Below are 72,089 nucleotides of genomic sequence, written 5' to 3'. Positions count from 1 at the left end.
ATAAACCTGCATGTGTAGTACATGATTCCAGAAAACTTCCCTTCTACTCATATCCTTGATACAATCCCTCCCAACTAGAGATGAGCGAACACGCTCATTAGCGTACTCGAAACTGCTCGTTGCTCGGACGAATATTTCGGCAGCTCGAGAAAATGGCATCTTTTGATTTTTGGCGGCCAGAAACAGAGCCAATCACAAGCCAGGAGACTCTGCACTCCACCCAGCATGACGTGGTACCCTTACACGTCGATAGCAGTGGTTGGCTGGCCAGATCAGGTGACCCTGGAATAGACTAGTCCCTGCCCACGCTGCTCGCATCATTCTCTGTCTGGATGCCGTTAGGGAGAGAGCTGCTGCTGGTCAGGGAAAGCGTTAGGGCGTTATATTAGCTTACTGTTAGGCAGGAGTGAGTCTACAAGAACCCAACAGCCCTTGTTAGGGCTACAATAGTGTTATATATTTTTTTTTTTTATTTGCTTGTGGCTGAGCTTGCTGGAACTAGTAGTGCAGCTAGTACCATATTGGGACGAATTTGCAGGGAGACTTGCAAACGTTCTATTTAGCTCTTAGTGACACACATATCCATCTCAAACACCTAAGTGGGACAATTTATTAGGGGTTTGATTGAATTAGGCACAGTCTGCCGATTTTTTTTTTTTTTTTCAAAACTTAAAGTGACAGGCACACCACAAAATCCAGTTGTGTGCTGTCAGTGTAGGTTAGAAACTAGCCATACAAGAACCCAACCGGCTTTCTTAGGGCTAAGATAGCATTATATATATATATATATATATATATATATATATATACATATATATATATATATATATATATATTTTGGTGATTTGCTTGTGGCTGGCCTTGCTGGCACTAGTAGTGCAGCTAGTACCATATTGTGACGAATTTGCAGGAAGACTTACAAACGTTCTATTTAGCTCTTAGTGACACACAAATCCATCTCAAACACCTAAGTGGGCAATTTATTAGGGGTTTGATTAAATTAGGCACAGTCTGCCGATTTTTTTTTTTTTCAAAACTTAAAGTGACATGCACACCACAAAATCCAGTTGTGTGCTGACAGTGTAGGTTAGAAACTAGGTATCCAAGAACCCAACCGGCTTTCTAAAGGCTACAACAAAATTTATATATATATATATATATTTTGTTGATTTGCTTGTGGCTGGCCTTGCTGGCACTAGTAGTGCAGCTAGTAACATATTGTGACGAATTTGCAGGGAGACTTGCGAACGTTCTATTTAGCTCTTAGTGACACACATATCCATCGCAAACACCTAAGTGGGACAATTTATTAGGGGTTTGATTGAATTAGGCACAGTCTGCTTTTTCTTTTTTTTTTTACTTTTCTTTTTTTTTATAACTCAAAGTCATCAGGCACAGCACAAAATCCATTTGCGTGCTGTCAGTGTAGGCTAGAAACTATCCATACAGGAACTCAACCGGCTTTCTTAGGGCTACAATAGCGTTATATATATATATATATATATATTTTTTTTTTTTTTTGCTTGTGGCTGGCCTTGCTGGCACTAGTAGTGCAGCTAGTACCATATTGTGACGAATTTGCTGGGAGACTTGCGAACATTCTATTTAGCTCTCAGTGACACACATATCCATCTCAAACACCTAAGTGGGACAATTTATTAAGGGTTTGATTGAATTAGGCACAGTCTGCTTTTACTTTTTTTTTTACTTTCCTTTTTTTTATAACTCAGACTCATCAGGCACAGCACAAAATCCAGTTGTGTGCTGTCAGTGTAGGCTAGAAACTAGCCATACGAGAACCCAACCGGCTTTCTTAGGGCTACAATAGCATTATATATATATATATTTTTTTTTTTTTTTTTTATTTGCTTGTGGCTGGCCTTGCTGGCACTAGTAGTGCAGATAGTAACATATTGTAATGAATTTGCAGGGAGTCTTGCAAACTTTCTATTTAGCTCTTAGTGGCACACATATCCATCTCAAACATCCCTAAGTGGGACAATGTATTAGGGGTTTGATTGAATTAGGCACAGTCTGCTTTTTCTTTATTTTTTTTTTTTCAAAACTAAAAGTCATCAGGCACAGCACAAAAGCACAAAATCCTGTTGTGTGCTGCCAGTGTAGGTTAGAAACTAGCCATAGCAATAGGATAGTATTGTTTTGTTAAAAAAGCAAAAACACAAAAAAACAAAAAAAACACAAAAAAATTTACAGTTTACACTGTTGAACCCAAGGGCTAGGGGTAGAGGAGGAGCGCGTGGGCATCCAACTACTGCAGGGGTCAGAGGCAGTGGTTCTGGGCGGGGTGAGACACCACCGGCTGATGAGGGAGCAGGGGAACGCCGCAGAGCTACACTCCCTAGGTTCATGTCTCAAGTTACTGGGACTTGTGGTAGAGCACTGTTGAGGCCAGAACAATTCGAACAGGTGATGTCGTGGATTGTGGACAATGCTTCTAGCCTTTTTTCCACAAGTCAGTCTTCCACGCAGTCCACCCATGTCACCAAAATCAGCACTCCTCCAGCTCCTCCACCTCAGCCTTCTTCCCTCCAGTCTGCCCCCACCCAGGAAAATTTGGCATTTGAACCGGCATACTCTGAGGAACTGTTTTCTGGACCCTTCCCAGAGTCACAAACCACTTGTCTGGTTGCTGTTGAGCTCTTTTCCGATGCCCAGGTTTTCCACCAGTCGCAGTCTGTGGGTGATAATGACATTGATGACGTAGTGGAAGAAGTGTGTAAAGAGGTGTCGAACGATGAGGAGACACGGTTGTCAGACAGTGGTGAAGTTGTTGTCAGGGCAGGAAGTCCGAGGGGGGAGCAGACCGAGGGACCGGAGGATGATGAGGTGACAGAGCCAAGCTGGGTTGACAGTGCTTCTGAGACGGAGGCGAGTCCTCGACGGGAACAGGTTGTGGTGGGGCCAGACGGAGAGGCAGGGCCAGAGCTGGTGCATCAGCGCCAAATGTTTCACGTAGTGAAGCTCCCGTGGCGAGGGCTAGATTTTCAGATGTCTGGAGGTTCTTTAAAGAAACACCGGGTGACCGATGGACTGTGGTGTGCAACCTGTGCCACACCAGGATCAGCAGGGGTTCCACCACTACCAGCATAACCACCACCAGTATGCGCAGGCATATGAATGCTATACACCCCCCTCAATGGAATCAAGGCTGTTCACCTCTGGCCGGGCACACCACTGCTCCTTCCCCTGTGTCATCTGCTGCCTCTGCTACTCAGCCCCTGCCCAGGACCCTGGCCCAAACACCTCCCGTGCAAAAACCACACCTTCGCCTCCACGATCCTCCACAGCATCCACCAATGTCTCCATGCGCAGCGTTCAGCTCTCCATACCCCAGACGCTGAAGCGCAAGAGGAAGTACAGTGCAACCCACCCACACGCCCAAGCCCTCAACGTCAACATCTCCAAATTATTTAGTCTGAAGATGCTGCCCTATAGGCTGGCAGAGACCGAGGCCTTTTGCAACCTCATGGTGGCTGCCGCCCCTCGGTATTCGGTCCTCAGCTGCCACTACTTTTCCCGATGTGCCGTTCCAGCCCTGCACCAGCAGGTGTCAGACAACATCATCCGTGCCCTGACCAACGCCGTTTCTGACAACGTCCACCTGACCACAGACACGTGGACGAGTGCTGCCGGGCAGGTCCACTATGTATCGCTGACGGCACATTGGGTTAACTTGGTGGAGGCTGGGACCGAGTCTGACCCTGGGGCTGCTCATATACTGCCGACGCCGAGGATTGCGGGGCCTACCTCGGTCCAGGTCTCTCAGGCCTACTATGCCTCCTCCTCCTCGCCCCCCCCCTCCTTCATCTCCTCCTCCGAATTACCATCCGTGGGCATGGCGCCATCAGTCGGTAGCTCTAGGCACAGCAGCAGTGCGTTGCTAAGCGACAGCAGGCGGTGCTCAAATTGCTGAGCCTAGGCGATTAAAGGCACACCGCCCAAGAGCTATTACAGAGCATCACGGCACAGACTGATCTGTGGCTGGCACCGCTGAACCTGAAGCCAGGCATGGTTGTGTGTGACAACGGCTCTGCAACTCGGCAGACTGACACATGTGCCATGCCTGGCCCATGTGTTAAATCTCATAGTTCAGCGGTTCCTCAAGACATACCCCATCTGTGCGCATTTCAGGAAGCCCAGCACAGATGCTGCCACTCTCAGGGCAGCGCAGCGCCGCCTCCAACTGCCCGCTCACCGACTGTTGTGCGACGTGCCCACGAGGTGGAATTCAACATTAACCATGTTATCCAGAGTTTACCAGCAGCGCAGAGCGATTGTAGACTGCCAGATGTCAACTTCCACCAGAACTGGTAGTCAGGTCAATCAGCTCCCTCAAGTCTACAATGAGGAGTGGACGTGGATGTCTGATATCTGTCAGGTGCTGAGTAACTTTGAGAAAACAACACAGATGGTCAGTGGCGATGCCGCCATCATCAGCCTCACCATCCCGCTGCTTGGCCTGTTGAAAAACTTTCTGGTCAGCATGAAGTCAGAAGCTTTGCGCTCGTCACAAGAGACGGGGGAAGAAGATTCCCTTGTTGATAGCCAAAGCACCCTCAGGTCTGTTTCTCAGCCCATATCGGAGGAGGTGGAGGAGGATGAGGAGGAAGAGGAGGAGAATGTTGGCGAGACAGAAGAGGGGAGCATTGCTCATTCCTTCACTGCTCAGCGTGTATGGGCAGAAGAAGAGGAGTTGGAGGAGTTGGAGGAGGAGGAAATGGACAGTCAGGCCAGTGAGGGAAGTGAATTCTTGCGCGTTGGGACTCTGGCGCATATGGAAGATTTCATGCTAGGCTGCCTATCCCGTGACCCTCGCGTTCAAAGAATTTATTCCAGCACCGATTACTGGGTATTCACTCTCCTGGACCCACGGTACAAGCAAAATCTTTCCACTCTCATCCCTGGAGAGGAAAGGAGTGTGAGAATGCATGAATATCAGCAGGCCCTGGTGCACAAGGTGAAACAGTATTTCCCTTCTGACAGCGCTAGTGGCAGAGGGCATACTTCTGCGGGACAAGTAGCGAGGGAGAGTAGGCGAGCAGGCAGCTTGTCCAGCACTGGCAAGGGTACGCTTTACAAAGCCTTTGCCAGTTTTATGTCACTCCAGCAAGACACTGTCACCTGTCCCCAGTCTCGGCAGAGTAGGGCTGATCTTTACAGAAAGATGGTGAGGGAGTATGTAGCTGACCATACCATCGTCCTAAATGATCACACAGCTCCCTACAACTACTGGGTTTCAAAGCTGGACATGTGGCACGAACTGGCGCTGTACGCCTCGGAGGTTCTTGCCTGCCCTGCCGCTAGCGTGTTGTCTGAGCGGGTTTTCAGTGCAGCTGGTGGCATCATCACCGATAAGCGTACACGCCTGTCGACTGACAGCACTGACAGGCTGACACTTATCAAGATGAATAAAGCCTGGATTTCTCAGGTTTCCATTCTCCACCAGGTGAAAGAAGATCAACCTGAATAATGTATGCACTCCTACTCCTCATTTTCCTCCTTCTCTTCCTCTTTGTACACTAAAGCAGAGGAAACTGGCTATTTTTTGCCAGGGCCAACTGGCTCTAGCTATAGTACTCTATGTATTTTCTGGAGGGCCACCTACCTGGGCCTCTGTTTTAAACAATTTTTGGGAGTGCCACATACAGGCACTCAATCTATTTAATTTTTCTGGAGGACCACCTACCTGCTCCTCTGGTTTGAAAACTTTTTTGGACTGCCACATACAGGAACTATCCAAATTTAATTGTCTCCATAGCAGCCTCCACACGTCATCTTTATAGCTGCCTCCACACGTTGTCTCCATTGCTACTTCCACACATCATCTCCATAGCTGCCTCCCAAAGTCGTCCATATAGCTTCCTCCATACATCATCCCCTTAGCAAACGAGCTGTTTCAGGCAGAATTTTGGGCTGTTTTCATGGCTTCCACATCAAACTTGTTAACTTTGTCGCCACCTTGCTGTGTTATCCACAAAATATACTGGCAAACTTTTATCATTTACCAATATTATTTCAGCGCTTCTTGCACATCTGTTTACATTCGCCTCACCCACCATAACCAAAACTTATAAGAACAGTACTACACTTGATCTTATACAAAAGGTTCTTAGAAGTGCCTTTTGTAGCCCCCGCCTGCTTTGAAAATTAAAATTTTTTCAAAGTAAACGCTTCTGGCCCAAAGGCCCTTTTTGGGTGGGGAGGAGCCGAGAGATAGGGGCTTGGACAGGCGAAAGCTCATCCCAAGATCCAACTAACATAGTTTTAACTGCAGCACCTTTAATCTACTACTGCTTTACTGCCTCCATACATCGTCCCCTTATCAAACGAGCTGTGTCAGGTAGAATTTTCGGGTGTTTCACCAGAGACATAACGGAACTTGGCCCATCTGTCGCCGCCATGCTGGAGACCTGAAGTTGCAATCATAGCAGTGCAATATGGATGCCCCATACTGTTGCTCTTAATCATGGAACCATTTCCGAAAAAACTATTAAAAATAGAACCGCTATGCTATTCCATTAATCCTAGATGAAATATTCAATCGACCCCGTCTGCTTTGAAAATTATAATTTTTTCAAAGTAAACGCTTCTGGCCCCCAGGCCCATTTTGGGTGGGGAGGAGCCGAGAGACAGGGGCTTGGACAGGCAAAAGCTTGCCTGGCAGCGGACCGCCAGCTCCATCCCAAGATTAGGCAGCCTCAGAGGCATCCATGCATACTGCCCCTGCTGATTCCTGTCCATTTCGCCTCCACGATCCTCCACAGCGTCCACCAATGTCTCCATGCGCAACTTTCAACTCTCTATACCCCAGATGCTGGAGTGCGAGAGGATATACAGCACATCATCCCCTTATCAAATGAGCTGTGTCAGGCAGAATTTTTAGGTGTTTCACCAGATACATAATGGAACTCGGCCCATCTGTCGCCACCATGCTGGAGACCTGAAGTTGCAATCATAGCAGCGCAATATGGATGCCCCATACTGTCACTCTTAATCATGGAAGTCGTCTCCTTGGCTGCCTCCACATGTCGTCCCCTTATCAAACAAGCTGTGTCAGCCTCATTTTTCGGGTGTTTCACCAGATACGTTATGGAACTTGGTCACTATGTCGCCATAATGCTGTGTTATCGACTAAATATACCGTCAACCTTTTGTTCACATAGGAAATCATTTCAGCGCTTCTTGCTCACCTCCTTTGGTTCCTCTCTGCCGCCTTAACCAGGCAAAATACTGATACATACAGTGCTACACGTTATCCTCGACAAAAGGAATTTTTTTAATTGGTTTGAAGCCTGAGTCCATTTGGGGTATGTCGCCATGACACTCTCTAGCCTGCCGCTGCTGCTGCTGCCTCTGCATGCCGTCTTTTATAGTGTCAGGGTCAATTATTGGATGTTTTAGATGCTATCTAGCCTCATTCGGTCACTCTGTCATGGCCATGCTGTTGCCCATAATTTTGGCATAATGGTACGATTAAGCAGCCTCAGAGGCATCCATGCATGCTGCCCCTGCTGTTTCCTGTCCATTTCCGTGGTGTTTACATCATTTTCTGAGGTTTCCAGGTGTTTGGCCAAGCTTCACTGTGCAGACACTTGGTCCCCTTGAAAAATGCTCGAGTCTCCCATTGACTTCAATGGGGTTCGTTATTCGAGACGAGCACTCGAGCATCGGGAAAAGTTTGTCTCGAATAACGAGCACCCAAGCATTTTAGTGCTCGCTCATCTCTATTCCCAACATCAAATTGGTTTTACCACATCAATTGGGAAAGTATCTGGAGTGGATTCCTCCTATCCTGTGCTATAGGCCTAATAGATATATGTAATATCCTCTCAGCTTCTCCTGAAGTGGGTGGGATTTCCTGGTTGTGACATCAGCTATGGGCAAGGATGCCAATAGCACTCAGGGCATCCACATGAAGCCAATCAGGACACAGAATCCGTGTTACTTCTTGTACAGAGATCTCTGCACAAAAATGTGCTGAAAAACCCTAAATTGGCTTATATTTGAGTCAAGAAAAAACCAAAAAGTTTACTCACATTCCGATGCCCCCCGGCAGGTCCTTTTCTATCCATCGATGCTCCGGCATCGGCTCTGTGTCCCTGTACGGTCCATCGCAGGCATCATGATGTCAGCCGCACGCTGACATTCTAGTGTGTGTGCCGGGTGGCGTCGGAAGGTGAGTAAGCTTTTTGTTTTTTCACTACAGGCTTTATATTGGGGGCAGTGGCTGCAGGTTATATACTGAGTGGGCAGGGCTGCAGGCTATATACCGGGGGGGGGGACAGGGCTGCAGGCTATATACTTGGGGGGGGCAAGGGCTGCAGTCTATATAACGGGGGGGCAGAGGCTGCAGACTATATACTTGGGGGCAGGGGCTGGCAGGCTGTATACTACAGGCGCTGGCAAGCTATATACTACAGGGACTGGCAGGCTATATAGTACAGGGGCTGTGAAGTTATATACTACAGGGACTGGCAGGCTATATATGGGGAGTTGTGACCAATGCTTTTCCCACCCTAAGCTTTTACTCGAGTCAATAGGTTTCCCCAGTTTTTTGTTAAAAATAAGTCTCGGATTAAACTAGGGTCGGCTTATACTTGAGTATTTACTTTTAATTGTGTCAAATTTACTTTCTAGCTCCTCTAGGGTATAACAGTTAGTGCTGATGGTAGCTACAACATATAGCTTCTGATTGACAGTCATCTTATACTGCCTTTAATTTTGGTTTCTGTATTGTTGTAGTCTAGAATTTGGTTTGATATCACAACTAAATTTGGAAGTATTGGCAGCAGGTTTAGTTTAGACACATTTGTTTTAAGTAACATCAAATCTTGCCTTTACTTTCTATATCAGGTCAGTATCTAGAGGCTGAGGATATGGGGATTTGAAACAGAAAGCAGAAAGCATTGCCCCTGTTGTCCAATAAATTATAGATGCTGAACACACTAGAAATAGATGTTGCACAAGCAATATTAGCCTAATTGGTGCTGCAGTTATTGTCTCTGTGAACATTCAAGGAGAAAGTTTGTTTACTAGGAAACTGCACAAACAAGCAGTAAATGGATCTACTGTTAAATAATGCAAGGACGTGTTGACAAGGGAACAATTGTGAGAACGAACAAGAAATCGAAGCTGCAGATCATTTCTGTTCAGAATAGGGAAGTGTTAAATTATAAATCATTAGGTGTGTCTTGATTCTTAAATTGGAGCCTAGGGAAGAAATGTTGAAGAACATAATAGTGAGAAATTTACCTGACCTAGTACATTACCATTATAATCTGAAGAGTTCATTACACTTCCTGATAAAATTATTCTTTTATAATCTTTACATAGAAAGCTATATCTCCCAACATGACCTCCCAACGGCAACTGCTTATAACCATAATATAATTATATTATTCTAAACTCTATAGAAGTCTACATCTCCCAACATAAGTCAGAAACTTAAAGGAAACCTACCACCACAGATCTACTTATTAAGGTAGATCCGGTTACAGGTTCCTCTAATGAAGAGTAGTATAGACCTTTTTAGGGCTAATTCTTTTGTGGCCCATACATTTTAATTAGAGGAACCTGCCACCGGATCTACCTTAATTGGTAGATCCATGGTGGTAGGTGTCCTTTAATAGGACCACAATCCACAATTTTCATCCATTACATTCATAAGGTTACACCTCCCAACATGACATGGCAACAACTTATTACCATAATACAATTCTATTGTATTATTCTATACTAAAGGCCATCATGAGTTAAAAACTTGATAGGACCACAATCCACAAAATATATGCTATTCATGAGGAAATAACATGGTTTGACAACTGCTTATAACCATAACAAAATTCTATTATACTCTACAGAGGCCTATACCTCCCAAAATGGCAACTGCTTATAACCATAATACAAGTCTATTATACTCTTTTGTAAGCTACATCTCACAACATAAGACATGAATTTCATAGGACCACAATCCACAATTCTTTTCTTCTTTGTTTGTAAAAATAAAACTACACCCCAACATCATTTGACAACTAGATGAGACCTGAATATAGGCAATACATAGGCATGGAAGAAACACTCCAAACCCATGAAGGTTAGGTTGGCTTCTTTGCTGTGGTTTTGCCTGCCTGTGGGGATGGGTCTTTTGAAGAATGCACCAATATTTGGGGACTATAATGGTTTACACTGGTCTTCTGTTCAAAGTACTGGTAGTCCTCGGGTTACAAAGAAAATAGGTTCTGTAGTTTTCTTTTTAAGTTGAATTAGGTAAGTTGCAAAAGATATATTTTATAAGTGTGGCTCCAGTCAAAATTGGATTTTGAAAATTTTGGATAAACAATGAACCTTGTAATTTGGAGTCGTCTGTAAGTTGATTATTGCCTTTACACTCTTTGTCCTAAAACTATTATACTTCTATTGTAAACAATATATGGAGAACTATAACTTCCAACATTACCTAACACCTGCATATTACCATTATACAATTATATAATGTTCTGTACTGCAATCCTTTTATACCCTTCACATAGAAGACTACATCAACCACCATGAAAAACTAACTTCATACGAGCATAAGACAATTCATAGTTTCTACGGTTGAAAAAAGACACTTGTCCATCAAGTTCAACCAAGGAAGGGAAGGGATTGGATGAGGAAGGGATTTAGGGGAAACAATTCTATATAACATAACCATCAATGTTATTTAGGTGTAAAAAGGCATCTAGACCCTTCTTGAAGCTATCCACTGTCCCTGCTGTGACCAGCGCCTGAGGCAGGCTATTCCACAGATTGACCGTTCTCATAGTAAAAAAGCCCTGTCGCCTCCGGTGATTAAACCTTGATTTCTCCAAACGGAGACAGTGCCCCCTCGTCTTTTGATTTGATCTAATCTGAAACAACTTACCACCATATTTTTTGTATGGACCATTCATATATTTAAATAAATTAATCATGTCCCCTCGTAAATAAATCTAGTTGTTTTAATCTTTCCTCATAACTGAGACCCTCCATAACCCTTATCATTTTTGTGGCTCTACGTTGAACCCTCTCCAGCTCCAGGGCATCCTTTTTATGGACCGGTGCCCAGAACTGGACAGCATATTCCAGGTGTGGCCGAACCAGTGCCTTGTATAGTGGTAATATTACATCCCTATCACGAGAGTCCATACCACTTTTGATACATGACAAAATCCTACTGGCTTTAGAGGCAGCTGATTGACATTGCATGCTGTTATTCAATTTTTGATCTACTAGTACCCCCAGGTCCTTCTCAACAAGGGACTCTCCCAGATTTACCCCCCCAAGGACATATTTTGCCTTTGGATTATTGGCCCCCAGGTGCATAACCTTACATTTATCCACATTAAACCTCATTTGCCAAGTGGATGACCAAACATTCAGTTTGTCCAAGTCACCCTGCAGCCTATGAACATCCTCCATAGACTGTATTACACTACACAGTTTGGTGTCATCTGCAAAAATAGACACAGTGCTATTAATTCCTACCTCTATATCATTAATAAATATATTAAATAGTAGTGGGCCAAGCACAGAACCCTGGGGTACACCACTCATAACTGGTGACCATTCCGAGTAGGAATCATTGACCACAACTCTCTGGATACGATCCTTCAGCCAGTTTTCAATCCAATTGCAAATGATTTCTGCCAAACCAATAGCCCTAATTTTACCCATCAGGCGTCTATGAGGGACAGTGTCAAATGCCTTTGCAAAGTCCAAGAACACAATATCCACAGCTGCTCCTCCATCCAGGCATCTGCTCACCTCTTCATAAAAGCAGATAAGGTTAGTTTGACAACTTCTATTCTTAGTAAACCCATGCTGGCTGTCACTTATTATACTATTTGATGTCACATACTCCAGTATGTAGTCTTTTACTAACCCTTCCAATACTTTCCCCACAATGGAAGTTAAGCTTACAGGCCTGTAATTGCCAGGCGAAGTTCTAGAGCCCTTTTTATATATTGGCACCACATTTGCCTTGCGCCAGTCACTTGGCACCACACCAGACATTACAGAATCCCTGAAGATTTTAGCCAGCGGTACAGCAATAACAGAACTGAGTTCTTTAAGAACTCTGGGGTGTAACCCATCTGGTCCAGGAGCTTTGTACGCATTGATTTTATTGAGCTTAGATTGGATAATGTCTACATTTAGCCAGCCTAGTATATCACAGGATCCATGACCCGCACTGCCAAGTCAGAAGTTCTCTCTTCTATTGTATAAACGGAGCTAAAAAACCTATTAAGTATCTCCGCCTTCTCTTGGTCTCCAGTCACCGATGCCCCATTTTCAGAATAAAGGGGTCCAACCTGTTGTGACCCATTTTTTTTTGTTAAGAAGTTTAACCTGCATATGAACATAATACAACTCTAGATTTACATGTATTCATAAAACATGACAGCACTGGCTATGACCATCATCTATTTCTGTTACAACCCCAAAACACTATATATACAACACTATAAGGCTTTATGCACATGACTACAGTTGTGTGCTATCAATTAGAGGCACAAGTGTTGGTTAATTCACACATTTTCATGGACTTCTATTGTGAACACTCTTGGTGTGGTGTATGTACCCTGCCTTAATGTCTCACCATCTCACTGCAGCAATGGACATCGGCAGGGTGAGGGGCACCCACTTGCCAGTGCAAGATGAGCTACAAGCAATAGAATGTGGGCTGTTGCTTGTGGTATGTAGATTGCACGCGTTTGTGTGCTTGAGGACTTACTCCCAACTTGATATAACCACTTGAAATGGCAGTAAATAAAATCTTTTATACTGTATATATAGACTACTCCACCTCATAACTTAACCTGGCCACTAGATATGATCATAATTCTACATCGGCCAACATGTTCCTACCACTAGAGTTGAGTGTAAATCAATTCCTTTATACTCTGTACATTGAATACTTCACCTCACTTTACATCAGTCAACCACTGGACAGTAGAAGACAGTTTTATAATATTCTATACATCTGACAATTGATTAAAGCTCCCAAAATGGGCCGACCAATGAATATAGTTGAACCGCCCAATAGTTGAAAACTAGATGGAATTTTTACATTGTCTTCTTTGACCTTCTATTCCATATATTCAATCAGTGTTCATTAGAATTAACAGTGCACACTATTCCGCTTGCATCTCACATCTAGCATCATCTAGAAAATAGGATTCACTGAACCCAAAGACATGTTTCTAATCCACAATTTATTAGCAGCATGAGGCTATTTTAATGAGAAACTGTTTAAGGACAATTTTTTAGCTTTTGTGATACATAATCGGTAACAAAACACTGTTACCGACACTTTACTGGGGCATTGATTATGCAAAGCGCTAATAGTAGCGCATACATTTCCATCTAATTACACATTATGTCTAAGAAAAGTTCTCCTAGAATCACCTATCTCCGCAATTAGCAGAACTGGATCACTGTGGTAAAATGCCAGAAAGACCTCATTCTGCAACTTTGTTAGCAGCTTGTAATTAATGGAATATACTCTGCGATGTAGAGGAAATTGCTTACTGCTACAGAACTGCTTAAATATCAGTTACCGAGCTGTCACCTACTGGATCGCACACTTTGTGTACTGAAACCAGCCCTGGGCTCTGGCATCCATGCTGCATTATTTATTTTGCTGCAGCTTTGATACTGTATTTTGTTTTCAAGCAACAAACCTGAATTAATGAAATTACATTGGCTTAGATGTAAGCACAAGCAGTTTTCTAATGTTGCCTTCCTTCTGGGAGAACTAGACATCATTTAATCTTTTCTTGCATTTGATATTACACAATGTAACAGCCGTGAACAGAGGAAATCCTTTGACAGTGTTTTTGGTATCATTTCCAGCTGATAGGAGCTGTTATTGAGTATAATAAAGCTATAAGTCATTGTCCCGGATGGACTTCACTACTGGCTATAATGGCAGTCAGGAGAATTTCAAGTGTATCCAGGGGGTCATTTATTCCCCTTCCCTATGTAGTCGATGTTATTTCTAAACATGTATTTGCTAAGTAACATCTATAATGATGGTTGTAATCACTAGAACTATTTTGCTTATATTAAGTTATTTTCTCATGTACATTTTTATGAGGCCATTAGCCGTATCGCCTCGTGCGACGCTTATTATGCAAATAAGGATCTTCAGTGCTTTGTGTTTCAGACTCGAAAATGTGTGTTCAAAAGATAAGATGAATCGCAGCTTTTCTTATATGTATTATTATGAATCATTACAAACAGGCGAGAAAGACTAAAAGTCAGGAGCAAGATTTTCATTAACTGTGACTTCTGGAATATTATTTACAGGCAACATATGGTAAAATGATCTCCCTCTAATACTTTTATCATATATACGCTTTGCCTGATAAAAGGCCTGCTTCGGCTCAGTCTTTAGCAGAGATCTGTCATATTCAAAAGTTCAGCTTATATTTTTCAAGAGGATCTGTCACCTCTTTCCCCCGAGCTGTAGTGGTCACCTGCTGTTATAGAGGCTTATGTGTGGCTCTTCTGGGGGGGCTTTTGATTATGTTGTGATTCATAATTCTGAGGGAGACCCAGTTTTTAGTTAAACACAACGATGATAACAACAATGATAGCAATGATCATAAGCTACAAAGAAATTTTTATGGCCACAGCATCATCCAGTTTTAGAACATAATGAACCTTTTTTTCATTTATATTATAGTTTCTGGAATATTTTTACTTTTACCATTGATAAGAAACCATTACAAAAATTTGAGATGCTCATTTGTCTCAGAGCTGGTTGGTGGAGACTAGCCAATTTGATGTCTCCCATATACTGCACACAGAAAGTAAAGGGAAATCTAGATGATCTATTTCTTTATCTCTCTTTAATATAGAATGCTATAGAGACATACTGAGGGAAACCATAAAAAACATAATTTGTGGAGGAAATAATGACAACTTTAGTTCTACGGTTAAAGTGTATTCATGTGACCAATGACTCCTTCCCCCCCTTTCCCCTCCACTAGTACTCCCACATTGCCCACAGTAGTTGCTAGAGACATCATTGCCTACATCCATTTAGAATATGTGTAGATTATTAAGTGACTGTCAAAATCATTGTTTGACTTTGTGTTGCCCTTAATCTAACTTTAACTAACTTTGAGAGGCCTAAACAGCAGTAAAAACCCATAAATTATGCCATTTTAGAAACTACACCCCTCAATGTGTAAAAAAATCAACTTTAAGAAGTGTGTTAACCCTTTAGATGCTTCACATGGGTTAAAACAATATGGAGGTGTAATTTACAAGCTGTAATTTTTTTAGACAATATATTAATTTAGGCCAAAAATTAAACCGTTACAAAGTATTAAATGACAAAAAACTCCACAAAGTTTGATACCCAATTTCTCCCGAGTATGAGGATGCTCCATATGTGGTGGTGACTGCTGTATGGGCACACGGCCGGGCATAGAAGGGAAGCTGCGCTATTCTGAGCAGATCTGCAATGTCACATTTTACAGGCTATAAAATGCTTATTTTTTGAAATTTGGACATATGAGGGATTTTTTTTTTTTGTGGATGAGATCCACTTTTCAGGTACATCATTCAATAGCTCAATAGCTAATAATCAGATTTTATTAACTCTTTCTTGGTGGTGGTTAAAAAAAATCATTAATTCTTGTTTATGGTTTTTAGAATTTTTTATCTTTATATTTGTTATCTTTATTCTATGGGTCATCACGAATACGGCGATATCCCATTTATATGCCTTTTTTATGGTTAACTTGTTTTGCAGAATATAGAACTCATTTTGTGAGAAATTTGCTTGTTTTTGTATTGCCATGTAACAATGGGCAAAACATTTATATTTTTTTGTTTACAGAGCTGGTTTATAGCTTATTTTTCTTGGTACACTTGGTACACTTTTTTTTGGTATCACGTGGGAGTAAATGTTACTTTTTGATTACTTGTTATGCACGTTTTATGAGGTCAGATGTGAAAATTTCATACTTTTTGCACGTTTTTTTTACGCCGTTCACTGTACGGGTTCAGTGACAATTTTATTTTATTGTACAGGTTGTAACGGACGTCTTAATGCTCAATATGTTGTGTTTTTTTGGTGATTTTCACTTTTTTATGTTTTATTGGATTATTGCAAGGGATGGGACTTCAAGGGACTTTTATTCTTTTTTAATATTTTTTTTTAATTGCACTTTTATTTTTAAACTTTTTTTTTACTGTTTTATTTTGCACCAGGGTGGGACATAAACAAGTGATCATTTGATCACTTGTTCATTGTAATATACTGCAATATTGCAGCATATTACATAGTCAGCCTACGCATTCTGCATAGGTTGACATCAGCACTGTTAGATCGTGCTGTAAGCGGCTTTAGGGTTGCCATGGCAACGATCGGCACCTCCGTGCCATGCACTGAGAGTGCCGATCGTCGCGGCGATTCACCATAGACGCTGCGGTCACAATGACCGCGGCGTCTATAGGGTTAAACAGCCGGGATCGCCATAGTTGCGATCCTGGCTGTTACTGCAGGATCCCGGCTACCGCGTACCGCCGGGATCCCGTGGCGTTCGCCCTGGCTCAGCTTCTGAGCCCGGGTGATCGCCATGACGTGATACTACGTCAAGGTGCGGGAACGACCCGCATCCTATGACGTAGTATCACGTCAAGGTGCAGAAAGGGGTTAAGCCCAGAGTTAAGAGGCTAAGCCCTGGAAGTATTTGCTGACCTCCCTCTTGAGCTTGATGAGGACTATAATGCTATAAAAGCTGCTCTTATTAAAAAGTAGAACCCAGAGGTGTACCACAAGAAGTTCCAGTGCGTAATGCTAGGACCAACTGACAGATATACTGATAAAGTAGGCAGTTTATGGACTACCTTTCGACAGTGGACCCGAGGACTTTCTGTCAACAGCCGTGAGGACCTTGAGGATCTCATGATAAAAGTTCAATTTCTTCATATTTGTCCTGTGGATGTATGACAGTTTGTTTGTGACAGGGAGCCTAAAACCTGTGCATGAAGTTGCACAGATTGCAGACTCGTATCGCCAACCAGATGCCTGAAGCCAAGAAGGAAACATCCCCCCAAAGGTCCACCAGTTGGAAGGAGAAACAAGCCAGAACAACATCACAGCCTTCTGTCTCCAAAGTGGGTGAGAACCTTCCCTTGAGGTTCGCAAATGTTTTAACTGCAACAAAGTGGGTCATCTGAGGTCTGTGTGCCCAGAGAGTGAGGCTGCGACAGTAGTCTTGCTGGTTTCTGGTGATGGTAGAGGTATCAGAGAAGTGGGAGTATCAAAGGAATTGCCTATGGATGTATTGTTGGGAAATGATTTGGGGAAAATGACATCTGTGTATGTGCCTGAAGTACCACAATCACATGAGAAAATGGGCAGAAGCCCAATGGGACAGATCTGGAAGGGAGAACAGGATAGCAAGAGCAAGGCTATGCCTGCACCAGAACCAGAGGTGTCCCAGTATGAAGAAACAAAAAGGGAGGGGGTGGCGGATGTGCCCCCAGAGATAACCCTGCGGTTAGCAGATATTGTGACGGGTGTTAGAGGCTGCCAGGATGGAGTCTCTGAATCTGCACCTCAAAGCTCTAAGGTCCTGAGTGTGCATCTGGTGGATGCCATTGCTCAAGGAGGGGTCCTTGGGCAGACCAGGGGTATCCAAATTAGTAAGGCTCAGAGCATGAGCAACAAAGATGCCTCTACTCAAACTGGGAAGATGAAGTGTGCCTATGAGCCAAAGACAGTGTATACACTAGAATCAGTGGGGTCAGCGCAGCTTTGGAGAGCGGTCAGAAAAATTGTCATGGAAATATTTTTATTAAGTGTGTAGAAATGGTGAACTATTGGACAATTGTAATCATTTGAAGTGTCCAGGCAGCCTTTATGACATCCTGGAGTTTTTACAAATTGATAAACTCTGACCAGAAGTGTGATCTATGCAGACCTCAAAAGACAATTGGTCATCTCCCCCCCTCCTGCATCAGGACATGGAAACAAAGAAACTGTTTAAATATTCCTGGATTTTCCCCCTCATTAACACTTTGTCCAATCATGAGAATCAATTTTAACTAATTAATCAATGGGAGGTTCTGATACTTGAACCAAATAGAAAATGTATAAAACATTGTGATATGCAGGTAAAAAAAGGTTCACTCTATGGAAGCTGCTCCTGGAACAAGCTGGAGTGTTCCATATTTCTCCCACCTCCAGGGATTCAGGATTTACAGTAATTTGTAGTTTTCTGTTATTTTTCTCTCTTTTTATTTGTCATTTTATTTTGCAATTATTTTGTTTTAACATCTTTTTGGAAGCACTAAACTCCCTTTTTTAATCAAAGCTTTCACTTTAATTTTGGTCCCTGTATGCTCTGCAAATTGTAAAATGTGGTTAGCTGTGTAATTGCTAGAGTGCTGAGCGTGCATGTCTAGTGGTGTAACAAGGTGACTACTTGAAAAGCAAGAGTGGGTGTAGAGTGGGATACTTATTGGTCACAGTGTAAATTCAATAAGTGGTGGCAGTGTATGAAGTGTGATTTATGCTCAATTTGTGTCTTGTGTGAAAGGTCAGCGCAAGTTTGAGTGGGTAAAATTAACCTGTACAGCCGCACCACAGGTCACGTGACGAGGCTGCGCATCATTTCTGTGACATTGACCTTTTAATGTGCTTTCAACACTGAGTAAGTCATATGGAAACTCTCCTATGCAATAGTTTAAAGTTAAAAAGTGAAGGAGGTTGAACAGCCAGGGAAAAGTTAACCAATGCCTCTTAAGATGAATAGATAGCACTTGCCATCTAATGTTGTTGTTTCTTCCATGGTTTTCACCCATAAATCTGTTTAGCGGTTTGGTGTTGATGAATGCTGACCATGGCAGGTCTGGACCCACTGGTGCATAGTAAAAGGTAAAAATTGAAATACTGGCCAGTCACTGCCTGTTGTCAGCTTAGGGAAATACACAAATAAGTTTTCCAGGAAAGGAAAAGTATGCCTCTTTTAGCTACCTTGAAAGGCAGCCCCTGTAACATCAAGCATGACTTTCAGGATGCTTGATGATATGATGCAGGTTAATGGCCAATCCTGTATATCTATTTCAGAAGGAACAGATTCCCAACTGTAGACAGTGTTGTTTCCATGTGGTTGCCTCTCTCCAGCAGAACCTAGAGAACAGGTTTATCTCCATGAAAGGCTTTTGACTAGGGTCAGAAGTAAAGAGTTCTCCTTATGGAGACTTTCCCAATTAAGGCCACCTTGCAGGCGTGCAGAGACTTATAGCCATTGATGTTTCTCTCAGGAATTCTGGGAAATATGCCAATAGGTTTTCAAGGATGGGACAAAGAAAACAATGACCATTTAGCTACCTAGTAAGATTACTTAGGCACAGTTTTTGCACAAAGATCAAAGTCAGAGCTCAGGGCAATAGGTCCAGGTTACAAAATGGGCCAAAGTTCATATAGAGAACATTAACAAATAATAATTTTAGAGAAACCAATTAGGTTAGGTACCTTAATGGCTCATCCACCTTTCAGTGGAAGTAGGTCCCTTATATCGCCTGGACCACAGGTGACTAACCGGGAGCACAGCTTACTCTGACAAACTGGCCCACAGTCTAAAGGAGCAATGGGAGATGGAAGAGTACATTATGTTATGTTACATAATAAATGTGCACAGCTTGTCGGAGTTTCTCTTTACCCATTATGGTCCATAAATCTGCACTGTAGTATTTTCTCCCAATTAAGTAATGTCCTCATTGTATGTGGCTCTTCATAGGCATGAATCTGACCTCTCTAAGAATAAAGAAATTTCCTTGGGTGCTTGTTCCTCCGTTCTGTCAAACATCAGCTTAATTCTTTGTGCCCCAGGCTACAGTGCAGGGGATGGTGCAGAATTGAGTACACATAATGTCTGTCTATAATAGTTTGCAATTTTCCTATAACTGAGGTTCCCTGACATTTCCTGTGTCTCCTCGCTGAGCTCTTCCTTTTATCATTGTATTTTATGCACTGAACACTAGTTGGGTTTTGCCTTTGAGTGTAAGTCATTCTTATTTCTTGCTTCTCAATGCTCTGTACCTTTCAAAGTCTATGTTTAATGTGAGAAATTCTGGCTGGCAGCGAGCTCCATGGGAGGATAATAGGATTGGGAGAGTGTTTAATACATCTCAAATGTAATAACGTTAAGCAGATGCTGTGGCTTTAATGTCCGATTATTGTTTTCCGCTTTAAATCCAGTTGCTGTTTACTGTATTCGTGTAGTAACCCGCGGCCATTGTTTGTCATTTCACTGCATTGTGCTCAGTATTCCTTTGTTACAATCGTTACAAAAGTAAAGTCTCAATTCTAAAGCATTTACTTTGTAACTGTACATTATTTTGTGACATGTCAAGTCATTTGTTTGTAAAGAAAAATCAATTTTCCTCTTTTTTCTGTAAGTAAAATAAGAAATTGGGGCAGCTGTGTTGTATTGGAAGTTCTTGCAGGGAGGAGGAATTGTTATGGATGAAAAGAAGTTTTAACCAAGGATTCTAAGGTAAGACTTGTTAAAAAAATTAATGGGAAATCCATTGATTGTCAGAGATAGAAGATTATGTGTTGACAAATTTATGTTGTACAGTATAATGAAAAAATGTAGTACCAGTTGAATTCATTTCTGTTACTTTTAATTGGTCAAATAAAATAATCTTCTTGAAACTGTGATACCTTTTAATGGTTAACTGAAATACAAAATATTACAAGCAAGCTTTCAGGACTGGGCTCCATGTGTCCCCCATGTGTCCCCCATACTTTGTGTCCCCCATAAAATACCCTGCTTTTCGCTTTTTTTTTAAACCTAGCTTTTTAGTTTTCACCTATTACTGGGCCACAGTTACATGGGGAAATGGCCCATGGTGGAGGCAAATGTCTTATTAGGACTGTACTGGATTTGATCAAACCAAGAAGCTCAGAATAACTCTTGCAGTCCAGGTGATCATGTGATCCCCTGGTCTATAGATCTTTCGGCACTGACGGCTGCTGCATACACTGCATAGTGCTTTTTCAGCGCTATTGAGTGAAGAACGGAGAAGGCAGAAGTGGTAATAAACCGTTTCTAACTTCACCCTATGGTCTCTGGCTGTTTCTGACAGTCTTGCTCTGAGGCATGCTGGGACACCTAACAAAAACAAGAATGGAACCCCCAATAATCAGGAGAAAGGGTGCTCATCCTATGGGAGTGTCAGAAATTGCAGAGCACAGCTCTCAGCTATCTCCAGCACTTCCATTCACTGTCATAGCCAATCTTGGTGTATTGAGCAATTTCTGGAAATCCCAAACTATTGAACGAACCTTCCCCTCCACCATTCTCTGGGTAGCTGGTCAAAGGGTCCCTGTGATTGGTGGGTGTGAAAGCAGTTGGATCCTTACCTATCAGCTTGTTATCCACTATCCAGTGAAAAAAGTTAACTTTCTAACTTAAATAAAACATTAAATCTTTGCTTGTGCCATGTTTATTAGATTTTTTTATGAGTATCCATGCAGTGAAGTCTATCGACTGCAGGTAAGAACCACCCACTGGACTTCTAATCATAGAATGAGGAGATGTTATGATGGCTTCTTTGGTTTCCTTGAAGCTTACTCTTTCTCAGAAATGAAAAGTTCTAGATAATTTTGTTACATATTTATTGCCGTAATCAGTTATAGAATCTAATAATATAACCCTGGTATGAACTTAGCTGTACAAAGAATACAGAAATCTGGCCTACAGTATTCTGTCAATGAAGGTTTGAAGAGTTTATTCCATGCTACCAGGCGCTTTTTGGGATAGTTCTGGAATGGTTACAGTATATAAAATTTGCATGAAATTAATATAACTTAATTCCTGAAAACCCTTAGGTGCAACTAACTGTAGGTTTTGTGTGGCAAAGCTCCAAGGTTAAACTGGCGAGTACACTGATCCTCTACAAGGAGTGCATTCAGACTAACAATTTGTACAATTATTTTTTTATCTTCAGCAAACCATGAAGAATCAAAAAAATGGGTTCAGGTCCTTGCGTGTTCAGTGTCATAAGCTATTTCACACAATAGGGCAGGCTCTAACCAAAGTTTGTATATTCCCATTCAGTATGGTCAGACCATTTGCCTACTGTACATTGTAGAAGTCCTGTTATCCAAAATTCTATAATCATTGGATTTTTCATGATCATGAAACACATTAAATTATCCAGAGCTCTTACAGTAAGTAGAAGTGAGGTAATGTTAGATGCGTTATATATACTCAGAATGATACATATACAACACAACATAGTCACTGGACAGCCTTTAAACTGTAGATTTAAGATGGATGTTATTAGAAGCAAAAGTTTGAAGAGTTTTGTGAAACAAGAAATATCTCATTACTGAAAAGTAAATATGCAATTTGAAGTTGCCTTTCATCACTAAATACCAATTGGAAATGAGCTCAGACTCATTCATGTTTTACCATTCGTCAATATTATTTTAGCATTTTTTATTTTCTATTGGTCAGCTTTGCTATTTATAATCCTTGAAACTAAATAGGGACATGGGAGACCATTGCAGATTTACATTCAGAGATTAGGAAATTAGAAATGTGGAATGTGACCTTGCCTGAAGCCATGTTTAAATTATTAAAACTTAATTTTGATTGTAAGTAGTTCACCATCTCATAGCAATTATCTGGGGATTATCCTCACTAATTCTATAGAGTCGATATAAAATTAGCTTTCCTTTTATGTAAAGGCTGAGTAGAGTAGAGCTGCACACAACCACCGTTCCAAGAGATGGATTATTCCCTAGTAATGGTTATATACTGTCAGGGTCGGGTCAATCCCGCCTTACACTCTTCTCCCAGACACTCCAAATTATTTGAGCATGCGTGCACGTTTGGATAAGAAAAGACAGAAGACTGAAGTTCTGTTTTATCTTAGGTTCATGCTCTTAACTTGCCGAACAGAAAAGAGAAATTAACTGTGTTTATTTCCTGATTACATAGCTTCTTATACCCATAGAAAAAGGTGTGGTTACATACATTAAAATCATTATAATTGGTTATAGCTAAGCATATATGTCTGGCCCCCGACCCCTGCTGATTGGTCCTCAAAACTAGGCCTTGGTTGCTATGCCAGGGGAATTTCCAGTCACCGTTGTCTACAGTAAATTTACCACTAGTCTGGATGCTGATGCTATTCTTAACAAACATCTGCTTTTCCATCTTCTGCTTTCCATCACAAGACTTGAGTTCCGCTGACAGTTGCATGTCTGGTTAAAACTGATGTAAGGGAAAAGCTCTGTATTTCATAACAAACAGTGTACAAAAATATAGGGCAAAGGGCACATGTATACAATCATAAGGCATATAATTATTATGGACACATAATCATTACTTTGACCCTCACAATTCCCCCCTAAATACTGAGCTTTTCCCTACACTTCACTGCGATTCGTTTTTTTTTTCCCTATAGGCTGTCCATGTGGTGGGAGAGGGGAGTGGATTGCTTCACTGAGTCATTGACCCAACGTGCCCTTGTGACACCTGGATCAATTTCCCAGCACTAACCTTACTGACACATGGAGTCCTCCTTCTTTCCCTTACACTAAAGCTTCCACTATTGGGGAGGGGGTTACATATTCTGAGATCACAATGGCAGGTAGGTCATCTATCGGGGAAAAATTTGGGTGTTCCAGAACTGGAACATCAGGCTGTTCTGACAGAACTGAGATCTCAGGCAAATCGGGCAGATTTCTATTCCTCATGGACATATAACAAACAGACTGTTTATCGATATTCGGAAAAACTCCTTTAGCCTTGTTATTCGCAATTTTCTTGGCCAACCTCTTGTATAATGGTATACAACAACATAAGAGAAATAGAGCCAGGATGAACATCCCGAGTAGTACCAATCCTATCTGTTGGAAAAGGGCCTTCCACTCCCCTGCCCAGCTAGTAAACCATGCTGCCCAGGAGGTATCTACCCCTGCATTTTCCTTCATCTCAGTTGCCAATGCTGTAATTTTCTTTATTGCTATCAGTGTCTTACCACCAGCACCTGAATTCTGAGGGATGTAAGTGCAACAGTCTTCTCCTATCATTCCACACACTCCACCTTTTTCTGCAAGTTTCATATCTAGGGTCATTCTATTTTGTAAAGTCATTCTAGTATTGGGGCCCAGTTCTTCCACAATACTAGTGAAAGCATCCCTACTATAATTTACAAACCTCTGTTCATTATAGTAAACGTAATTTATCCAGTCCATATTTTTGTTGATTTGTACTTGGGGAATTATGGATGCAAATCCGGCTGCAATCTGATCCTGAGCCTTGTATCGGTCTGGGACCCCCCTTGGAACACCAATACCATCTATGTAAACATCAGGGTCTTGTCCATAATCAGTGTTACTTAGTGACCTTTTTATCTTTACCTGTTTATTTTTATGAGTCGGATTCCAGGGTAACATCAAGAAAGGCAGGACTAATTTAACTAGGGCGCATTGACCCCTCCATGATTGGGGGAGGCGATTCCTCAGCTTACCATTCCCACAAAGCCAAAAGACATCATAAAGGAAAGAAGTATGGTCGGACAATAAATCTGGGTCTATGGTGACAATCTCTTAGCAAAAACCTTTTTCAAACACCCCCAGGGGAGTTTTGGCATTAATGATGTCAGAGGATACACAGGTATAGTTCCCCTGCTCCACCCAGATTTCACCTGGGGGTCTTACCTTAGACTTAACATGAACTAAAGGTAGATATTCCAAACAATCAGAGGTATTCTGGCCCTTTAAAAGTTTCATCAAACAGGTCAGTTTATCTATATGTGCGGGATCACATAGGGGTGGGTGGTCAGATGAGGATTTGCCCCTGCACAAGCTATGCATCCGACTGATATGTTGTGTGCCTTTACAGTATACCTTACCCATTCTAACCATAAGTTCTTTCTTGGGACAACCTGAGTTTCCATAGAGAAAACCTCTTCCCATTTTAACCCGGGAACTGGTATTACCTCGCTTACTTCTTTCTGTAGTTCTTGATCTGTTCCTGCTATGTAGTTCACTGGGACACTGGTGGGTCTCAATTTAGCGTCCCGCAATTCAAACATCCCAAGCTTCCCATTTAGCGTCCCCCTGTAGCATCCTAGCACATATTTACCTAAATCTCCTGGGGAAGGCATCGTAATGCTTATAAACAAAGGAAGACAGTTGCCTGGGTATTTACATGATCTAGTTGGGAACCCCCCCAGATACAGAGTCATCCGATCAAGAAGGGATTTGCCATGTTTGTCTGTCCTTGCTAACCCTTCTTGGGGTCGATATCCCCACTTTTTCCCTGTGTTCCACCCTACATCTGACCATGAATTGCAGTTCTCATTTCCGGGACGGGTTACGCAAATATAAAACTGTGCTTCGCCCTTGTACTGGTATGATGGATCCCATCTAATGTCCTCTGTCCCTCGACAATCTACGACATCACAAAAGTCAAAGAAATACTCTTCATACGGGGCCGTGGTATGTACCCAAAAAATTGTAATTTGGCAATTATCTGTGATTATTAGACAACTTAAACAGAAAAGGATATAGAGCTTCATTTTGTCTTCCCTTTGCAGTGTGACGCGTGTATCCAGGTGGGTTTCCCTTCAAGTTTCACCGCTGTAGGTGTTACCAGGACCACTGTGTAAGGTCCCTCGAATCTGGGTTGGAAGCAATCTTTCCTAATATGCTTCTTCACATACACTTGATCACCTAGTTGGAAGTTATGGACTATGTCACCTGATGACTCTGGAAGAGAAGCAACAACTGCAGCATGCAGATTAGTTAATTCCTTGGACAATTCAATTACATATTGTACAGTCTTATCATGACTTTCAGACAATTCCTGTTTACTTATCACGGGAAAAACTGGTGGTTTGCCAAACAAAATCTCATAGGGGGTGAGACCATGTTTAGCCTGGGCAGTGTGTCGGACATGATACAGAGCAATGGGGAGCAATTCTGGCCAGGGGAGGGGACTATCCTGAGTCATTTTAAGTAACTTGTTCTTTAGGGTACCATTCATCCTCTCTACCTTCCCTGAGCTCTGTGGGTGGTATGGTGTGTGTAGGCCCAAATCTACTCCCAACATATTCCATAATTCTCTGAATATCTGAGAAGAAAAAGCAGGGCCCTGGTCTGACTCTATAACTTGTGGTACTCCAAATCTACAAACTGTCTCAGTGATCAGTTTCTTTGCTGTAGTTTTTGATGTCATGTTAGCTACCGGGTACGCCTCTGGCCATCCGGAGAACATGTCTACTACTACAAGTACATATTCGTGTTTTCCCTCCTTGGGTAGCTGGATGTGGTCCACTTGGATCCTTTGAAATGGGTACTCTGGTCTGGCAAGGTGTTGTTGGGGTACCTTTGTCGTAGGGGCGGGATTGCAAGTGGCGCATACGGTACAGGCCTGATTGTATGCGGCAATGGCAGGTCTGATTCCTGGGGCGTAATAGATTCTCTGGATGCAGGCATAGGCTTAGTTCTTTCCCCGATGTGTGGCTCCCTTGGTGTATCTATATAAACGGGGGGGCCTAGTCTGGGTGCGCAGCCAAAAAGTTCTTCAAGGGGGAAAATCCCATCTTTCTGTTGGAGGTGGTCTTAACTGAATGGTGGGCTGCAGGAAAGCACTCGCCTGTTCTACACCCAGGAGGGACAAGGTTTCAGGTCTTTACCTGTCCAGTGAAGTTCTTTCTGCGACCGGACTCTATGGTCTCTGGAAGTCCAAACCTGCAGAAAAATCTCACTCACCAACTTCTTGGCTGCGGCTCTGGCAATAGCCTTGGTCATGGCAGAAGCTTCTGGCCACCCTGGAAAGAGATCAATGCACACAGGCACGTATTCCTACGTACCACTTTTTGGTAGCTGGATAAAATCCATCTGCAGTCTTTGGAAGGGATACAGCAGCTTGGGTGTCACCTTCTGTGGGGTCTTTTCCACCTTACCTGGGTTGTGGCGGGCACAGACTATAAAGGCTTTCACTAGCCTAGTGACAGGGGTAGTAATGCCCGGGGACCACTGGTGGTTTATGAGCACTAGCATAACCATTTTGGATATGTGTGTGTTTCCGTGGGCTACTTGACTTACTGTCGGGTGCAGGGCTCCGGGCAGGCACACCCTCTCTCCCAGCATCCAGGTCCCATCGTCATCTGGGCTCCAGCTTTCCTCCACACTTCCTTCACTTCTGATGACTCTCGGGCCACCAGGGACTGGAACACCTGTGGATCAAACTTTTAGCCCAGAACTCACCGCTGAGACTTCAGGACGGTCTCCGGGCTCCATCTGTGCAGCTGCCTTCGCCATCCCGTCAGCCACATCCTTGCCCTTGGCTTGTGGAGTTACCAAATTGTGTGTGCTTTTGCTTTTACTATCCCCACCTCTTTTGGAAGTAAGAGAGCATCCATAAGCTCTTTAATCAGTGTGCCATGCTTAAAGGGGGTCCCTGCAGAGGTGAGGAAATCTCCAGCCTTCCATAAGGGTTCATAGTCGTGTTTAGACCCCAGGACTATACCTTGAGTATAGATGTTTGCCCTTTTACCCTCCACCAGCTGTAGCACTTCCCTGAGTGCCGTCACTTCACCTCCTGCGCTGACCTGTGTGGAGGGAGTGGTTCTGCTTGTACTACCTCATGTGCGCCACTGACCACTGTATATCCAGCATAGAACCGTCTGTCTTCTCCTGCAGACCTGGAGCCATCTATGAGAAAAAACTCAACATCTGGGTTAATCACCCTTCTCTCCCCCCCTCTCTGAATCCTGGAAGACCGGCGACAGAACGGCAGGATTCAGAGCTGTGCACCTTATCAGTGTATCCTGGGGCATCAGGAGTGCACACTGGAGTCTGAGCTGTGTGGCCTTTGCTCAGATACTTGGGCTGTACTTGGGTGAGGTCACTGTGCAAGTCTTATGGGGTTTGCACTGTAACTGAGTGATCTAGGGTCTAGGATCAGCTCACTGGCCTTGCTGAGCAGATTGCTGGCTGCAGCTACTGACACATGAGGGGCTCCCCTCACGACTGAGTCTAACCGGGCCTAATAGTGGGCTACTGGGGAGGCCACCATATTCCTGGGCTGAAACATCTATGGCATGGACTGGATACTCAAAGCGAAATAAAATAAAATATCTGGTTCAGTGGGGTGTGCCTAGGGCCGGGGCAGACAAAATTTACCAGTTTAGGGCTATGGAATGCATCAATTGCCTCCTGACTAAGGGCAAATGGGGAAGAGGCAATTCAGTTTATCAAGAGACAACATCAGGCTGGAGGCAGCAGACCTTATCCCAGGCCTGCAGGAGCTGGCCAGTCCTAAAAACATGTAAAGAGGCTCAGGGCCTCAGGGCAGGGGCACATTCTGGACCACCAGCTTTCTTTCCTCTGTCAGGTGTCTGCCTGTGGCTGAGAAGCAGTGACCTAGGAAGACCACCTTCTCCTGGCAGTACTGGAGTTTATCTCTGGAAACTTTACAACCCTTCTGGAACAGAAAACACATAAGGTCAATAAATGCATCCTGGCAAACAAAAACAGTAGGTCCTCCGCATACTGAAAAGGAGAACATCCAGTAAGGGGCTAGTCTGTCAGTCTACTCCCTGTAGGGCCGTGGGGTATTGGCTGGGTGAGTTTTACCCCCCTTGTGGGAATCTACATCAGGTATACTGGAATACTGAACTGGTAAAGGCAAATAGGTACTGGCAATTTTCATGCAGGGGCACAGAAAGGAGAACATTTGCCAAATCAATAACAGTGAATAATTTGTCACTCTCGGGGACTGCTGCCAGTGTGGGACACTCATTAGCAGCTTGGAGATCATGGACCATCCTACATGTATGTTGTTCTTTCTGGGTCTTTTTCTTGACTGTGAATGGGTTAAAATCATCACTGGGCTTATTTGACAATAAGAGATGCTGTCTGGGGGCATGTACTTGCTGACGTCCTTGTTAGTTACCGCCCCCCTATTAGAATATGGCCACTCACTTTAGTCACTTCAGTAATGTCTCCTCCCAGCAAGTGGAAGCACGCCCCCTTGAACTGGGCTCCTCCGGAATCGAAACTTTTGTCAGTCATACTTTGGTGTGGTCTGTGAAACACTAGTCTTTATTTCCCTCTGTCTTTCAGTCACAGTTCCCTCTATCGCCCCCCCTCCTTGGGCGCCTTGACCCTCACAATACTATACTATATATTGTTCTATATTTCTCCTTAGACATACTTAAAAGCAACACAAAACCAAATTATCAACACAGAACGGAAACCTAGCAGTGATTCCGCACTACTTTTAGTTAATCGAACCCACTCCATAAATTTTACCTCAATGTAAAGTATGCTGGCACTTTTGCACTTTATACAATATTGACAGTTATTGCATTATACATACAAGTATGTGCCTTATGTAATTATTTAAAAGAAATTAGGTGTTCTAGTGATGGACTTTTTTGGACCTTCAGGAACGATCCAAATCATGATTTGTAAAGCGCTACGTAATTTGATGGCGCTATATAAATAAAGATTATTATTATATTATTATTATTAATTACCTGTAGATATTCACAAATGTTGTAAATTGTTCGTTCTTTTTAAATATTAATTCTCAATAAAAAATGTAACTTTTTAAGAAATTTTCTTGTGAGATTCGATCTGTAGGAACCGTCTTTCACTCTTGTGTCTTTTTGGATTGAGGTAATACTTAAAAGCAAGATGTGTTTTTTTTAAGGTTCTTTTCTACTCCTGAATGGATGTTTAGTATGGCAGTATGAGAAAAACATCAAAGGAAAACCCTTTTAGTCTTCAGAGGGTTCATTTACATCCGTTATGCATGTAAATGGGCCACAACCAGGTTTTCACAGAAATGCCTCTACCAGGTTGCAACATTTCCATGTCCTGTTCAGCCAAATTTGTATTTATTATTATTATTATTATAATTATTATTAGTAGTATTTATTTATGGAGCACTATTAGTTCCATAGTGTTATACAATCAATAAGGGGTTCACATATATTACATTAAGACCATTAAGAACAAATGCAAATACAAAATCTACAGTGATCATGAAACAAGTGGGAGGAGGACCCTGTCCCTGAGGGCTCACAATCTATATGGAAGGATGATGGAGATACGACGTGAGGGAGAAGAACAGTGGAGTTACTGTGTGTTGTAGGAAATAATAAGGTGGGTTTTCAGGTGACGAATTGAAGGTTTAGAAGGTGGGGGCCAGTCTTACACATTTTTGCAGAGAGTTCCAGGGTATGGAGAATGCACAGCAGGGGTCACGGTTGTGAGAATAGCGGATGGTAATAGAGTAAAGCAGAAGGTATTTTGAAGAACAGAGCTTAAGTGTGATACTGTAAAGGCTGATTAGTTCAGAGATAGTTATCGAGGGGACATGTTATGGACAGCTATGTAAATCATTAATGGGACCAGGTGGGTACAAAGATTTAGCAGTAGATTTTTTCCCACTAAAATATCCTTGCTCTCTAAACTTTTAATTACTTACATATATCATTTTATTTATACACATAAAGTTTCATTTAATTTGAACAAAATCCTTCTGGGGCATCTAATGTACCATAACACAGGGCTGCATTTAGACACAAAAATCTGTACTACGGAAATGTGTGTATTTGATTGGTTTTGAGGTAAATGTTAAAACATGTCTTTATGGAATAGTTTTTTTAAGATACTTCCCATTCTGTGTTTTTATTATGTCCCAGCGTTGCAGAGTGTCAATAATAGATCCCTATTGCTTCATACACAAGTAATTTTTTATACAAGGCCCAGAAGGAAGAAGCTGTGAGAGAGTAAAATAATTTGCCATCTATCCCTCCATCCATGAATAAATATGGATTTAGATGCTGTTTTTTTTAGTGCGGGGTCTTAAGGAAAAGGAACAGCTGCAATTCATGTTTATCAAATACAATAACAAAGTACATTTGGAAAAACAAACATTGAAACCTAATAAATGGAGGGCGAGTTTCCTTCAGGACAAATTATCCTAGAGCAGTAGACGGTGCGGAGAGAGGGCCGTGTCACGCCAGCACTTTAGTGTATTACTTGCTCACATATACATCATCTTTATGAATTCATTGGGAACATTAATGGAATATACGCTATAATAAGGAACTGCGGCCAAACCTTGGCAGATTATTTATCCTGGCCAAGATCCCTGTAAACACTGCCTAATACCAGTCACTCTGGAGGAACGGCATTGAATTATATCTTTATAAATGAGTTTCCAACTACCTGCCTTACAGCTTTGTGTCATTATGTAGCTTATTCTTCTCCCAACAAAACAGCGTTCGCCGCACATTCATTGTTCTTGTAAATGGGTAAACTCTGTGAACAGCCAATTCCGCTGAAGATATCTACATTATTATAAACTCCATGCAGCTACACCAAACTCAATCCTGCATTTGTCATTTCAGGGGAATGAATACACATTTTTGGCACAATATTACAGCCATCAGAGAAAAATATGCTTATGTCTTCTAACAGTTAATTTGTCAGAAATATTCTGTCTAGTTTTCAACCTTGTCAAGAAGCTAATGTTTAGATGCTTTCCAAACTGAATATGTTGATTGTTGATAAGAGGAGTAATACATTGTTCAAGTGGAAAAAAGATTAGTTTTTTTACCCTTAATGCACTAAGACTTTTAAAGAGTAACCATCATTTGGAATTATTTTGTTTTATTGTGTGTAGGGTGATATGGTCAACATTTTCTAATATACTTCATTAACAAATTCTTCTTAGTTTGTAGAAAAAAATCCAGCTACTCCCTCCCATAGAGATGTGTATTCCAGCCTGTACAGTGTGTGTCTATGGAGGCTGCATGAGCTCACATCAAATCTCCCTGTGTAAGGTTAAACAGCTCTGAGATGGGAGGATTAACCCCTTCACTTTCAGCTTGAACTTTGAAAATAATACTCATAGATTACTGCATCCAGATAGAGAGCAGAAAGGGTTAACATTCACAGCTGTGTAACAAACAGAAGGGGAGAGATCCTCTTCAGTCTGGTAGACAGATTTGTTATAACAACCTACGAGTAACATTGTGACTAAGGTTGTATTCACACAACTATATATATATATATATATATATATATATATATATATATATATATATATATATATATATATATATATATATATATATATATATATATATATAGTTATATATAGCTTGCGGCCGTACATAGGCCCCCCATAGACGGCAATGGCCGGACATGTCCTATTTTTCCCTGTGTTATGGCCTATACGCCCTGTATCTCTATGGAGAGGGGATCCTGCTAAAGAGTCCACACACCAGTATGTCAGTGTTATTTTACAATCCTTTATCCTGGTGGTAGATTTCCTTTAAGGAGTTGGGCACCACCACATTTACATTAATATTGCTTTTGATTCGAGGCTGTGAGAACCAGTTTCATGTGCGATTGCCCCTCCGATTCACTTCAATAGACATTTTTAAATACTTTTAAGATTACTTGACATACAATTTACTTTACTCATTATTATGTACCTGTACGCCATGGTGCTGATAAGGGTCTATGGAGGGTGCTAATGGGCTGAGAGCTCTGCATACAGGGCAGGAGCCCTTAAATGCAAAATATTCATATAATTTTTATTTTATAGAGATATTAAGACACAACTAAACTATATAAATGTGGCATTTCCATGATTACAAAAAGAATAATTCAAAGAACGTGGTCAATAACGGTTAATGACCCGTGATCACTTATATTCTTAAGGCAGAAAAATACATACAAAGAAGTGATCTTTTTAAAACTTAACTTTTACTGAGAAGTCTCATAAAATATACAAACATTAAGTGGTACAAATTAGCTGCTGCTATGTAGAATCCTTAGTGCATGAACCCCATCTAGAAAATAATAGACAAATGCAAGATGTGAGCTGGGTGGCCTAAATGGATAAGGTTTCACATGAAAAAATATATTAGACACCAGGCTCACCTTGAATGCTCAGCAGCATAAGTCATCAATGTACACTATCCAACTTCCTTGAGCGTGTCAATTTGTTCATTGGTTTTGTCTCAAGATGCGTCGGATGACTTTAGTTGGCATAAGGACATCCAACTGTTCTTACGCAAGTTGCGGTGGCATAAATTCTTTAAAATAAGAGAGAAGAAAGAAAGTCAGGAACTGGGAATACCACAGGACGTCCTTAGGGACGTCCATTTGCTAGGGAACCTAGCGGAACCCCTACCAGCCACCTCAGGACTAGGCCCTTTCACGGACCTCAAATTGAACAGCACAAAAAACCCCCCTATAGGAGAGATCTCCACTATCGATGTCTTTGCACAATTGGTGCTCAAGGACCTAGAAGAAGCAACAATGGACCAAAGACATACCAATTGTAATAAAGAAGAAATACAGGCATGCTCCTCTCTAGAGAACGATACCAGTATTACCAACAAGCCCTCGGATAAGGGGGGTAACATCGTGGTCATGCAATCTGAACAGTATCGAGTCATGTGCCTTGACCTATTGAGAGACAGAGCGGGCTATGCCACCCTCTCTAAGAACCCCACTAAAACATTCTTGGGGGAACTCAAAGACATCTTGGGGTCAGCACTTGAGGATCACCTAATTAGCAGAGACGAATTTGATTTTCTACTACCCAAGTACCCTAGATTGGCAACTTTCTACAGCCTCCCCAAACTGCACAAAGGGACGAACCCTCTTAAAGGCAGACCCATAGTCTCAGGGGTTGGGTCCTTATGCCAGAATGTTGGCATCTATATAGACAAAATCCTAGCGCCTTTCGTGTCAGCACTCCCCTCATACGTTAGGGACACTACGGACCTGCTTAAAAGACTTGATGGATTGTCGATAGGCCCAAATACCTACCTTACTAGCATTGACGTAGAATCCCTTTATTCATCGATCCCACACAATCTGGGTCTACTTCTACTTGAACACCCGAAGTAGTCAGTGCAGAGCACATAATCGGTTTATTCTGCGCTTTCTAGAATTTTCGCTTACACATAACTGCTTCACTTTCGACGGCACTGTGTACCACCAGCTCAGGGGCACTGCGATGGGTAGCTCCTTCGCACCCACCTACGCAAATTTGTTCCTGGGCTGGTGGGAGCACAGTGTCGTCTTCAGTGACGAATCCGGCCCTCGATACATCGGTATGGCGAGCCTCTGGGCTCGCTATATCGATGACATCTTCATCACGTGGGAGGGCTCAGAGGAACAGTTCCTGACACTCATGGGCGACCTTAACCAAAATACTTTGGGCCTCAGGTTCACACATGAGATTCACACCACAACCATACCATTTTTGGACGTATTTATCCAGAAAAGATCTAATGGGGAACTGGATAGGACGGTGTACAGAAAACCCACCTCCACCAATTCCTTCCTGCGCTGGGATTCTTTCCATCCACCGGCCCTAAAGAAAGGCATCCCGTATGGTCAATACCTCAGGATGCGCAGAAATTGCTCATCCATTTGTGAGTTTAGACGCCAGGCTAAGGATTTAAGATCCCGTTTTTTGGCCCAAGGTTATCCAGACCACATCCTCCGCTCAGCATATCAACGAGCGCTAGGATCCAATAGAGTGGACTTACTCACGCCCCGTCTGGCCTCTTCTTCGCCACAGCCCATTCGCTTAGTCGGTACCTATGACAGTGGCGCAAAATTGGTCAGACAGATACTTGATAAACACTGGTACGTGCTCAAAATGGACCCAGACTTATCCACAGTGACACAGGACCATCCTACAATTACCTTCAGAAGGGGGCGGAATATCAGGGACAGACTAGTCCATAGCCACTTTAGTAGACCAGAACAGGCAGGCACATGGCTCAAACAGGAGGTAGTGGGATGCTACCGATGCATTGGATGTATGGCCTGTAAGGTTATAAAGAAGACTAAAACCTTTAACAGTTCTACCACAGGGGCCACGTATACTATCAGACACCATATAAACTGCAAATCCCTTGGGGTTATTTATCTAGCCACATGTGGATGTGGCAAACAGTACGCCGTGTTGGGGAACATTTGGGTGACATTAGGCACAATAGGGACAAACCCCTCTCAAGACATATACATGACCAACATGGAGGCAGCCTACATGGGCTCTCCTTTGTCGGCATAGACCTGGTAAAACCACCAGAAAGAGGAGGGGACTGGGATCGCATTCTCAGACAGAAGGAGACACGCTGGATATTCAGACTCAAGACAGAAGCCCCAAGAGGGCTGAATGAACAGTTAAGCTTTACTTGTTTTCTCTAGTCCCTATTTTTTGCCCATATAGAGCATATTAAGTTAACCAGATCACTATAACATCCTGTTATTAATATTTTCTTCTTCTTATTTGGACAGCTTTAGATGCATATACTCCACTAGCCTCTACTACCAGGGAGACATTGACCTAAATCCCGTTTCAGTATGTATTTTTTCATCAGGGTCAGACATTCACCTAATGTACACCTGATCCATTAACTTTTGTCCCTAACCTTTAAATTGAGGGACTCTATGGCTCATTATTCATCCAACCACATTTCCCTGCTCTTCTCCACCCCCCCCCCCCTGGGGACACTCATTCCGCTGGAGTCCTGGCACTTTTGCCAGACTCTGAGCGGTGAGTTTCTTTGCGCATGCGCGGGTCGTGCGCATCGGCGGCCTCCCCGTGCGACAGATTATGCGCACGGCGGGTGTCCGGGCTGCGGGCGACCAGGCGCGGGCATGGCATGCCTGTGCTGATATACGCATGCGCATGCCCTGCCCTGCCTTCGGTCTGTTTCGTGAATTTTTTAAATAATTTTTTTTTTTATATAAATTTTTTGAAATAATTTTTTTTTTTTTTGACGGACCGATCATGTGACGGGGCGGGGCGTCGGGGGGCATGGCTATATAGTACAGGGCGCGCTATTTAACCTGTGCAGTAGAAACCCACACACAGACCCACTGGTCCTGCAAGGCTGTGCACGGGGACGCTGTAACTGGGCCCCCACAGCCCCCACCTGACCACCAGTCCGTACCGTAACAATTTAGACTAAGGTAAGAACACATTTTTTTGGGCACCGTTGAAACTTTAGCCCTTATTAGATTTTCAGGATTGACCATCAGTATACTCCTTCCCTCCTTTATAATAGGGACGGATTACCCCTGTGTTTCCCTTACCCACAGAAAAGGTAGGACTTTTCAAGCTTTTCTCTGTTAAACGCACCACCCACTCGTTGCTTTGACTGAAACAATGTTATATGGTTATATTTATTAGGGACACCTTTTGGCGCACCGCAATTTTCCCCTGATGAGCCCTGGAAGGGTGAAACAGGTCCTGTCGGGATTCGGTCGCACTGATCCCTACGTTGTGTATTGAATTTCCATAGGACTATATACTGTCCATAACTGTATACCAGACTCTTTTCAATCTTTTTACGGGAACCACTCCGGTGGTATAAGCTTGTTTAATAGGGCCATCCAGCCAGGGACAGGTTCCTGTCGGGGTTGTGGCCAAATAGGACCACGACTCCGAGGTTAGGTTCTCAGGGTATCAGAGAAGCTGGACTCAGGGTGTACCAGGGAGAGTGACATTGTCATCTTGACCCCATTCTTGACATCCGTCTTACCCTGTTTATACTCACCTATCCTCTTCACACCTTTTAAGACACGTTGTGTCTACTTTTCGGACGAGCTCTCCGACGCTTCTATCTTGAGACAAAACCAATGAACAAATTGACACGCTCAAGGAAGTTGGATAGTGTACATTGATGACTTATGCTGCTGAGCATTCAAGGTGAGCCTGGTGTCTAATATATTTTTTCATGTGAAACCTTATCCATTTAGGCCACCCAGCTCACATCTTGCATTTGTCTATTCTTTTCTAGATGGGGTTCATGCACTAAGGATTCTACATAGCAGCAGCTAATTTGTACCACTTAATGTTTGTATATTTTATGAGACTTCTCAGTAAAAGTTAAGTTTTAAAAAGATCACTTCTTTGTATGTATTTTTCTTCATTTCCATGATTATACTGACCTAAACAATAAAGGGTATGTGTCATTTTGAAAGCGAAATGAAAGTTTTGAAAACAGAGCCCACTAAAAACTGGTGCAACTGTTCATGATAAATTTTATGTCATCTGTTATGTTCAGTTAGGCAGGTTCCCGTTATCCATGCGTTTTTTGGAAGGAAAATGTTATGTTGGCTGCAGCACTTTTTCAGATGAGTCCCTTACCATATTGGATGACATAAAATTTACCTTGATGTCAATGGGATTTTTGATTGTTATGCTAAACCTCCATTCTTTAACGGAAGTTTGAACGGTTGTGTGAACTTAGCCTTATTTTGTGAATTCCAAAAGTTTTTCCATCTAGAATATGTCTTGTCCGTAGATAACAAGCCCTCATGCAGATTTAGAAATGGAAAAATAAAAAGGACATGGGTCTTAGCAAAAACAGAAAAGTTTCTGACCCTTAATGGTTTAAATGAAAAGCACTAATCACATTTAAAAGCCTTTACATTGCATATTGATGATATGTATATATCCCAATATACTTTGATATGGAATTATGAGGACATTGGGTTATATTCACTGCAGAATTTCCATGTATTTAAAAAATTTAAAGCCGTACAGTAAATCTGCATCAGTAATTGACATTGGATGGGTGGTGGAAATCACAAACAATGTCAGAAACATTTTTTAGGCATTCCTTTTTCTGATATCATTTTTCTATGCTTGGGTTTCAAAAGGTTTTATAGATTTTTTTTTTTACATGCAGAGTGATATTTACACAATTTTTACAACTCTTTCTACGGGCTTTTCAGAAATCTGGTCTGTTTTCAGCATGTGCACACAGTTATGTCTATTTTTTTTCTTGGTGCACTTTGCTTCATAGAGTAGCGACACAATTGTGGTTCAGCACAGCAATAAATGTGACGAAGTCTACGAATAAGCACTACCACACCTCTTTAGGTGCACAGTTTTCTAAAGTGTCAGACAGAATGCAACTGATGACACAATTGTAGCACAAACACATAAATACATGTGCAAGCTCCAAAGACACTTAGACAACAAACTAGTGTAGACTCAATAATATATCTGCGTCTATATTTAAAATGTTGTACATTATTCATTCATATTGGTGCAATTAACAAAAGGCATGTTTGTGTATTATCGGACCTGCAGCAGAATTCACCTGATGTCAGATTCCCTCTAACATATTCAATATATATTAAAGTGTAACCGTCAAATAATTTATTATGTGTATGGGAGGATGTAATGAACATTTTGTTAATACACTTTATTAACAAATTTTACTTTGTTTGTAAAAATAACTAACTACTCCTTCCCATAGAGATGCATATTTCAGCCTGTACAGTGTGTGTCTATGGAGGCTGCATGGTGTTTGGTTAAACAACCCTGGTAGTGAGGATGAGCATTGAAAATTATACTCAAAGCATACTACAGCCAGGGAGAGAGCAGAAAGTTTTAACACTCACAGCTGTGTAGAAAACAGTAGAGAGAGATCTGTCTTCGATCCTGTAGACCAGTGATGGCGCACCTTTTATAGACCAAGTGCCCAAAGTACACCCAAAACCCTACTTATTTATCGTAAAGTGCCAACATGGCAATTAAAGCAGTAAACTTATTGCTCCCGTCTCTGTCATAGCTTTCTATCAGGTCAGTATCCTGAGGACATCAATACAGTTGAAAGAATGAGGACAAATTCAGGTTCCCCTGAACAATAAGAATTGTCATCTCTGGAGCCGGAGCGACAATGATAATGCAGATCTGCCCACCCCTTCCAATTCCTCAAGTAGTCTCAGACAGTGCTTTTGCTTTAAAGGGGTTGTCCAGAGGTTGAATAACTTGACTGATTTCTTCCAAAAACAGCGCCACACCTGACTATGGTTGGTACCGTTATTGGGACTCGGCTCTATTCATCTCTATCCAGCAGAGTTGCAATACCGACACAAACCATGGTCAGGTGTGGAGCTGTGTTTGGAAGAAAGCAGCCACGTTTTTCAACTTCTTGCCAACCCCTTTAAAGCAAAAGCACTGTCTGAGACTACTGGAGGAATTGGAAGGTGTGGGCAGAGCTGCATTATCATAGCACTGAGTGCGGAAAGTCCTTGGCCATCTGGGAATCCACAAAGATACCTTTTCTCCTCTTTGGTGATGTCCCATATGCCACTCTCGTTACCTTATGCTCACGATGGGGCCTCTTTGTGCTTCCTCCTTGGTGCCCACAGAGAGGACTTTGAGTGCCACCTGTGGCATCCGTGCCATAGGTTCGCCACCACTGCTGTAGACAGATTTAACAAACGTAGAAGTAACATTGTAACTAGGGGGCACTTTACAGCCTGTTACTTTACAAACTAAGGAGAATTTGTTAATGAAGTATATTAGAAAAATGTTCACAATTGCCCCCTCCCCACAAGATAAAAAATCATTGGAAATGACGGTTACTCTTTTAGCACAGAGAAGGGAGGGTTGAATTGGAGTGAGCTGGGAGTGTATAATGATGGGTTTTGTGTCACTGAGACTAGGAGGTTTTGGTTGGTTTGGATTAGTTTTCAAATGTTGGAGTGACAAAACTACTGGAGCTTCTCCACTTCCATTTCCTTTGAAATTTGGGGAGTATGTATATTAAGCATGCATAGATATATATTCATATTTGTAGCTATCTTTTATTTTGTTGATAAACTCTTGTATGTTAGGGATCTAAGTGGTTTCCAAGGTTCTGCTAGGGAGGAGAGTTGCAAATAAGGTATGACATATTACTGAGCTAAAAGTTTTACGCACATCCTTTAAACAAAGACCTAGTAGCAATAGTACTGGAGTTGTGATGTTTTACCACAACACATTCACACTTGCCTCCACAACTCAGTAAAATCAATAGTTAAACTCACCCCCACCTTAATGTAAGTTTGGCATTGTATTCTAGTTTCTTGGCGTTCCTTCATGAAGCATAATCAAGACAAATAATCATATCCATACAACAATGGTGCTTTAGCTGACATTTACAACTTCCCTTTAATTGTTCACAGTGGAGGTGGAGGAGAAAAAGTCTAATAAATGTAAAGAAAGTATTGTGAGCATTTGTCATTCTGGATGTGAAGATGATGGTGATGTCAGTTCCAGCAGGTGGGAATAGGCTCTTCGTTAATGCATTCTCAATGTACTGTATTCATCACCATGAAATAAGCACCGCTCCTCATTCCTGATTTCTCTCTACACAGATCTAACCTGTGATTATGGATGAGAGGTAGATTGGCATGATACAATCGCCTTGTGGTTGATTGCTGCATTTCCTTTTGATGAGAAAATCTTCAATCACATGCTGAAGTCAAAGAAATAGGCTCGCTCTGCACTGTCTAAACTTAATGGCCAAGAAGAACATTTTCTTGGAGGACACATCTGAAGATTATTGATATATTTTTGCAGTATTGACACATGTATAAAATCAGTCTATTCTGTTTTAAGATCCAGATTATGTTATTGTGTCATTGTGTTGGCCCTACCTTCCCTCACCAACCTACCTGTAACATACTGGACCTGATCTGTGCAAACCTGGTTCTCACTCTGCTTCACTGCCACCTGCATAGATTAGCCCCAAGGGAGAATTCACATAATGACCTGTGCTAATGGGAAATGTTACAGCTATTACTATTTGTAATTTAGATTTACTATTGGTAATTCAGATGCTGATTATTCTGATTAGTCTACAATTAGTTAGGCATCTGGTCTGTAAACCTTCGTAGCTTCAGTGTGGTTTTTCCTAGGCCTAGCTCTTATTTTCAGGTAGTAATGTGCCAGCTAGCTGCATTACATCTCATCAGAATTTTGGGTGTGTTTAAAGGGAGTCTATCATCTCCTTAAATGTCACAACCAGCGGACAGCATGCTGTGGAAAATGCACTTCCTTTACTATTTCAGCCCAATATTCTGTTTCTGAGAAATTCTTGTTTTAATCTGTATGCCAGTAAGGCGGTTGGTGCAGTTGGGGTGTGTCCTTGGCAGAATATTTGTTGTTGCTAAAAGCATAGGGTGAAAGGGCAGTGATTTAAAGGGGATGCCCTGGGTACTTCAATTGGGACACAGATTTAACTGGGAATATCTTGGAAATGACAAAATGAATAGAAAAATAAAGGTATTTTGGTAGTTTAGTCGTTTCGGTTCAGGTTTTTTGGAGGTTGGTTCCTTGAAGAGAGCTTGCAACAAGTTAAGTTTAGCATAATGTGAGGCAGCTGGACCAGAGCTAATAAAACCGTATTCGTAAAAACACAAGTTTCTTGAGTGTACTCAAGATAATAAAATAAAACCTTCTCTAATTCACTGTTATTAACAAAAATCTAGCATTTCACATAATTCCAACCTGTCTATATCAGTCCTGGTGTATACAACTTCAGTTGCCCCTGTTTTCTAACCCTGTATCTTCTGACTTTAGGGTCAGCGGCCATCTGGCTTGACACTGTGAATCTGAGCTGTTCTCTGCTCTCTGCAGCGGCCCCTCTCCTCTGCATTCCAGGACAAGCTAACACTGATACAGACACTGACCTCCTGCCAGCAAACAACAGCAGCAGCAAGAGGAGAGCTACAAGCTACGGCCAGATAAGTTCTTAAAGGTGTATAGTGTGAGAGCAGAGATTTAGCAGAGCTTACTGTGTCATTGTGTGTAATATGCATCTCATAGCTCTCATCATCTCTCATGTGTCTCATCTCTCTTTCTATGTGAGATTGTGAAAGTGTATATAAACCTATACCCTGATAATCTAAGCAGATTGTCAGCACACATTGGGGGTCATTTACTAAGGGCCGATTCGTGTTTTCCCGACGTGTTACCCGAATATTTCCGATTTGCGCCGATTTTCCCTGTATTGCCCTGGGTTTTTGGCGCACGCGATCGGATTGTGACGCATCGGCGCCGGCTTGCACGCGACGGAAATCGGGGGGCGTGGCCGAACGAAAACCCGACGGATTCAACTGCCGCATTTTAAATTTAAAAATTGTCGCTCGGCACGCGCTTACCTTCACTCAGCCCGGCTCAGTGTACTCCAGTGCGTTCCGATGCTCTTCAGCGCAGCAGAGACATCTGGTGGACGGCGGAGTAATTGCCTTAGTGAATCGCCGGAAGACCCGAATCTACCGCAGAGAACGTGCCGCTGGATTGCGAATGGGCCGGGTAAGTAAATCTGCCCCAATGTCTCACAGCACTAGAGGGATCATAATGGGACTCATTTACTAAAGGTCCATCAGATGCATTTTTGTCATGTTTCCCGGCGATTTCCGTTTTGTGGCAACTTGCATGCATGCGATCGGATTTTGCCGCATTGGCACCTGCTTGCATGCGGCAGAAATTTGAGAAATTTCTTTTGTGTGAGGCCAAATAAGAGGGGAGATTTTTGGCACTTTCAAGCAAGTAAATACCTTAACGCATTCTGAGTAAAGTCAGATGAACCCAATATGGCCAAAATGAATAGATGTCTACTTCCTGCAAGGGCCAGTATGTAACTACTGAACCAGTACTACCTACTGTATCACAACATTTCAGAAGGGATGTATGTCAAGATGACTCTGAAGAAATACATTTGATATCCCACAATTCAGGAAGTGTTTGTTTGTGCAACATTTAATCCTTATACCCTCCTACACTCTGGTGCCGCCAATGTACACTGCATTGGGGAGCCACAACCTTACACACCATCTAACCTTAAACCTGCCTTTGTTGTTCATACCACCCAATCAGAGGCTTGTCTTAATTTTTCACAAGCAGTTTATGAAATAAAAGTGCAGCTCTGAGACCAGTGAGACAGTTTTGATAAATGAGCTACTATATTCAGTATATTTTTAAGTATCTAAACTTTCTATTACACATGAATTCTTTATGTATATAAGGGTTTTACCCAGCAATTCCTTCTGCTGTAATCTCTCTCTGAATTCCTGTCATATTCACTGCTGCAGTGTATTTCCTTCATAAACAAAATGGCTATACTGCTCAAATCCTAAATGAATTATTGAAGCGCTCCCAGTGAGAAAAGGAAATTGATATAAAATCAGCTTCTTCCATTATTAATGAGTCAACAAAGATCAATGCAAAGTTGGAAACAGAAACTTTGTCACTAATGCTTTAATTAATCAAGGGAGAAATAAAAAGAATAAAGGATCTGTCATCTGTACAAGTTACATAGACATAGATGTTAAGCAATTGTTTGACTAATCACATTCATCCCCTAAACAACGGATAAAGGTCAGTGCCCGAGAATGAGGGCCATAAATACCCAGATTCACCCATTTGAATACTCTACCATGCTCCATTCAGTCGTATTGGAATGCCAGAAGTTCTACAGAAGAAAACAGTAGCATTGTAACTCCTGTTGTCTATTTTTGGGATCTCAGCTCTTGACCATCCAGCATCCAGACAAACATCCCCTTTTTTATCCTAGTAGTAGAGTTTGCACTTTATCTGTCCTATGCCTAGCTCCTTTGGTCTTAATGGACTTATTTAAAGGACATCTTCCACCACGATGAAGCCTTATAAACCAAGCACACTAATATACTGGTGTGTGCCCCATCTGGCAGGATATGCTCTTTTTGTTAACTTCTTAAGTCCCAGTTTTTTTTAAGTCTTTTAAATCTATGCAAATGAGCATGAGGGGCTCCAGCCTCAATTAAAATCTATTGAGCCCGGAGCACCTGAGGCTCATTTGCATAGCTTTAAAGCCTTTTTTTCTTAAAAAACAAGGACATAAGAAGAGCATAAGAGGGGGCACACACAAGTATATACGTGTGCTTAGTTTACAAAATTTAGCTTTGTAAAACTTGATGGAACAGGCCCCCCCTTAGGATGCTCTTGGGTTACTTCCTGTTCTTTCTAATGGAGCTATGGACTATATCTTCCTGTGGCCCCAATACACAACTGTCTGCTTTCTCCTGGCCTAAGTCAATGAAGATCCTGCCCCCAGGCACTTTTACATATAAATCTTTCCATTCTTTCCATTAATCCCTATGTATAGAAAAAGCGTATAAAGTCCACACTATGAAAATAAATCCTTCTTTTAAGCCATTAAACTCTTACCACTAAGAGCAATTTCCATCATGTTCAGCGTCCGTCTATCATGGAATACTGGGATCTTATCCAAAATACCAAAGTGCTTTCAGCGACATATTATAGAGAGCGGTTTAAAGCAAAGGTGAATGGGTCTACTTTAAGACGTGTTCCGGTGTAATAGGGCAGTCCAATTATTGGAGCAGCAGATAAGAGTGTTTGTCGCAATGAAGGGAATTGGTTGCAGCTCTGCAGATAACCCGTCAGATATTAGAGGATGACCCTAAATATATCCTTCATGTGGCTCATTCACCAAGCAGTATGAGCTGCTGAAGAAAAGCAGCAATTACATAAGAAAGATCAAACTTTACCTTGGTTGGATCTGTAAAATTATTTACAATGGTCAATTCAGCATTAACCACTTGATGCACTTCAAATGTTCATTTTTAGAGAAAATTACCATAATGATGTCTTCTATATTAGCATATCCAGATATAAAGTCCCTGGCTTGTTTTACTTGAGTTTGAAGCAGTAGTTTTAGATTAACATTATTAGTGGTGCAGCATGAAACTTGTATCCAGGCATTTCCACAGGCGGCCCTGCAGTTTTGGCACAGACTGGTTGACAAATTAGTTTAACTAGCAAATCATGATAATGGATATGTCTTGAAGTGTGTGCTTTGTGCAAGACGGAAAGCAAAATGGTTACCTGGGACAGGACATTGGAAAAATGATTCATATGAAACATTATGCTCCAGAGCTCTTTAAAGTCTCTTTAGAGTGTAATTCATCCAGGGCACAAAGACGGCAGGAGAGGGAATGCTATGCCACAGTGAATGGGTTGCTTCTAGTTCTTCTCCATAGGGTTCCATTTGCAGCAAGCTAAGCTGAATTATGTTGCTTATTTTACTACAGTCAACTTGTCCAAGGTTTGTGAAATCATCAGGGAACAACACAGACTGCAGTAAGAAAAGTATAAAGTATAGACAGCTACTCAAGCATTACATGTTGGGTTTCTTAGAAGCCTGCTCAGTGTACTATACTTGGTAACAGTCATAGAATTACAGACTGCATTGTCAATTAATGCATATAACTACCAACTACACCAGTGGCAGTCACTTAAATAACTATAATCTGGCACAATTCCAGACAATCCAGTGCCGTGCAAAAATAGTCTCAATGTTAAATGACAGTCCTGCACGGAGAATGACACAATGTACATATAGCATTAGTAAAGTGTCATCACTGCTAGCATTAATAACACAACCAATAGTGTTGGCAGGAATCAGTGGAAGAATTACTTACTGTAAGTATCATACTCCAGAGCTGCACTCTCTACTTTGGTGGCGACTGTGTATAAACATTCTATTCTGAGGAGTCCAGAGTGTACATACATTACATTACTTATCCTCTACTGATCCGGAGTTACATCTTGTATTATACTCACAAGCTGCATTCACTATTCTACTGTACAGGAGAAGTCAGTGTGTACATACATTAAATCAGAGGTATTGCTAGGGTGGTAAAAGATCCGGGGTATGGGCTCCATTGCATTTGTATCACACTTTCAGTAATGTCCACTTGTGTCCATAACCCCTCACATTTGGTTGTGACAATAATAACTTATATTCAGCTACAGAAAACACATGAGTAATCCCAACTTTATTTCCTGTGAATGCAGGTGAAGTGTCCAGTGAATGCAGATGATGTGGCATTACAAGGTCTCCTATACAGCCACATGCCCTCCCCGTGGAGTTAACCACAAAGACATCTTATGTTCTTCATTGGCCCTACATCTTGGTTCACTGACAGTGTTATCCTGCAGCTACTCCTAACACTGTTCCCAAAATACTGTAAGGCAGCGTTCACATGTGGTGTTTGCCAGAATTTAAATCATACAAGACACTAGGTGCTGGTTGCCGATCGCATGCGTTTCACTGGAAACACATATGTGATCAAGCCGAGGCTGTCCCTGGAAGCTAGCATTGTATTAATAAATGCAACGCTATTGTCATGTGTGAATGCACCCTAATAAATGTCCCTACAGCCCCCAGTTATGTCACTAGAGCCCCCAGTAATATCCCCAGAGCCTCTAGTAATATCCTCAGCAACCCCTGTAATAACCCCCACAGGCCCCAGTAATGTCCTCAGACAGCACCCAATAATGTCCCCACAGCCCCCTGTATGTTCACCACAGCCCCCAGTAAAGTCCTCACACAGCCCCCAGTAATGTCCTCACACAGCTCCCCAGTAATGTCCTCACACAGCCCCCAGTAATGTCCTCACACATCCCCCCAGTAAAGTCCTCACATAGCCCCAGTAATTTCTTCATCCAGTCCCCAGTAATGTCCTCACACAGCCCCCCAGTAATGTCCTCACACAGCCCCCAGTAATGTCCTCACACAGCCCCAAGTAATTACCTCACAGGCCACAGTAATGACCCCCACTACCCTTTCAATGTACTCCCCGACAGTGCTTTAGTTAAAAAAAACACTTATACTCACTGTTCTTCTCACTACTCAACTAGTTATCTCCTCATGTTCTCCCCCTTCTCACTTAGTTACCCCTCCATGTTCCTCACTCCTATCTCAGTTGCCCCCATTGTGTTCTCCCTCCCTCCTCTTTCAGTTACCCCTCTTATAAGCCCCCTCCTCTTGTCCCCCCTTTCTCATTCAGTTACCCCTCCAGGTCTTCCTCTTCCTCATTCAGTTGCCCCCACTCATGTCTCACCTCCTAATTCAGTTACCCATCATGTATCCTCCTCGTCATTTAGTTAACCCCTATGTCCTCCCCCCTTCCCTCAGTTAGCCCCTATCATGTTTCCCCCTCACCTCACTGGTGAGGCAGTGCCGCTCCGTGCACTGCTTTCCCCAGCAAGTCATGTGATAACATGACACATGACATTATCACCGGTCTTGTAGCCTCCTAGTAGTAATATTCTCCCGGTGGTTACAGGATCTGAATGATGTCACTTCTAATTCCGTGGGGGAAAACATTGAGCAGTGTGCCTAATGCACACTTTCCCATCACTATCTATGTCATGAGGACTAGTGATGGAAAATACGGCTCTTCTTAGTGAGCTGGCTCTGAGAGTGGGGAACAATGCCTTGGACAGTGGGACAAAGGTCCTGCTGCCCCAGGGAGATCCGGAGCTCCGTCCAAAGATCAGAGGCACAGGCCCCCTGGATTATATTACTTATCTGTCGGTAAATTACCTCTTCCCTGATGATGTTTCTCGGTGGGCGCGGCCATCTTCACTGCTCTTCTCCTCTTCACGTCTCTCTTCTGCCGTAAGGTGCCCAGCGCCGGTGAGGTCTTCACGTTGTCGTGGTGACATCATTGTGTTGCCGCCGACGCGGTGACGTCATCACGTTGCCAGTGGCAGTGCTGGGTCCATTACTTGCTGAACGCTGCTGCACTCATCAGTGTGACAGAGCAGGAAGTGTCAGCGTGCATCACTTCCTGCACCGTCACGGCTTTCAGCTGTATCGGAGCACAAAACACATCTGTATTACACTGTGTAATGTGAAGAAGAGCTTGAACAAGCGATCAGTGGATCGCTTGTTCAAGCTAACCTGTAAAAGCTAATAAAAAATGTTAAAAACATTACATAAAATAATTTTTTAATAACTAGAACCCCACAAATTTGGTATTGACGCATCTGTAACAATACGTACAATAACTCAGAAACATTATTGGACCCATCTCTACACAAAGATGTTCTAAAAAGTGATCAAAAAAAGTTATGTGCATCAAAATGGTACCACTGAAAATAACAACTCAACACGTAAAAGATAAGCCCTAAACTAGCTCTGTCAACCAAAAAATATTAAAGTTACGTCTCTGAAAAGATGGCGATGCAAAAACAAATGAGATTTCCTCTAAATTAGTTTTTATCCAGTAAAATTGTAAAAATAAATGAAAAACTATATAAATGAGGTATCACCGTAATTATAGTGACCTATAGAATAAAGATAATATATAGAGATGAGCGAGCACTAAAATGCTCGGGTACTCGTTATTCGAGACAAACTTTTCCCGATGCTCGAGTGCTCATCTCGAATAACGAGCCCCATTGAAGTCAATGGGAGACTCGAGCATTTTTCAAGGGGACCAAGGCTCTGCACAGGGAAGCTTGGCCAAACACCTGGAAACCTCAGAAAAGGATGGAAACACCACGGAAATGGACAGAAAACAGCAGGGGCAGCATGCATGGATGCCTCTGAGGCTGCTTAAACGCAACATTATGCCAAAATTATGGGCAACAGCATGGCCATGACAGAGTGACAGAATGAAGCTAGATAGCATCTAAAACATCCAATAATTGACCCTGACACTATAGGGGACGGCATGCAGAGGCAGCGGCAGGCTAGAGAGTGTCTTGGCAACATACCCCAAATGGACTCAGGCTTAAAACCAATGGGTGGCAGAGAGGAACCAAAGGAGGTGAGCAAGAAGCGCTCAAATAATATCGGTAAATGATAAAAGTTTGCCAGTATATTTTGTGGATTACACAGCAGGGTGGCGACAAAGTTAACAAGTTTGATGTGGAAGCCATGAAAACAACCCAAAATTCTGCCTGACACAGCTCGTTTGATAAGGGGACCATGTATGGAGGCAGTGAACTAGTAGTAGATTAAAGGTGCTGCAGTTAAAACTATGTTAGTTGGATCTTGGGATGGAGCTGGCGCTCCGCTGCCAGGCGAGCTTTCGCCAATCCAAGCCCCTGTCTCTAGGCTACTCCCCAAAAAGCACTTCTAAGAACCTTTTGTATAAGATCAAGTGTAGTAGCGTTCTTATAAGTTTAGAATATGGCGGGTGAGGGGAATGTAAACAGATGCGCAAGAAGCGCTGAAATAATATTGGTAAATGATAAACGTTTGCCAGTATATTTTGTGGATTACACAGCAGGGTGGCGACAAAGTTAACAAGTTTGTTGTGGAATCCATGAAAACAACCCAAAATTCTGCCTGACACAGCTCGTTTGATAAGGGGACCATGTATGCCTACAGTTCATGCCAGTCGCTGCACTGGCTGCCAGTCTCCTTTCGAATACAGTTTAAAATAATAACCCTCATCCATAAAGCTCTGTATAATGCTGCACCCCCCTACCTCTCCTCTCTTATCTCAGTCTATCGCCCAACCCGTGCTCTTAGATCCGCCAGTGATCTTAGATTAACCTCTACCCTAGTGCGGACCTCCCACTCGCGTCTCCAAGACTTCTCTAGAGCTGCACCAATTCTATGGAATGCTCTGGCCCGGACTATCAGACTAATACCTAACCTCCAAAGTTTCAAACGTGCTCTTAAAACCCATTTCTTTAGGCAAGCCTATAACACTCATTAACTGCATGAAGTTTTAACTCTTCTACTAACCCGTCCTGTGTCGTCCTCCCATCTGTTATCCAGCAACCAACAGGCACCAGACTTCTCTGCAGTCCCATTCACCCTGGACCTGGTATATAAGATGACGACTGAGTGGTTCAAGCGACAGCAATTCCATTTATTATATTTTGTTCTATTCCCTAAGAAGAATGGCTTGACCATTAAATATTCTTTTACCTCGTGTTACCCCATCATCTTCATAAACCGTAAGCTCTGGCGAGCAGGGACCTCACTCCTGTTGTTCCATACAAATGTTGTGCTCTGTTACATTACATTTGTATTTGTTTCCTATGATTTATAAAGCGCTACGGAATATGATGGCGCTATATAAATAAAGATTATTATTATTATTATTATGGAGGCAGTGAACTAGTAGTAGATTAAAGGTGCTGCAGTTAAAACTATGTTAGTTGGATCTTGGGATGGAGCTGGCGCTCCGCTTCCAGGCAAGCTTTCGCCAATCCAAGCCCCTGTCTCTAGGCTACTCCCCAAACAGCACTTCTAAGAACCTTTTGTATCAAGTGTAGTAGCGTTCTTATAAGTTTGGGATATGGCGGGTGAGGGGAATGTAAACAGATGCGCAAGAAGCGCTGAAATAATATCGGTAAATGATAAAAGTTTGCCAGTATATTTTGTGGATTAGACAGCAGGGTGGCGACAAAGTTAACAAGTTTGATGTGGAATGCCCTGTAATAGCTCTTGGGCGGTGTGCCTTTTATCGCCTAGGCTCAGCAGTTTGAGCACCGCCTGCTGTCGCTTAGCGACGGCACTGCTGCTGTGCCTAGAGCTACCGACTGATGGCGCCATGCCCACGGATGGTAATTCGGAGGAGGAGGAGGTGGAGGAGGGGTGGGAGGAGGAGGAGGTATTGTAGGCCTTTGAGACCTGGACCGAGGTAGGCCCCGCAATCCTCGGCGTCGGCAGTATATGACCAGCCCAAGGGTCAGACTCGGTCCCAGCCTCCACCAAGTTAAGTGTAGTAGCGTTCTTATAAGTTTGGGATATGGCGGGTGAGGGGAATGTAAACAGATGCGCAAGAAGCGCTGAAATAATATCCGTAAATAGTAAAAGTTTGGCAGTATAATTTGTGGATTACACAGCAGTGTAATCAACAGATGCGCAAGAAGCGCTGAAATAATATCGGTTAATCATTAAAGTTTGCCAGTATATTTTGTGGATAACACAGCAGGGTGGCGACAAAGTTAACAACTTTGATGTGGAATCCATGAAAACAACCCAAATTTCTGCCTGACACACCTCGTTTGATAAGGGGACGATGTATGGAGGCAGCTATATGGACGACTTTTGGAGGTAGCAATGGAGACAATTTAATTTGGATAGTGCCTGCATGTGGCAGTCCAAAAAAGTTTTCAAACCAGAGGAGCAGGTAGGTGGCCCTCCAGAAAAATGAAATAGATTGAGTGCCTGTATGTGGCAGTCCAAAAAAGTTTTCAAACCAGAGGAGCAGGTAGGTGGCCCTCCAGAAAAATTTAATAGATTGAGTGCCTGTATGTGGCACTCCCAAAAATTGTTTAAAACAGAGGACCGGGTAGGTGGCCCTCCAGAAAAATTAAATGCATAAAGTACTATAGCTAGAGCCAGTGGGCCCTGTCAAAAAATAGCCAGTTTCCTCTGCTTTAGTGTACAAAGAGGAGGAGAAGGAGGAAAATGAGGAGGAGGAGTGCATAAATTATTCAAGTTGAGCTTCCTTCACCTGGTGGAGATTGGAAATTATGAGAAATCCAGGCTTTATTCATCTTAATAAGCATCAGCCTGTCAGCGCTGTCAGTCGACAGGCGTGTACGCTTATCGGTGATGATGCCACCAGCTGCGATGAAAACCCGCTCGGACAACACGCTAGCGGCAGGGCAGGCAAGAACCTCCAAGGCGTACAGCACCAGTTCGTGCCACATGTCCAGCTTTGAAACCCAGTAGTTGTAGGGAGCTGTGTGTTCATTTAGGACGATGGTATGGTCAGCTACGTACTCCCTCACCATCTTTCTGTAAAGATCAGCCCTACTCTGCCGAGACTGGGGACAGGTGACAGTGTCTTGCTGGGGTGACATAAAGCTGGCAAAAGCCTTGTAAAGCGTACCCTTGCCAGTGCTGGACAAGCTGCCTGCTCGCCTACTCTCCCTCGCTACTTGTCCCGCAGAACTACGCACTCTGCCGCTAGCGCTGTCAGAAGGGAAATACTGTTTCAGCTTGTGCACCAGGGCCTGCTGCTATTCATGCATTCTCACACTCCTTTCCTCTCCAGGGATGAGAGTGGAAAGATTTTGCTTGTACTGTGGGTCCAGGAGAGTGAATACCCAGTAATCGGTGCTGGAATAAATTCTTTGAACGCGAGGGTCACGGGATAGGCAGCCTAGCATGAAATCTGCCATATGCGCCAGAGTACCAACGCGCAAGAATTCACTCCCCTCACTGGCCTGACTCTCCATTTCCTCCTCCTCCAACTCCTCCAACTCCTCTTCTTCTGCCCATACACGCTGAACAGTGAAGGACTGAACAATGGTCCCCTCTTGTGTCTCGCCAACATTCTCCTCCTCTTCCTCCTCATCCTCCTCCACCTACTCCGATATGCGCTGAGAAACAGACCTAAGGGTGCTTTGGCTATCAACAAGGGAATCTTCTTCCCCCGTCTCTTGTGACGAGCGCAAAGCTTCCGACTTCATGCTGATCAGAGAGTTTTTCAACAGGCCAAGCAGCGGGATGGTGAGGCTGATGATGGCGGCATCGCCACTGACCATCTGTGTTGACTCCTCGAAGTTACTCAGCACCTGACAGATATCAGACATCCACGTCCACTCCTCATTGTAGACTTGAGGAAGCTGATTGACCTGACTACCAGTTCTGGTGGAAGTTGACATCTGGCAGTCTACAATCGCTCTGCGCTGCTGGTAAACTCTGGATAACATGGTTAATGTTGAATTCCACCTCGTGGGCACGTCGCACAACAGTCGGTGAGCGGGCAGTTGGAGGCGGCGCTGCGCTGCCCTGAGAGTGGCAGCATCTGTGCTGGACTTCCTGAAATGCGCACAGATGCGGCGCACCTTCGTGAGCAAATCAGACAGATTGGGGTATGTCTTGAGGAAACGCTGAACTATCAGATTTAACACATGGGCCAGGTATGGCACATGTGTCAGTTTGCCGAGTTGCAGAGCCGCCACCAGGTTACGGCCGTTGTCACACACAACCATGCCTGGCTTCAGGTTCAGCGGTGCCAGCCACAGATCAGTCTGCGCCGTGATGCCCTGTAATAGTTCTTGGGCGGTGTGCCTTTTATCGCCTAGGCTCAGCAGTTTGAGCACCGCCTGCTGTCGCTTAGCGACGGCACTGCTGCTGTGCCTAGAGCTAGCGACTGATGGCGCCATGCCCACGGATGGTAGTTCGGAGGAGGAGGTGGAGGAGGGGTGGGAGGAGGAGGAGGCATAGTAGGCCTGAAAGACCTGGACCGAGGTAGGCCCCGCAATCCTCGTCGTCTGCAGTATATGACCAGCCGCAGGGTCAGACTCGGTCCCAGCCTCCACCAAGTTAACCCAATGTGCCGTCAGCGATATATAGTGGCCCTGCCCGGCAGCACTCGTCCACGTGTCCGTGGTCAGGTGGACCTTGTCAGAAACGGCGTTGGTCAGGGCACGGATTATGTTGTCTGACACGTGCTGGTGCAGGGCTGGGACGGCACATCGGGAAAAGTAGTGGCGGCTGGGGACCGAATACCGAGGGGCGGCCGCCGCCATGAGGTTGCGAAAGGCCTCGGTCTCTACTAGCCTATAGGGCAGCATCTCCAGGCTAAGCAATCTGGAGATGTGGACATTAAGGTCTTGGGCGTGCGGGTGGGTTGCAATATATTTCCTTTTCTGCTCCAGCGTCTGGGGTATGGAGAGCTGAACGCTGGTGGATGCTGTGGAGGATCGTGGAGGCGAAGAAGGGGTTTTTGTGCTAGGGTCCTGGGCAGGGGGCTGACTATCAGCTGACACAGGGGAAGGAGCAGTGGTGTGCACAGCCGGAGGTGAACGGGCTTGGTGCCACGGAGTGGGGTGTTTAGCATTCATATGCCTGCGCATACTGGTGGTAGTTAAGCTAGTAGTGGTGGAACCCCTGCTGATCCTGGTTTGGCAAAGGTTGCACACCACAGTCCGTCGGTCATCCGGTGTTTCCTTAAAGAACCTCCAGACTTCTGAAAATCCAGCCCTCGCCGCGGGAGCCCTCGCCACGGGAGCTTCACTACGTGACACATTTGGCGCTGATGCACCTGCTCTGGCCCTGCCTCTCCGTCTGGCCCCACCACTGCCTCTTCCAACCTGTTCTGGTCGAGGACTCTCCTCCGTCTCAGAAGCACTGTGTTCACCCGGCCTCTCAACCCAGCTTGGGTCTGTCACCTCATCATCCTCCGATCCCTCAGTCTGCTCCCCCCTCGGACTTCCTGCCCTGACAACAACTTCACCACTGTCTGACAACCGTGTCTCCTCATCGTCGGACACCTCTTTACACACTTCTTCCACTACGTCAAGAAGGTCATCATCACCCACAGACTGCGACTGGTGGAAAACCTGGGCATCGGAAAATAGCTCAGCAGCAACCGGACAAGTGGTTTGTGACTGTGGGAAGGGTCCAGAAAGCAGTTCCTCAGAGTATGCCGGTTCAAATGCCAAATTTTCCTGGGAGGGGGCAGACTGGGGGGGAGGAGGCTGAGGTGCAGGAGCTGGAGGAGTGCCGATTTCGGTGACATGGGTGGACTGCGTGGAAGACTGACTGGTGGACAAATTGCTCGAAGCATTGTCGGCAATCCATGACATCACCTGTTCGCACTGTTCTGGCCTCAACAGTGCTCTACCACGAGTCCCAGTAACTTCAGACATGAACCTAGGGAGTGTAGCTCTGCGGCGTTCCCCTGCTCCCTCATCAGCAGGTGGTGTCTCACCCCGCCCAGGACCACGGCCTCTGACCCCTGCAGTAGTTGGACGCCCACGTCCCCGCCCTCGTCCTCTTCCCCTAGCCCTCGGGTTAAACATTTTGAAAATGAAAGTTATAACTTTAATTTTTTTTTTTACTTTTTTTTGTGTTTTTTTGTGTTTTTTTTTTTGTGTGTTTTTTAGTTTTTAAAACCAAACGATGCTATCCTATTGCTATGGCTATTTTCTAGCCAAGTATGAAAGCACACTGCTATGCCAGATGAGATGACGCTGAGTTATGAAAAAATAAACGTAAAATAAAAAGTAAATGGCAGACTGTGCCTAATTGAAATCCAACCCCTAATAAATTGTCCCACTTCGGTCTTTGCGATGGATATGTGCGTCACTAAGCGCTAAACACAACGGTCGCAAGTCTCACTACAAATTCCTCACAATATGGTAGTAGATGCACTACAGTAAGGACAGCCACCAGCAGATCAACCAGAAATAAAATATATATAACGCTATTGTAGGCCTAAGTAAGCCGTTTGGATTCTCCTATGGCTATTTTCTAGCCAAGTATGAAAGCACACTGCTATGCCAGATGAGATGACGCTGAGTTATGAAAAAATAAACGTAAAATAAAAAGTAAATGGCAGACTGTGCCTAATTGAAATCCAACCCCTAATAAATTGTCCCACTTCGGTCTTTGCGATGGATATGTGCGTCACTAAGCGCTAAACACAACGGTCGCAAGTCTCACTACAAAATCCTCACAATATGGTAGTAGATGCACTACAGCAAGGACAGCCACCAGCAGATCAACCAGAAATAAAATATATAACGCTATTGTAGGCCTAAGTAAGCCGTTTGGATTCTCCTATGGCAATTTTCTAGCCAAGTATGAAAGCACACTGCTATGCCAGATGAGATGACGCTGAGTTATTAAAAAAATAAACGTAAAATAAAAAGAAACTGGCAGACTGTGCCTAATTGAAATCCAACCCCTAATAAATTGTCCCACTTCGGTCTTTGCGATTGATATGTGCGTCACTAAGCGCTAAACACAATGGTCGCAAGTCTCACTACAAATTCCTCACAATATGGTAGTAGATGCACTACAGCAAGGACAGCCACCAGCAGATCAACCAGAAATAAAATATATAACGCTATTGTAGGTCTAAGTAAGCCGTTTGGATTCTCCTATGGCTATTTTCTAGCCAAGTATGAAAGCACACTGCTATACCAGATGAGATGACGCTGAGTTATGAAAAAATAAACGTAAAATAAAAAGAAACTGGCAGACTGTGCCTAATTGAAATCCAACCCCTAATAAATTGTCCCACTTCGGTCTTTGCAATGGATATGTGCGTCACTAAGCGCTAAACACAACGGTCGCAAGTCTCACTACAAATTCCTCACAATATGGTAGTAGATGCACTACAGCAAGGACAGCCACCAGCAGATCAACCAGAAATAAAATATATAACGCTATTGTAGGCCTAAGTAAGCCGTTTGGATTCTCCTATGGCTATTTTCTAGCCAAGTATGAAAGCACACTGCTATGCCAGATGAGATGACGCTGAGTTATGAAAAAATAAACGTAAAATAAAAAGAAACTGGCAGACTGTGCCTAATTGAAATCCAACCCCTAATAAATTGTCCCACTTCGGTCTTTGCGATGGATATGTGCGTCACTAAGCGCTAAACACAATGGTCGCAAGTCTCACTACAAATTCCTCACAATATGGTAGTAGATGCACTACAGCAAGGACAGCCACCAGCAGATCAACCAGAAATAAAATATATAACGCTATTGTAGGCGTAAGTAAGCCGTTTGGATTCTCCTATGGCTATTTTCTAGCCAAGTATGAAAGCACACTGCTATGCCAGATGAGATGACGCTGAGTTATGAAAAAATAAACGTAAAATAAAAAGAAACTGGCAGACTGTGCCTAATTGAAATCCAACCCCTAATAAATTGTCCCACTTCGGTCTTTGCGATGGATATGTGCGTCACTAAGCGCTAAACACAACGGTCGCAAGTCTCACTACAAATTCCTCACAATATGGTAGTAGATGCACTACAGCAAGGACAGCCACCAGCAGATCAACCAGAAATAAAATATATAACGCTATTGTAGGCGTAAGTAAGCCGTTTGGATTCTCCTATGGCTATTTTCTAGCCAAGTATGAAAGCACACTGCTATGCCAGATGAGATGACGCTGAGTTATGAAAAAATAAACGTAAAATAAAAAGAAACTGGCAGACTGTGCCTAATTGAAATCAAACCCCTAATAAATTGTCCCACTTTGGTGTTTGAGGTGGATATGTGTGTCACTAAGAGCTAAACACAACGGTAGCAAGTCCCCCTGCAAATTCCTCACAATATGGTACTAGCTGCAAATAAAAAAAAAAATGTATAACGTTATTGTAGCCCTAAGAAGGGCTGTTGGGTTCTTGTAGAATCACTCCTGCCTAACACTATTCTAATAGAACAGCCTAACGCTTTCCCTGACCAGCAGCAGCTCTCTCCCTAGCGGCATCCAGACACAGAATGATCCGAGCAGCGCAGGCAGGGGCTAGTCTATTCCAGGGTCACCTGATCTGGCCAGCCAACCACTGCTATCGACGTGTAAGGGTACCACGTCATGCTGGGTGGAGTGCAGAGTCTCCTGGCTTGTGATTGGCTCTGTTTCTGGCCGCCAAAAAGTAAAACGGCGGGAGCTGCCATTTTCTCGAGCGGGCGAAGTATTCGTCCGAGCAACGAGCAGTTTCGAGTACGCTAATGCTCGAACGAGCATCAAGCTCGGACGAGTATGTTCGCTCATCTCTAATAATATAGTATTTTTAGTGAATTGTGTACGACCCCCAAAAAATACGAAAAGAAAGTAAACCAAAATTAATAAAATCTCATCAATAAGCTAATGACCCACTAAAATGAAGAATTTGTAAAGTGCATCTCATCTCGCAAAAAATAAGCCCTTATATGTCCAAATTGCCAAAAAAATAAAGATTGTATAGCCAATTGAAGTTTGAAAATCAAGAATTTTTCCAAATTTTCACCAAATATCTGATTTTCTCATAAATAAATGCAAAACATAGCACCAGAATTTTTCAACTAACATGAAGTACAAAGTGTCACGAGAAAACAATTTTAAAATCACTTGGATATGTTAAAGCGTTCCGAAGTTATAACCACTTGTAGTGACACAGGGCAGATTTGAAAAAATGGGCCGTGTCAGGAAGGTGAAAAGTGGCTTCAGCGTTAAGGGGTTAAATCACTTTCTGCGCCTCTCAGAACCCGTGCGTTTTGGGAGTGTCTACAAAAGGATAACTATGTGACCTTGCGTACTCTTCAGGGGTCCGAAACGTCGCGGTTTCCTCTACAATTACCTTTATCTTATTCCAATTCTATATGAAATCCTCTATTATACTCAACTGCTGAACTCATTAATCTGCTTGTGTAGTCAGTTTATGTTCATCTTTTTATTCCTACGTAGGTGTTTTATGGTGTAGGTGGACCTGTTTAATATATCTTTTTCTTTGTGGTGCAGTAGATTACTTTATGATCATTTCTTACTATGAGACAGATATTCAGCGCTCTGTGCTCTGTATCTTATCTGCCTTGCTCTGCGCTAGATATCTAGATCTTGTGCACATTCATGTGAATGCCCTCAGTGCTCTGGCCTCGCTGCTCTTAGCTGATGTTACAACCAGGAAGTCTAACCCACTTCAGGAAAAGCTGAGAAGATTTTATAGATAGCCTCGTATATCTACTAGCCCTATATCTCATGATAGGAAGAAGACAGAAGCAGGTATCATTAGAATTGTTGTCAAATGCTTGTCCCAGCTGTGCTAAACTATTTTTTGTCAAGTAACTTTACAGTTAAAGGGGTATTCTCGTCTCGGCATTCACATTCAGTTTCATTAACCTTCCATATATAAACATTTCTTCAATTGGATGTTATTAAAAAAAATGTTTCTGTGTGAAGATAATTTCCCATAAACATAGCCATGTTGTCCCTTAGAAACGAGATAGCTTCCTCGGTTACGACCACGTCACATTTAGGCAGCAGTGGCCAGACATGTACTATTGAGCCCTGCCTGACCACCTGGATTCAGCGATCATTACTACAGGACGGCTGTGGGACATGTAGTAATTCCCAGATATTTCATATACAAAAACTTTTTGTTTTTTTGTGCAATTCCTTCAGCAGAGGTGGCCGTATCCGAGGAAGCTATCTCGTTTCTAAGGGACCAAATCACTACATCTATGGAAAATTATCTTCACACAGGAATATTTTTTTTAATAACATCTAATTGAAGAAATGTTTATTAATGGCAGATTTATCAAACTGAATGTGAGTGCCCAGACGAGAATACCCCTTTAAGCTTTAATTAGCCAAAACAGATCCTGAGTCACATCTCGTATTAAACTCCAGCACTGTACCCACAATTCAGTTTATTTATTTTATGACTCTATACATTATCTAAGTAGAACATTCCCTTTAAAACACATTTGTTTTTCCGCAGCAAAATCCTTACACATATCCTTGACAATGTGCACCCTTAAACTCTTTTCTTCAATGGCAGCAAGCATCAGTTCCCAACTATAATCATCTCAGGTCAAAGTCTACATTTAAGAATCCAGAAACGTATTCAGGAAAAGCCCTAAGATACCATAAGAGGCTGTTACATTGTCCTTTTCTTCTCTGACATGACCTCTGTATTACACCCTCTTCACACTACACACTATGATTTTATCTGCTTGTCATAAGCTTTGTGTTCTCTTTCATAATTGAGTACCATTCAGGTGATTGAAGGATAGGTTTCTCCAGATACACAAGTGCTTCTCAATAAATTAGAATATCAGCCAAGAGTTTTTTTCAGTGATTCAATTCAAAAGTGAAACTTATATTTTATATAGATTCATTACATACAGAGGGAACTTTTTCAAGTGTTGATTATGGCTTACAGCCAAGGAAAACCCAAAAGTAATATCAGAAAATTAGAATAATTAACCTAAAACAGCTACTATGGCTTCCTAAGCATTTTAAAAGGTCCCTTATTCTGGTTCCGTAGGAAGCATAATAATAGGGAAGACTGCTGACTTGAAGGCGTCATTGACAAACTCCACATGGAGGGTAAGCCACAAAAGTGGAAAGAAAAAGTGTGGTAGAAAAAGGTGCACAACAAACGGGACAACTGCAGCTGCAGCAGGACAATGTCATCTGCTGGTGTTTACTCTGGTGTTTACTCACTGGGGCACATTTACTTACCCGGTCCGGTCGTGATCCAGTGGTGCATTGTCCGATACTGATTTGGGTCTGCTGGGATTCAATAAGGTCCGTGCGCCCGATATCCACCAGGTATCGCTGCTGCGCCGAGGTCCGTCGGAGTTCACCTTCTTCGTCCCGGTGCATGTAAGTGCTGATCTTGCAACACAAATTCTCTTTTAAACTCTGCGGTTTCTCCGAATCCGTCGGGTTGTCCGACGGCCACGTCCCTCCAGTCTCAAAATCCCCTGAATATGTTTAAGCATTTTAAGGTTATAACCATAGCGACACAGGGCAGATTTAAAAAATCGTGCTTGGTGCGGAAGCCCTAAAGTGGTTTGGTCCTTAAGGGGTTAAACTGTAGACTCTTGTATGCTAATCTCACATTAGCAGAAAAAAATGGCAGAAAAAGATAATTTGCAATGCCAATCTGAACAGAGTCTTATATGAAGGGTTTTTTGCTGCTGCCTTGGTTTGGATTGTTACTTCTAGCAAGTAACTACCAACTTGGCTGCAGGAGTTATAGTTTTATGAGTATGGATTAAAGTAAGATTACTTGTGTACAATCTCTTCATTGGGATGACACTAGATGGTCACCTCTTTTAGAGGTTGGTTCCATCAGCTTTTCATCTCAGCTGTTCCATCTCAGGGTGACAAGCACTTTACACTGTACATTGTCCTTGAACTGTGTCTTCTGAGTTTTGGGTCCCCTAACATTTCTTTTCTAGATTAGAGTTACAAAAAAATTAACCTTTGAGCCTTTGCCCTGAATTTCTTTTTTTATCTTTTACTGATACAATGACATATACAAAGTCACTTTCATGGGAGCCAGTAACAATTAATCAATGTCTAAAATGGCAGAGTAACCATGGAGTTCTCAGAATGTGATTTAACAAGTGGCTAGCATTCAATGAATCGTGCACTTTATAGATTAAAATTACATTTCTCCCTAAAATTTCTGCGACCTCAGCACTGCCTGCCTTGAGGAGGTTACTTAGCAACAGGCATTGAAACTTCAGCCTTGCAGAAACCCTTTACATATTAACATGCAAAGATCGGCTGCTGGCTGCTAGTCCACAAATACAAGTGCCAAGATGACAGAGGAAAGACTGATGCCTCAGACAAGGTGCACGGAGCTTATGTTTAGTGAAAGTAATTTCTCCAAATATATTGATGTCTGTGGCAAAAATAGCGTTTTCTGAAAATTCAGTAAGTCGCTGCTATACCTGCCAATAGGTAATGTGTCATTGTGATCACTCTATAAATATAAAAAGGCTACAAGTACAATCATTCAAGATTTGCTGGATTTTTCTAAAGATTATGGGGGGGTTTATTAAGACTTGCGTTTTGAATGACAGTCTTAATATTCCCGCTGGCATCCCACCTATACTAAGAGGCTCTAGTCCCTTACTACTGAGCTTTGCGAGGTTGGCTCTGTTTATACCAAGTCTGACCTGGTGGAGATTTCAATTATTGTCCCCGGTCTTCCGGACTGAAGGGGTCCGCTTCAGCTCATCAACGCCTACCCATTTACTGTATCTGAAGAAATCAAGAATAGTATATAAAACTTTACTGTGCACAGGGCTGTATTTGCCATTAGTCATATCCTATACCTATTGTTTCTGACTATTATGCCATTTCTAAAATGTTCCTAGCCTAATCTGTATGCTAATGAGGGAGTTAGTGCACCAACTTCCCTGCTTCTCTGATGGAGAGGGAAGTGGTCCAAGCAGGAATAGCAGTGCTCCATGTGCTTAAGACACAACCTTGGTGCACCAACTGAGATAATAATGCATTTCTGAACAATATGGTACAAACAGATTAATAAACTTGGGGAAGGTATTAAACTCCCTTTAAAGGGAACCTGTCACCCGATTTTAATCAATAAGCCGAATAACAAGTTCCCATATCACTCCACTGACTTGTATACTACATAATTAAGTTTGTAAGGTACCCAATGGTGTGTGCTATTCGTTCTGGGTATTGGAACTGTGCATTTTTTAGCTCCAAACATTGTGGGCACAACTTAGTATAGTTCTATGGGAACATATTTCTAGGCTTATTAGGGAATCTAGTGACAGATTCCCTTTAATGAGGGTGTTTTCAGGTTTATGCTGTATTATGACTTTAAATGCCCTGCACATTAGGCACATGTGCAACAAACTCCTCTCACTTTTACTGTGCACAATTTGCATACAAGTATAGCAGACATACATTTATTTATCAAATATTATGTGGATAGGTAGCTAAAACCCATAAGCATAGCAGTATGCTGGCTTTATAGAGACCCCAAACTAGCTGATAGGTTCCCTCTAAGAAAATGCACCCAATGTAGAGTTTGTCAGGTTCGCTCTCTACCCTTATTTATCTCCTGTCTGAACCTGCACAGGACTCCTTATATGCAATTATACAAATCAAGTCATGCTTTTCCTCCCCTTTTCAAGTAAAAGGGGTGTTTCAAAACAAAGTGAAACTGCTGTTGAGAGATCAAGAAATTATGGATCATTAGGATGGGGTATAAACATATAAAACATATGAGCCTTTACATTTCACAGCCGGTTAATATTCAGTGGTTTCAGATATGACATTACAGAAGCATCAAGATGACTTCACGTTCACAGCTGATCACTGCAGCGTCACACTGGGCTCAGTCACACAGCACTAAGGCTACATTCCCATGCACCTGTGATTTCTCCTGTCCTCTATTTACGTGCTGTATCTGTATATACGTGACATTTGTCACCCGTATGCGCACATATGGCACCATATCCATATAAAATACGGTGGGCTGGCAATTGATGGCTAACTGATTATTGGCTGCTGACAGAATGCTCCTCACACTGTTTCTGGATACTGCACGTACACTGTGCATAACTGTACGCAGCCCCTATGTTACCTGTATCTTATACCTTCCCATTGACTTCTATGGGGCACACAGATGCATGAGAAAATAGGACATGCTCTATATTTTTATTTGGCTCAAAAACGGTACGGTGCACAACGCAGCCATTCAATGTTCAATGAAAGGCTGTATTGCCCATTGAAAAGGTACCCATAATATACAGCTCTATAATCAGCTGTTTCCACATGTTAGTGTGAATGTAGCATAAGGTCGGTGTAAAGCTTCAGCATGCGCATACTCATACATGTGATATCATTTCTGCAGGCTATGTATAGAAACACACCACCATACTGGACCAAAGAGAGTAAGTATGTGTTATATATTGTTTTATAAAGCCCTCTGCAAATTTGCCATCCTGGGTAATCCCTGTAATTTAGAAAACTGTTAAAACAAGTACAATGAATAAATGCAGACTCTGTGTAAATGTACAGTAATCAATATTATTGCAAATAGCTTCTTATTATTTTAAATAATTGGGATCATTAAACCTTTGTTAGTAAAAACTATGCAAACTTTTGGAAAGTTCAGGTAAGTTGAATGATGCACCTCTTGCAGTGCTGAGTAGTAGAGAAGAAGAACCTGAATGACCCCTGAGGCGCTGTATCTTTTGTACTGTCTGAGCATCTTTGGAAACATAAAAATCAAAGACTTTCTATTGTTTCAAGGCAGCACTCAAAGGCATCGGCTGAGGACATGTGAGGTCAGAACAATGCTTAGCACACACTTTGTGTCTATGTGGGCAGGAATCAGTCCATGATTTTATAGTTTGCTACTTCAGTGTTTGAGGGCTGTACACCCTTTGCTGTAAAGGCATGAATGCCAATTTAAAGGGATTCTATACTTTGTGATATGATCTGAACAGACACACATTACAAGCTCAAAGTATATGCCCTGTCCCAAATCTGCCTCTGAGCCGACATTTCTAAGCCTATAGTGCAGAACTGTGAGATGTTAAAGGCTCCCTTATGTCACATTCAGGGATTCTCCAGTGTCTGGGAGCAGAGTATCTAGCATGACTGTGACACATTTGATTTACCATGAAAGCCCTTATTAGAGTAGTTGTGCATAAAGGTGCATCATTATATTGTGATAGTACTATTTGTTTTTTAAATATTATACTCACTACAATTATCACAGTTTTAATGCAGTTTAGGGGTAATAAATGACTTCTAAAAAACTGAGCGATCAACTGGGGCACAATGACGAGTGACAACCTGCTTCAAAATCTGTTTCTAAGATTAAAGTAAACCTTGTCACCATGAAAATGCAGTCCTATAAGCAGATAGCATCTTTTAGAGTAGGATTGTACATTGCATGGTTTGTGTAGGGAGTGTGCTATAGAACAGAATAGCTGTCACCCGAAACATACATCAGTTGCTCCCTCAGCAGCTATACCAGGTCTGTAAATCATTCAGGAGGCTGCTTCATTGTATCTATGCATACAGGAAAGCTATTGATAGCATATAGATTAAAGGAAATCTATGATCCCAATCAAGCATGATAAACCAGGGACACTTACTCATAGCTCCATGTGACTGTAATAATCAGGGCCTGATTAAGGTTGCTGGGTGCCCCTGGGCTGGGTGCCCCTGCTGTAACATCACACAGTGGGAGGTTGAATTGTGCTCTTTGCCCAGTGTAACAGCTAGTTTATTATGCTTGATTTTGATGACAGATTTCCAGGGGTCATGTATCGAGAGAGGGCATGACCCCTGGGCAATAATTCTCTGACTACATTTTTGTTCTCCATCCTGTATTAACGTTTTCCATGTAACGCTGTCCAAATAAATTTGCAGATTACAGTGGATGACACCATCATGGTAACAAGGTTTCTGGATAAAGAATAAGCTGTAGATGCGTAAAGGTCATATCAATGAGACCCACAGAAGTCCCTTGTAACCTGTCTAAACAAAGTGGCACTGACATTAACCCCCTCAGGACCAGGCCCTTTTCAATTTTAGTATTTTGAATTGGATAATTATATTAATAGATCAGGCATTTTGGGACAGATATGCAACAGGTTTATGATTTCATTTGTTTATGCCTAAGTATATATATTAGGGGAAGGCTGATGATTTAAAATGTTTAAATTTTTTGCTGCTTTTGCAATCCCTGGAATTAAGGTATTTTAAACCTAGGGGGTCTGATTACTCATGCTTTAAATTGCACAAAAGTCTCTGGCAGGCTGTAATAGAAACTGCCACATAACAGGCATGGTAGGTTCTAAGAGGCTCCTGGCTATTAACAATCTTAAACCTCTGATGGCCTCATGGCAGTAACAATTGACAATATGGTGCATAATGGTGATAACTAATACACTGTTGCTGAAAGGTTAAGATGTAGCTGCTGATATACTGGTATATGGATTAAAAGTGATTGATATTAGGTGACAAGATTCATGCACACCAGGGGTTAGATAAAAGAGCATGGTTGGCCTCAAACAAGAAATTAATCTGAGACAAAATGAAACGGGTACCATGCAAAGTCCATTTGGAAAGCTAAACTTCAGAATACAGCTCTAGAGTATAATACGGGCATTATGGAAAAACAAGAAATGGGATATTATGCATTTAAAATGTTAGAGAAATAGATTGTTCATTTTATTATTGATTGTATTATTGATAGATAGTAAGTACACTAGGAAAAACTACAGTATACACTGAATACAAAACTTCCCCTTAATAGGCTAACAATATTTTTTTTAAATAAAACTGTTATGTAAATATTATAGTAGACACATTTTTAGATTAAATAGGTGAACTGCTTCATATATATTTATATGTATATATATATATATATATATATATATATATATATATATATATACACTCACCGGCCACTTTATTAGGTACACCATGCTAGTAACGGGTTGGACCCCCTTTTGCCTTCAGAACTGCCTCAATTCATCGTGGCATAGATTCAGCAAGGTGCTGGAAGCATTCCTCAGAGATTTTGGTCCATATTGACATAATGGCATCACACAGTTGCCGCAGATTTGTCAGCTGCACATCCATGATCATAGTATCATAGTATCATAGTATATAAGGCTGGAAGGAGACGCAAGTCCAACAAGTCCAACCTTCAAGAATTAAATAAATGTTTTATCCCCATAACCCGTGATATTTTTTCTCTCCAGAAAGTCGTCCAGTTCTCTCTTGAACATGTACATAGAGTCCGCCATAACAACCTCCTGCGGCAGAGAGTTCCATAGTCTCACTGCTCTTACAGTAAAGAACCTTTGTCTATGGTGATGGTAGAATCGCCTCTCCTTTAGGCGTAGAGGATGCCCCCTTGTCCTGGTCACAGGCCTAGGTATAAAAAGATCTTTGGCGAGATCCTTGTACTGTCCGTTCAGGTATTTGTACATTGTAATGAGGTCTCCTCTCATGCAAATCTCCCGTTCCACCACATCCCAAAGATGCTCTATTGGATTGAGATCTGGTGACTGTGGAGGCCATTTGAGTACAGTGAACTCATTGTCATGTTACAGAAACCAGTCTGAGATGATTCCAGCTTTATGACATGGCGCATTATCCTGCTGAAAGTAGCCATCAGATGTTGGGTACATTGTGGTCATAAAGGGATGGACATGGTCAGCAACAATACTCAGGTAGGCTGTGGCGTTGCAACGATGCTCAATTGGTACCAAGGGGCCCAAAGAGTGCCAAGAAAATATTCCCCACACCATGACACCACCACCACCAGCCTGAACCGTTGATACAAGGCAGGATGGATCCATGCTTTCATGTTGTTGACGCCAAATTCTGACCCTACCATCCGAATGTCGCAGCAGAAATCGAGACTCATCAGACCTGGCAACGTTTTTCCAATCTTCTACTGTCCAATTTCGATGAGCTTGTGCAAATTGTAGCCTCAGTTTAGTGTTCTTAGCTGAAAGGAGTGGCACCCGGTGTGGTCTTCTGCTGCTGTAGCCCATCTGCCTCAAAGTTCGACGTACTGTGCGTTCAGAGATGCTCTTCTGCCTACCTTGGTTGTAACGGGTGGCGATTTGAGTCACTGTTGCCTTTCTATCAGCTCAAAACAGTCTGCCCATTCTCCTCTGACCTCTGGCATCAACAAGGAATTTCCGCCCACAGAACTGCCGCTCACTGGATGTTTTTTCTGTTTCGGACCATTCTCTGTAAACCATAGAGATGGTTGTGCATGAAAATCCCAGTAGATAAGCAGTTCCTGAAATACTCAGACCAGCCCTTCTGGCACCAACAACCATGCCACGTTCAAAGGCACTCAAATCACCTTTCTTCCCCATACTGATGCTCGGTTTGAACTGCAGGAGATTGTCTTGGCCATGTCTACATGCCTAAATGCACTGAGTTGCCGCCATGTGATTGGCTGATTAGAAATTAAGTGTTAACGAGCAGTTGGATAGGTGTACCTAATAAAGTGGCCGGTGAGTGTATATATATATATATATATATATATATATATATATATATATATATATATACTGGTGGTCCCCTACTTAAGAACACTCAACTTACATATGACCGCTAGTTACAAACGGACCTCTGGATATTGGTAATTTATTGTGCTTTAGCCCTAGGCTACAATGATCAGCTGTAATAGTTATCACAGGTGTCTGTAATGAAGCTTTAATGTTAATCCTGATTCTTATGACAACCCAACATTTTAAAAATCCAATTGTCACAGAAACCAAAAAAAGTTCTGGCTGCGATTACAATGCTAAAATATACAGATCCGACTTACATACAAATTCAGCTTAAGAACAAACCTACAGAACCTATCTTGTATGTAACCCGGGGACTGCCTGTATATATATATATATATATGTCTGATTCATATTACTATTAGTTCAAATCTCAAGGATGAGGCTTTTCAGGACAAATATATTTTTTTCAACCTCAACTTCCAGCATTTATAGGGGATATAACTGAATTGAGGATATGACACAGATCACTTAAGGTCCCCTACAGGGACGTATTAAGACAACCATGGACCCTGGGCTGTATACAGTAAATATTATAGATCCTGATGGAAAGTGTGGCTCTTCTTCCTGCTTTCAATCTGGGGTTTCAGGAACCTTGGAAGACCTTCATAGGTCCTGAAATGGCTCTTGTTTACATATTTATTAAGACCAGGAACAGATTTATAAGGTTTTCACTGTATAAAATTTGATGGTTATGGGCCCCATGGAAGGCTTGGACCTCGGGCTACTGCCCAAACCGGATATATTATAATCTACTACTGGTCCCTTTGTCTTCGAACCATTGAGGGCAGAGTAGTTGGACCTCCAGTGATCTCTACCTTACCATTTATATCCTAACCTAAGATAGGACCCTGTTCTAATGATTGCTGGAGGTCAAGTGTTTAGCCCCCACTATACACTATCCATCCTGGATAAAAGATCACTATAAAATGGGTAACTGCTTTAACTAGACTAAATATATTGTCTAATATGAAGTAATGGCCCAGTGTGTCTCTGCTTGAATGATGTATGCAGCTGTACACATTGCTTTATGCAGACATGAAAATCTCTGTAATGGTTTTCACCCACTGGTGATTTCACTGTATGGAATTGTCAGACGTGATTAAACCTTACAGTTGGCGAAGGCTTTTACTTGTAAAATGTCTATTTTCTCAGTACGTGTCACGCAGGAAATGTTGCTGTCGTAAGAGACATGATGTCTGCCATGTTAGGTCTATTGAGTGCAATCTTTGAGGGGACATTTTTTCAGAGCTATGCCTTTGCTAAGCTAAACCCAGCAGACATACTGTCATATACTGGGCTTAACCTATCTTCAACAAATGAAAAATAATTTCAGGGTTGTTTTTATTTAATCTCTCACCAACCTGATTGGTGCATACACACAAATGAGATGGTATCTTACTTAAATTGTGTGATGTTTGCATGCACAACACCTATTAAATAGATTATATTGCAGTCAGTATCCTAATAAACATATAGCAGGTACTCATCTTAAGGCTACATTCACACGATGTATGGCCGCCGTACCGTAGTACGGCGGGCATACATCGGCTTTGCGGAGAGGAGCAGGGGATGAGCGCTGCTCACCCCCGCCCCTCTCCATAGGTAGATACAGCACACGGCACCGTAATAAGGGAAAAGATAGGACATGTCCTATCTTTTCCCGTGCTATGGAGCGGTACGGTGCCGCACGTGTGCGGCATGGTACCGCTCCCGTACAGGGCAGTGAGCCCATAGGAGTGTATGGGGGACTTATATCGGCCATATATACGTCGGCCGTATATATGTCCCCCATACATGTGTGTGAATTAGTCTGGAAATTTGCGCCTCTCTTTTTTGGGTGGTTTTGAAATATCTTAGATGGAGATAAATTTGGCACTTGAGTCTGTTCAGGTTTTGCTAATTTTTTAAGTAACACAAAATTTGCGCTTTTTTTGCAGTCATTACCAAAAATGTGCAACTTTTTTAATGTCAACATTCTACGAACTTTGGTGAGTAAAAAAATTGCACATTTTTGGGCAAATCTACCAATGCTCCCAAAAAAGTAACAAATATAATAGAAAAGAAGAAAAAACAAAGATGAAAGACCCCAATAGATTCATAGTCCTGTGAAATAATGTCTAGCCATAAAAATTAAGCATAGTCATGTATATTTTTTTTGTTTTTTTAGCGAGGCTAGGAAAAACTACATGAAATTTAGCAGCACCTGATTGTTTCCAAAGGGTGAAGGTTTGCTGTACCCTCAAACATCATTTGCTGCATAAAAGATTGAATTACAATCTGGGCAGGGGCATAGTAAGACTGTCATGGGCCTGGGCTCTATGCATATTATAGTCCCTACAAGTTTGTAATCACTTCCTACATATGGAACTACAATCAAGCTTCTTGGGGAATGGAGGATGTGTCCCTTCTACTTGCTTTCAATCTGCGGTTTCAGGATCCTGAAATGGATCTTGTGTACATTTGTATTGAGAGCAGGAACAGATGTCTGAGGATTTCATGGGTGAAGGTCCTTCTCAGTATTAAATATGCTGGCTAATAAACCGCTTATATTATAATCCACAACTAAATCTGGATAACAGCCCACAAAGTGGCAACTGTACAAAAACAGCATGTGGCCAAAACATTGGTTACCCAGTACATGTACAGGCAGGGGTTACGTACAAGATAGGTTCTTTAACTCTAGACAAATATTTTCTGGTCTCTGTGACTACTGGATTCTAAAAATGTTGGGTTGTCATAAGGAGCAGGATTAACAACAAATCTTCATTGCAGACAACTTTAATAGCAGTTCTAGCTGTTTATTGTAGCCTAAGGCTAAAGTACAGTAAATTACCAATAACCAGAGGTCCGTTTGTAACTAGGGGTGGTCTGTAAGTCGGTTGTTCTTCAGTATGGGACCGCCTGTATTGTGGAAACATGATACAGAAATTGCATTGCTGTGTCTGATGCTTGCTGGTCACTATGTCATCACCCTTACATGAGTCAGTTATCAGTAATGAGGGCCCCTATGAATTCATGTTTCTGATGGCTTTAGCCATCCATGTGTACAGCCTCCTACTGCATGTGTTACAGTACCTGCTGAGAATACTCTACTTTATCTTGTCTCCTGCTGCCCCACATCCTAGGAAAGTTATTTGTTATTTATCTGACACTTTAAAACAAGTGAAATGTGTAAGCCTCCAGTTCCCGGGTGTTTTCCATACTCCATTTGCTTAGTCACCTTTTTCCAATGACTTTAGCGCTGTAATTAAATTCAGTATATTAATTTACTTCTGTATATTTCCGTCCTTTCAGGACAGTGTAATATAACTTGCAGAATCCAAAACACTTCTTTGATTTCCCAGGATGTTTAAGTTTTCAGTCTATAAATCAAAATTGCCTATGTTATCATCTTCTGGCAAGAGGAGACCCAGCAGACTCTGTTCTACCCATAGATTTTCTTTTTAACCCCTTAACGCTCTGCGCCGTAGCTCTACGGCGCAGAGGTATAAGGGATGTATGAAGAGGGCTCACGGGCTGAGTCCTCTTCATACAGAGGTGGGGGTTTTTGCATATTGCACAAAACCCCCACCGCTAATAACCGCGGTCGGTGCTTGCACCGATCGCGGCTATTAACCCCTTCAACGCCGCCGGCAAAGTCGCCGGCGGCGTTTAAAAGACGGCGGCGCGTGGGCGCCGCCATCTTTTTTTCGATCGCCACGCCCCCGAACCTCATCGGGGGGTGGCGATCGGTTGCCATGGTAGCCTCGTGTCTTCTTTTGACACGAGGCTATCTGGCAGCTGCAGATTCGTTACAATGAGCCAGTGGCTCATTGTAATGAATGTGCTGCAAAAATGCCATATATTGCAATACAGAAGTATTGCAGTATATGGTAGCAGCGATCTGACCATCTAGGGTTAATGTACCCTAGATCAGTGATGGCTAACCTATGGCACGGGTGCCAGAGGTGGCACTCAGAGCCCTTTCTGTGGGCACTCAGGGCATCACCAGAGAGGACTCCAGGTATATTCCTGCAGTCCCAGACAGCCCAGGACTTGCTGTGCACAGAGGTATTTTAAAGTGCCAGCTGTACCTGGGACTATTTTCTGCTTTATTTGTGTCCTCAGGGGCTGGTATCAATGAAATCTGTGACAGAGAAGGGAGAATAAATCACAAATTACATTTCTGTGTTGGCACTTTGAGATAAATAAACGGGTCTTGGTTGTAGTTTGGGCACTCGACCTGTAAAAGGTTTGCCATCACTGCCCTAGATGGTCTAAAAGATAGTGAAAAAAAAAAGAAAAAAAAAAGTTTAAAAAATAAAAAAAATTAATAAAATATTAAAAGTTCAAATCACCCCCCTTTCCCTAGAACGGATATAAAACATAATAAACAGTAAAAATCACAAGCATATTAGGTATCACCGCGTCCCAAAATGCCCGATCTATCAAAATATAAAAACGGTTACAGGCGGCGGTGACCTCCGAGGCGGGAAATGGCGCCCAAATGTCCGAAATGCGACTTTTACACCTTTTTACATAACATAAAAAATGAAATAAAAAATGATCAAAATGTCACACAGACCTCAAAATGGTAGCAATGAAAACGTCGCCTCATTTCGCAAAAAATGACCCCTCACACATCTCTGTGCGCCAAAGTATGAAAAAGTTATTAGCGTCAGAAGATGGCAAAATTTTTTTTTTCTTTTTTGTACACATTCGTTTAATTTTTGAAAATGTATTAAAACACAATAAAACCTATATAAATTTGGTATCACCGCGATCACACCGAACCAAAGAATAAAGTAGGTGTATTATTTGGAGCGAAGAGTGAAAGTCGTAAAAACTGAGCCCACAAGAACGTGACGCACGTGCGGTTTTTTTCAATTTTTCCACATTTGGAATTTTTTTTCAGCTTCGCAGTACACGGCATGTTAAAATAAATAACATTACGGGAAAGTAAAATTTGTTACGCACAAAATAAGCCCTCACACAGGTCTGTACACGGAAAAATGGAAAAGTTATGGATTTTTGAAGTTGGAGAGCGAGAAATGAGCCGGAAAACCCTCCGTCCTTAAGGGGTTAATTTGAATGTTCCACCCTGAGCCCAGAC

Source organism: Engystomops pustulosus, chromosome 6, assembly GCF_040894005.1.
Source record: "Engystomops pustulosus chromosome 6, aEngPut4.maternal, whole genome shotgun sequence".
In the NCBI taxonomy this organism is placed as follows: domain Eukaryota; kingdom Metazoa; phylum Chordata; class Amphibia; order Anura; family Leptodactylidae; genus Engystomops; species Engystomops pustulosus.
The sequence above is the reverse complement of the archived record's forward strand: the minus strand, read 5'-3'. Positions refer to the sequence as shown.